Below are 60145 nucleotides of genomic sequence, written 5' to 3' on the forward strand. Positions count from 1 at the left end.
ATTAGGTTTTACACTGGCAAGTGACTACATTAAACCTGAACGCCTCACTGATTTACACATGTCTTTATGTGCGCTGTAAATTCCCATTTATGTGTGGGGGGCGGGCATTCAATTTGACAATGTTAATTTCTTTTGCGTGCCTCTTAATTGACACAAAACAATGAAACAAATTTAGATTCTGTGGGATCACGCAGGAAGAATGTAGCAGCGGAAGAATGAAGCTGTATGTCTCTGGTTTGCGGAATTATTTCATCCTGATTGTGCGCCAGCCAAATGATCCCCAGATTACGGGGATGCTCTACAAGTGTTGTGCGATGGAGTCCAATTAAATGCTACATGCGGTGACTTGGCAACACACGCACACGCACACACGCGCACACGCACACGCAAAGTGCCTGCTAAAATGGTGTTGATCATGATCCATGAGCAGCAGGTGAAGGCCAACCTGACAAATATGTTACAGCAGCCACAGTCTGTCCGAATGTAATTAATCCAAATTCATTGAATGCTGGGAGAACAGTTCAACGTATAAACGCACTCATGTCGGAGCTTATGCCGGCCAAACCAAAGAGTTCACTGTGCCCTTGATATCATTTTATGTGGCGGCAATTCCTATTTACATGGCATTTATTTTTAATTTCATATGTGTATGTCCAACCAGTGTTTAGAAAAGCTTAATCTAAGACAAAATTTTGAACCTGGATTTAAAAGCATTTAGATCTGGAGGTGAATTCACTTCTGTTGGCAGCTTATTCCATTTGTGTGCAGCAAAACAGCTAATTGCAGCTTCACTGTGTTTCTTTTGAACTCTGGGCTCCTCCTACTGATGCAAGTCTGCAGAGCTCAGATTCAATCCCTTTAGGTGTTAGCATCCTGGCTGTTTCCTCATGAACAGATGGCAGAGTGGGTGAGTCAAGATCTCTCGGGGGGAACCCGCTCTTCTCAAGAATTCGTCCCAAGTCCGCTATTGTTTGTCTTGATGATCGTTGACTGTCAGGTCGGATCCAGTTAGGATTAAATCGAAATCTACAAACAGGAACAACAAAAGGGAAGTCTATAGCGGAGGATCTTGATGATCTGTGATTGGTCTACTGGCCAAAAAGCCCTGGACTGCAAAGATCTCCTCCAGATAGTAGTGAGGACCGCAGAGAAAATAATTTTGACTTCTCTAACCACAAGCCCCTTCGCCCTCAGCCCCCTGCCTTTGAGGACAGGCCAGAACACAAATGATCATCAGGGATCCAACACACCCAGAGCATGGACTCAGTCTGCTGGCCTCAGGCAATATGTTTTGGAGTATCTGGTGCAGAACCACCAGATTCTACAATATATATATATATATATATATATATATATATATATATATATATATATATATATGTATATATAAAAAACAGCAGATAGGAAGAACTTTGCTAGTTATAGGTAACACCTAAAGAGAATCATGCTATGTATATTGGATAGACATACAGTACATTACATACACTAAAAACATGGGAAGAACTCGTCACCTGGTTCTTTAGTCTTTTAATGCTCGCAAAACATACACCACAGGTTTATTTAAGTGCAATTATTTTTTATTTTTTTTTACCTCCAGAGAAGGGACCCTTGTCATGAGGATGTACAGTATGTACAAATTAGCACATGAGCTTATGTTGTCAGTATTTTATCATAGACTTCAGCTTATTTGTGGTCATATTAATGCAGCCGAAGAAGCAGAACTAATTCCTTGATATGAGCAAGCGCCTGCCCACCTATCAACTGGGAAATTAAACAACCAAGTATTATGAGCTGCCTATTTCTGAAAATATGTCTGTGATCGTACCATTCTGAATTTTGCCTGATTATGAAGTTGCAGTGTATATATATATATATATATATATATATATATATATATATATATATTAATCGCGATTAATCACATTTTTCAGCTACTATTTTTTTCAAAGCTTGTAATAGATATTTACTTGAATAATATATTTGCAAAATCACCAAATATGAAGTACATTTAATTCAAAGACTGTTCTAATAGCTTTCTTTGATACTTGAATACGATCTAAATGGAGACATCTTTACAGGCATTTTTCTTTGAAACATTTTTCAAAACTGCCCACAAGCGCCACACTCCAGCACTGTTGGTTTGCAAGTCCCATGCAGAGGTAACTTGAACACTGTGTTTTGTTCTGAGATGTGCTAAAGATGTACAGCTAATATGGCACAATATTGGCGAAGTATGCAAATTATTTTTGAAGTAAATCAAACTGAGTTAAAATATTTAACTGAGTTAAAAAAAAATTGGGATTAATCACCTGAGTTAATGCTTTAATTGCATTTTGACACCTCTAATATATATATATATATATAAATATATATACATATATATGTGAGTGTGTGTGTGTGAAAAAGAGAGAATTTGCACATATTCAATACAGCAGTGTTGAGTTGAAAGACCGAGAAGAGCGCCGCGTTCCGTTAAAGGATCATGGCATGCATGCAAGTATTTATTACATCCCCAAGCCTACTGAGACGGCCTCTCAATGCAGACTAGAGGTGCCTGTATGCAGTCATGTCTCCCCCTGCTCATCTGCGGCCCGTGTTAATATGATTAGACTGGATTATGGTAATGTGCGGGGGGATCTGGTGGGTGCGGGTCCATGCTTTGCCGCTCTTGTTTCGGGGAATAGCTAATTGGTTGGGCTGCTTTGATGTTGTGGTGACGAGAGAAGGGGGTTGGTGGGAAAAAAGGCTGGCAGAGGCGCCTTACAAGTCAAGCCTGTTTTATTTTTGGATTAAACTAGATATGTTGGCGAGAGGTGGAAAGGAAGGAAACCTGATGAAATCATGTGAGAAACGTGCTCCAATGGTTTTATCTAGGTCTGATTGTTATGCTCTGCTTTGTGTTGCGTTGTTGTTGTCATTTCATATGAATATCTCGAGAGGCTGAACAATGTTGGTGAGTGCAACGTGAAATGCAACATTACAAGCACCATTGGGTCAGAGTGAAACCTCCATTAGTTGAGTGTTGAAGCGTCCTATTTTTCTGACTGCGGATAACTCTGTAAAAACGTCTCAAAGGTTCAAACCAAATCTTGTAAGACTACAGCATCTGCTAGATTAATTAATAAAGCATACAATAAAAAGGTCAGAATGCTGGCATTTAGCAAAACTCTTTTTTTAATGCCGTTTTTTTCCAAGTACACAATCCAATGTAAGTGACATTTACAAATGTATCTTCTTTGAGACTTTAATGACGCCAGCAACGCACGTCAAGAGGGGCATTTTAAAGAAAGGCTGAATCCCATTAAAAGTCGAGGCAGTTTCATAAGTAAAAATCTGCAATTTTATTTGCATATAAAGGCAGCTAAATATATCACAATGAACTGAAAAGAGAGGACTAACATTTCCATACAATCAGAGAGAGCCAAAGAGAGCGAGAGCGAGAGAGAGAGAGGGGAAGAGAGCACGAAAAGAGCATTTACAGCAGCAAAGTCGAAACTACTATTGGCAACATTTTTTTTTGTGCTAGCAAGATTGCATTTACACACAGTGCAAAATGAGAAAGAAAACAAAGCAATAAAACACACACAAAAAAAAAAAAAAAACTCTGATTGACACTTGAAAGGACAAAATAAGCATGTTTAGGCAGGCGCATTGCTGGGAATAAAAAGCACCTGATGGATTGTGATTTTGAAATTTGTACTTTTCCTTTCATCCAAAATGAAGAAAAAAAAAAACCCTGTCAAAGAAAGACCGACAAAAAATGTCCCCTCCCCATTAAACAACTTTTAGTACGGAAGTTTTACAACATGAATATATAGCATCTTTTTTTAAAAATTTTTTTTATACATAAACTTTCCAAATTAGAACAGGAGTCATTGAATGGGATGGATTATAAAGTAAACGTTTGGGCTGTAATTCAATAGCTTTCGGTCCCTGCGTGCGTTCGGTGTTATCGAGCGGGAAAATTGGACAATAAATAAGGACTTCTTTTTTTCTCACTGATCTCGCAGAGAGAAAGAGTGGAGCTCTAGCCGAGAACATTAAAGCTAGTTTAAGGCAGCGTCCCTGTCAGCCAATAAGAAAAGCGCAACTGACGAGAAAAACTAACAAAAATAAAAAACAGAAAATAGATGATAACAACAAAACATAGATGGCATCCATTGTCTGGTCGACGAAACCCAAACAAAGAAATTGTACAAATTCACAAAGCATCGTTTATCTTACAGATCTGACCAATATTTATCAAGAGCAAGATTGTTTAATCACAAAATCCCCCAGAAAAGGAGAATACCGGTGTCGCCCTAACAAAATGGATTTATTTTTCTCTCTGTGATAAAAAGCAACAAGCTGTAACTCTGAGATGGAACGTGAACGTGAAGTCTGTGGGATGATGTCACAAAAAAGTGGATTCTATTTGACAAAAAAGTAAAAAAAAGACTTGATGAGAAATCTGCCAAACATGTTGATTGCGTGTGGCAAATACAATTCGAGAAGATTGTTTAAAATAACAAAAGAACACCGATATTCTCCTTTAAGTCTATCCCAACACATCTCCAAACATTCTCAACATTTTGGAGCGGAACAACAGTTTGCAAAGACACATTCTTTCTTTCTTTTTTATTTATTTTTTTTATTTCTTTTTTAATAATCAACGTATTTGTAGAAAAAAAAATCTCATTTCCAAATACCCCCAAAATGCCTCCCTTTGCTGTGGTCTCAGGAGCTGGAAGGGTTGGGCAGGTCGAACACAATGGGAGGGTTGGTGGGCTGGAAGCTGACGGTGCAGGTGGACGCGTTGATGAACGTTGTGTAACCATCCGTCATGATGCCGTAGCCTGGAACACAAAACACGGCAAGGTCAAATATCTTCATCTTTATAAAATAGTGGGGTTGCTGCATGTTATATGAAAAGCAAAACGGCAGCCTACCTTCATGTATGCCTCCAAACGCATGGAGTTTGGGTCGCACCCTCTTCTGGACCGTGTTAAGCAGCTCCACGCAGCCAACCCTCTGCAGCTCTTTAGGAACCCAGTCTCGGAAACCTGCACACACACATGCACACGCACACTAATTTACACAACAAGTCTACCTGGGTTGCTATTGTATTTAGGTACAGATTTGGTTTGAATAAATATTTAGCCAAATTTGAAAATAGAATAAACAGAACAGGGGCATGGCTAAAACATTTTTTTAACGCTAACAGAAGAAAAGTCATAATTACAGAATAAAAAACACGTCCAGGTCATAAATATAAAACAATCAACAGAAAAAGAGCAAATATGGCGGTAAGGAAGGAAGTGTGATATTTTCTAACACTGGTATGCAAATTAGGTAATCGTGCCCCTTTCAGAATTTGGAAGCCTTGCATGTTCATATCATCGTCAAGTGAGGACCCCCCGTAGTTTCGATTGATGTCTTTCTGTCTGTCGCTGACTCAGGTTGTAAATTGTCATTTATCTTTTTCAGTGCTATGATACCTAAATTGATGAAAATAATATTTAGGACAATGAGGAAAAACAATCAATTAACCAATAAATTGACCATGAACTTAGCCCTATAATTGATCAAGAAATTTTGTAAAAAAAAAAAAAAAAAAAAAAAATCCACAAGTAAAGAACACCTTTCATTAAACACCAATTTAACACATTCTAGCAATCATTAAAACATTTTCTCTTTGACAACCAGCATACAGTATTGATGTTTCTATTTCCGTTTATCCAGCTTCCAACCAAAATCGTATCCTTGTGCTTGTTTGTGGCATGGCATCTAACACAGTGGTACAAAATGGAGTTTCCATGCAATCAAACCCAGAAGCGGCGGCAGCTCCGTAGGCGAGGGGGAAGGAAATCACTCAATAAAACCAGATGGAGAACACAAGAAAAAAGGAAGGCGGGTGAAAAAAAAACAACCAAGTGAGCCTAAACACCCAGAGAGAAAACACAATCAGTCTGGGGTGATAAAATCAACAATACATGTTTGTTCCGTCCATAAAGTCAAACACAAATATTGAATCATGAAGTGTGTTCAGGGTTCGTTGCTCTGCTGCTTGCTACTGTTTCGCCAGCTGCGGCACTTTTGGTTTACGCCCATGCAAATTTGGAACAATGAGGTACAAACCCATTTGATACGGTGTTTGGGGGGGGCTGTGATTGGTTAATTGGACTCACCCAGCGGCGGGCCGTGAGTCATCAAGATGTCGATGCCTTCTGGGACGAGGTTCCATTTATCCAGCAGAGACTGCCCCCGAGGCAGATTGAAACCCCAGCCGTTGAACCACGGAGACCTGCAAGAGGCGCATGGAGAGTGTTTGCGTCAACATCAGTACAGCAAACAGCGGACTCATTGTCACGTCATCTTTACGTGTCAGTAAATACGTAGAAATGAAGAAATAGGGCTGAATGATTTCAGGATAGTTCTTTCTCAAGTTTTTAAGTATAATTTTGGGGTTCACGTGTAATTGTGTATATAAAAATGCATTTTTCAAACCCCAAAATGTTTTACATTTCTTACTAATGTACATGTCCTGTAAATGTCAATAAAATGATTATCCTGAGCAAAGCTAAATTGATTACAATATTTCAAGACCCATGACAGTGTGGATCTCAAAACTACAACTTTACAGATCATACAAATGAAGTCAGTGCTGCTGCAGCGCAAGCTAGCTTAGCAGCTAGCATTCAAGTAGCCTCAAAAAAAATTATTTCCAGGACCATGGGCGACAGTGTGACGCTTAATAATAATTTATTTTTTTTTATAAATAAGTAGGCCGCTGATTAGTGTGACCTGCTTCAAGAGTGTGGGGCACAAGAGCCCTTTTAAAAAAAAAAGCAACTTTGACGATCTTGAAATTACATTGTCTCTGAACACGATTTCGGTCGCAAAACAATAAATCGTTCAGCCAAGAAGCAAACTAATGCTCTTTTAGCAGACTGAATACGACTGCGCTTCCATCCCAAAAGGCGCTTCCAATTCAAGGACACCCGGCCATATTCCAAAAATAAAGAGGGAATATCTAAACAGTGGGGAGCTCTTGACAAGCGTCAACATCACACCCTCACCAGCCCCTCAGCAACCCGCTCCCAGATTGATTGACAGCAGCAAGGCCACCTCCGGCGGCTTGGATCAGAGTGTGCAAGCTCCGGGGTGACAAGCTGTGTCTTCCTTGGCAGACACAAAGAAAGCCTCCATGTGGCTGAGTGGGAATGTGGGATGAATCTATGGGTGGAAAGTGATGAACTAATGCAAAGCGTGCAGCGGTTCTATGAACAGACAGAGAGAAATTGAGTAGATGGGCCTTGATAAATTGAGCCTTCATTTATCACAATAGTGGTACTGGCAATAGAGGGCTGACAAGAAGGCTAAGGAAGATAGATTATCATCATGCAATATAACAAGGGGGGGAAAAAAACTGCATCAAAGACACAAGCGAGAAGTTGATCTGGTGAGGACGTCATGATTTAGACTCTGCTATTCTTTGACTTGTCTGCCACAGCAAGTTAAAGATGCCGCTATGTTTAGTTAAAGCACGAGGGGGAAACGAGGGCTTCAATAAGTCCAGTTCCAATGAAGGATGGGTCACCTGCATGATCGATACTTACTGCAGCACAGGGTGGGTCCACAGCAGTATCTCTACGCAGCTTCGAAACTCAAAAGAATGTACTCAATTATTTAGACGTTTTCTAGGTGGTTCAGGAGGGAGCATGTCACAGCACCGGATTGGAAGAAGCGTGCGTGCGCCGCGAGACAAAGGCAGCTCCGAAGCTCGCGCTTCCATTGGCTCGCTCGGAGCTGAGAAATGAGGTTAAAAATTAAACGTGAGGAGCAAGGGGAGCGAAGGCCACTGACTCAACTGATTAATTAGAACTAATCACACAAATCAGAGCTAATGGAAGTCTAATGGATTACTGGGAGGACTAAGCGCTTCTGCGAGGGAAAGAGGGCGGCTGCTGCTGCAGCGGCGGCGGCGGCGGGAAGAATCTTAGAAAGCCGTGAATCAGAGCTGAGCTGGCATGCTCGCTTGGCTATACACACACACACACGCGCAAGACACTAACGGAACATTTGTCTGAGTAATAGCAACGAGGCCACACTTTAAAAAAAAAATGGTGAAACACATTTATTTGCCCTCTCCGTTCAGGAGAAAAAAAATGCTATCATCTAAGAAAAACACAAGGAGAGAGGGAAGAAGGATTTTTGCTGGGTCTTTCACATGCCCTGCGCTGTATAAACGCATTCATCTGGGAGATGAAACATAAACCCCTGACATGAGCCGCGGATCCGGCGCCGAGCCAAAGGTCCTGACTGAATGCAGAGCAGGGCGCTGCGGCCGTCGCCACAATGGCCTCATTGTCAGACGTCTGCATGTGAAATATACCTTCCATGCGAGTGCATTTGTTAACCCCCACCAAGATTAATGGCACCGCAGTCAAATGAAGGGGACATGGTTTCCTGCGCGGCATGGACACAGCCTTAATCATACACGCACTGCTGTGTGTGAGTGTGTGAGTGTGTGTGTGTGTGCGATTTTAGAATTGTTGTGTGTTCCGGTACTTTATATACGTATGAAGGAAAGTAGTACGGTAGAGTAATAGTAAATTATAGTATAGTGAAAATGTTGAAGAGAGAATATTTAGAGCACTGTCATGTCTTATTGACAGTTGCCATCTGGAGCTTGTTGCCATGGAAACGAAGCTGAAGCGTCTGAAGGCACAGTGTGATGTAAAATATATTACCCCCACTGCAAAAAAAAAAAAAAAAAACCCCAAAAAAACAATCCAAAGTAACAGATGAAGAAACGAGGATCTTCTATAACTCAAATAATAGTATTTGGCTCAGAGCACAAAGGCTGGTAACCGTGGTAACAGGCACATTTAATGATTCCCCAGGGAATCAAATGGTGGAAATGGGTTAAAAATCAGCCTGCAGCGGAGGTGATGCAGACAGAAGCAATTTAGCCCTCATGCGCAGAACGCCAATATTCAATTAAGCTGTTGGACATCATTAGGACGCCGTCGCTCTCTCAGGGCACGACTCTACTGTTAACCTCTTTCTGGTTCCCGAGGCAAGCAACAATACCTCCCAACGCTTGGCACCAGAGCACCTGATTGTTTGATCAAAATGAGGCTACAAGGCCACAATGAATTGTAATTGAAAACCATCATAACAACAACAATAAAAAAAATAAAAAATAAATAAATAAAAAACGGTGCTCCCAAGAGGACCTGCATTCTTTTTGTTCACGTTTTGCTGAAAGCAGCTGCATGGCCCTGAAAGACTCGCTGGTGTGTCCTCGTAACACTCGATGCATTTCGTACACAATCACCAACGTGATGCTAAGTTGACAAGGTTGATAAACAATTTAAAATTTACGGTCTGATACGACTATAAAATTTGGAGAACGTTTACAATCAGCGAATGCCGACAAAAATGCAGTTTACGCACAAGTGTCAAGCACAGGTTATAACAATTGATGCCTGCATTAACTGACTACTGACAGTCGCGGAAATCTGAGCATTAGTACCCCCCAACTCGTATCGGAAAACTTGTCTATTGGGTGTCAACACATACACAAAAATGAATCCACGCAAATGAGATCAAAACAAGTGTCAGACACACACTGCTACAACACCTTTAAAAGCCAGAGACCTGCTTCACCTTTAGGTATCACTGTGGTGCTGGACTCAGGATGGTACAAATAAGCTGCACTGTGACCAGATACCAAGGGAGAGGTGAGTGTGCGTGGACCAGTGATCCATCGCGTTGGTCCTCTTGAGTCAGTGAGCCCCCGAGGTCAGAGAAGGATGGGGACTAATTGATCAACCTGTCAGAACCAATAAGGAGGCCCATGTTAATGGGATTTTTATGAGCCTCATGGGGTGCACTACCTGACACTCACTTGTATGAGTATGTGCAAAGCGGTCTGATGTGTGTGCGTGCGTGTGCAATCCCAGAGTCCAGGTAGCCTTATTAAAAGGAGCCAAGTGGAGGCTTTTGACAAATGGCCTCTCAACACCAAGGCCACCTTTGCAAACTTTGGGGACAAGGTGGAAAGTGAAGTCACAGGGGTGAAGGGTTTGTGAATGTGTGCGGGTGCGCGGGTGTGTGTGTGCACTCTGTCCCAGCGCTAATAACCTGTGCCTAGTGACTGATGGAGTGTGGAATGAATTAATCTTGCTGCAGTCATGCTGCCAAAGCCAAGACACTAAGGGTTGGCCACCAGACTTAGCCCGCTTAGGAAAAGGCTACAACCAAGGGGACATGTTGGAGCGCGCACACACACATGCACATGTACACACAGATACACAAGCACCCTCCCCAGGGTTTGTCTTCATGCTGAGATGCAGCCAGCTGCAGTTTGACCTGCAGACCGGCAACGTAAAACAACCGCTGTCTGAGCCAGCAGATGCTTCGTGGCAAACACAGCTGCTCTCACTGACCTGGCAGCTTCCAGCTATTCGCAACACACAGGTCTGTCGTTCTGTGTGTGTGCCTCTAAGAGGAAGAGAAGAAGAGCGTTCGGTGTCCAATGATGCAGTCGTGAATTATAAGGTGCAATATTATGCACGATTTGCATTCACAGTACATCGCAGCCATTCATGACTTCAGAATGTGAAGCTGTTGATCGGGACGCAATGATATCAAATCTTCACAGTATTAGGAACACAGTATGGTATTATTGTGGTATTAAAAAATAACTAGAGGGGAAAAATGTCATTGTGACTAAAATTGAGTACTGGGAATGTTAACCTTTAAAAATAGGTCAGCACAACCATGAAAAATTCAAATAAACACACTGGTTAATATAGCGATTACCGTACTTACGGACAATAAGCCACGACTTTTTTCCCCACACTTTGAACCACGAGGCTTTAAATGTGTCGCGGTATATTCATGAATTTTTACTGGCGAGCTTCATGCCACCAAGAGATTTACAGATAGTCTTGTCACACCTGACCAATGAAATTAGCCAACACGTCACAGAGGACCAATGAAACGGGAGTCTGCCCTCATGCTGAATATTCACATCAGTGCAGTTCAGTGGGAGGCATGGATGATGAAAACTCTGCATCAACTCTGCATTTCCTCGCATCTGGGTCATTTCCGTGCACTGTGACAATTGGAGCTGGCCTCTCTGAGTGTGCCATCTCAAACTTTAAATGTATTGTTACACAGAATGGGGACATTAATCGTCAAGCAGGCAGGACGAGTTGAATCAAACAAGCGGTTACCGGCTCCCTCAAAATTATCGTAGCAATGGATTGATTTTATGTAACTCAGTATTTTGTTTGTTTGCATTTCCAAATTCATCACTTTAAAGTTCATTTTGTGCTTGCGGTTTGCGTCCAACATGAAAACCATCAGAGCTACCGAAAAGTCAAAAGAATCTTAAAAATGGCCAACTGTGCTTTTTGGGCTCTTGTTAAATCAGGCTCCAAACGTAGAACAAGGCATGCTATCGTCCATGTTTCAGTCCTCCATCCAAAATAACATGGAGCTTGGCAAACTTTGTGCGGACACAGTACCTTAATATCAGACAGTTCCTTTTTTTTTACAATTAATACAAGTTACTGATATAAATTCTTTACAAATTATTGCCCGCTCTTGTATATGTGACAACGACGCCATCTGGCTAATTAAACGCATTTTGCTTGCATCTAGCGATAGTTAAGATGACAGCCATAAATCTCTTATGAAGTCTGATTTGTGGTGCTTTTGTCAGGCAATAAAACAATGAACTGGTAAAGTTAATGGGATGCCATTAAAAGACAATTTCCTCCTCACCGTGTTGATTGACAACAACAACATAAAAATACGTGACTGAAAGCAAGTGAGACAGACTATAGAGAGAATTGTGCTGCAATCAAGCGACCCAGTCGAAGCGATAACAGAAAGAAGTGCAGCGATAAAATATAGATGGAACTAACAGTGTGTTCAGCAGAGGACTCACTGATGGTAGAAAACTATTTATGTGAAATATTTGTGTCTGGTGGCTTGTGAACCGAGTGTGATCTAATAAAATCTGTGCGTGTGGAGCACAAAGCTGCAATGTTCCTGCTGTGTGTCTGCTTGTGAATGTAGCAGGTGGAGCTCAGGAGGAGCAGTGAGGTGTTGTGGGAACACGGATATGAACATGGATGTCTAAAAGGCTGGGCAGGTCCACGGAAACTAGAAACCAGACTAATAAAAAGAGGAGGAATCTGGGTCCTATTCACGGAGCCCGTATGGGGGCTAGGGGGGCAGGGGCAGAGACCTATTCAACCTGCCCTGAGACACAGGGCCATGGGTCCCATTACCCTTCTCCAGCCCCGACCTCCGTGAACTTGATCTAGGAGAACAATGCGGGACGGGGGGGTGAGGGGGGTTGAGGGCAAGTGGAGTGAAGGGAGGCAGTGAGGATAATATATCTGGGAAATGAGGGAGCAGGGAAATTCGCTGACAAAAACTGACAGGCCACGTTTCATTCCCAGCGTGCCTCTATGGACCACGTTGAAGCTTTTTCTTAAAGCAATTTAGATAAAAAAAAAAATGATGGCATCCATGGGATTTAAAACTGTGCCCGCTTGCTTCATACATATAGTTATTTGAACGATTGTAATAATGTGAATTTAAATGACAGGGAAGCTTGGATACATGATGATTAGGGGTGGCCCGAGCCGATATTGATAACACTCCGATATCAGCCCATGTATCGGATTATATCGGTCCACATGCAAAATCTCCCGATATTAGACTTGGTGCATGGACAGTCCATTCGAGATGCGCTCCTGCTCTAACTTGCAGCAGTGTCTGGTTCTAGCATGAAGTGAGAGCCCGCGAGATCAAAACAAACACGCGTGTGAAGGAGCTAACCATAAAGACGGCCATGTGAGGGTCCTTTACAGGTGCGCCCAATTTTCATGAAGTGGCGACTTTAACTGCACTTTTCCCGTCTTGACCCACAGAATCTAATCGTGGTGCAAGATGCGTTGCTTTACTTACTCTGAATAAACGAAAGGTATCAGAGACGGGTACGATGGCCAGCAGGAGGGAGATGAGGAAGTTTTGAGGTAAAAATAAAGCATTTAAAAAAAAATAAAAATAAAAATAAAAAGGATGACCATTAATTATTGACGTGACAAAATCTGCTAATCTTGGGCAACATCACAACAGGAACAAAAACTACTTTTTATGACGTCCTTGTTTCTAAGAGCTTTTGCTTTTCTGTCAAGGACAAATGAAGATACTTTTTTTTTTTTTTTGCTCTATGCGCAACTTTCCTCCTGAGAAAGATATGGAACAGAAGCTGCAGTTTTTAAAAACAGACCTGTCAAAGCGCTGAGAGCACACCCTGCCTTGTAGCAGCATAACAGGCTGACAGTCTTTGCAGTGGAGGTCAAAGATCTAGGGTGTGGGGAGCGGAGAGGGGTGTTAAAAGCAACAGGAAGGGCCGCCGGGTCAAAGTAGTGCGGATACATGCCACTCTGTCTGCAGCTATTGTCTTGACCTCACAACGAGTGGATGTTAGCGAGGGCACTGAGACGCAGCAGCAACAATAGGCACAGGAAAGCACACAAACTGGTATTGTTGGTCTCCAGGGTTTGTATACAACAAGCTTGGACCGAAGATTACACACATCAACATGTAGTGTGGGTGCAAATACACGATAAAGACCGAAATATTGAGACGCATAACAACTTCAGTTAATTAATTACTCACAAGTTGGACGAGACATCTTAGTTCCCCATGAATATGACCATTGGTCTTCCCAAGAAATGGTACAAGTCTGCTCTCAACTGGAAATAGTTTGTAGAATGACCTTTACTGTCCCAGCTAGATTGGGCCTCAGTGTGTGGCAGAAACGGTGGTGGAGTTTAGTGTGGAAGAACCTCAGAGGTGCGACCTTACACAACACAATCGGAAAAATCTTTGCGAAAAACTACATGATGAGAGCAGACGGGAGTTTTTATAGATATAAAAAGGAGACTAGGGCAGGTAAACGTGGCCACGATTCCCAATACTTTAATTAATGGGGGCGTCATGGCTCAGTGGCAGAGTGGTGAACACCCAATTCTGACATTTTTGACCAACACAGGCTGCCTCAAAGAGGATCGCTGTCCAGTACCTCTTTGGGGCAGCCTGTGTTGGCATCATTAGCATAATTTTTTACTTGTACCGACCGGCACTGTACATGATATTGGCGCAAAAATGTTTACTGTATTCTATTTTTAAGGGTGCAACAATGATTGAAAATTGTGGTAAATATTTGAAATGTATAACTGGCCAACGCACACATGGATGTGACTGCCACCCATGCCGGGGGGGTCTAAACCTAAGCAAATTGAGATAAGCAATGTCCTGTTCTTGCCACAGAGAGCTGTGGAGGGGTTAGCAGGAAGGAAGGGAAGTGCAGCAGGATGATGTTAATGGTATCACAACGGAGCAGATAGCTTTAGTTAGACCGCCCCCTCTGTTTATCAAGCTGTTGTTACTGCTGTGATTGATAGCTCACTACGCACATCTACCTTTGTGGCCACACAACGTGAAGGGAAGTTAGTGGAGTGACTATACCATTTACAACATGCATTTAGTCAACAACAATTTTAGCATATTTGCATACGACATTAAAGAAGTAACATAGAAGAATATACCCATCTCCACAAATATATACTAGACATCCGGGTACTTTATGTCAGCAAATCTTTGCAATTCTAACTGAGCATAGGCCCATTTCCATCTTAAAAGTTAATGTTTTACACCTTTAATAGCATGATATGAAACACCCCTATCTGTTTTAAAAACCTTCCATCATTTACGCTATGTGGAACTCTATGGCTGTGTTCAGCCACGTTGTCACTGAATGCATTAATTATTTATCTGAGGCTGCAGAAAAACAATAGTACCAGCACTCGGTTGGTAACTTTTCACACCGGCATCAAAGAGAATTATGCCCTATAAGTGAGATGCCACTTAACATCAAACCTTTGATTTCAGTACGGAAAAAAAAGTATATGCAAGATCAACACCTTAGGCCACAACAGTCAAGGACACAAGGCTTCCTCTGCTGTTCAAATATTTATCCACTCAAAGCAGGAGACGCAGCGTGGGACATAAAACAAGATGGCGCCCCGTTGAGCCTGGGATTTGCCAGCGCACATCATGACCAAACTGATGGAGAGATTCAGACGTCACACACATACACACTGCCCCTCCTTCAACCACATATTGATAGTGGAGACGCCGGCTGCTGATTCAAAGACTTTTTTAGCATCTTCTCTCTGGAATGAATCGCTAGCCTGAGGTCGGGTTCTGGGTGAGAGCTGGGAGTCATTGCCACGTACTCCCTGGCTGGTTACTGAGCCGTCTTGGGCTCACTTCCAGTGGTTTGTGATTGCATTTTATCGCCTGGAGCAGCCCGCCCATGCCATGTATCCATCCTCATGTTGAAGACATCTGGCTAGCTCTGGGCTCCTGTAGTTTAGTTTACTCCCTGCTCCCCACAGTGCTCGATCTTTTGATTAAGCCTGCATTGCTCATAATCACAACCAGAGCTCTCCTTCCAAACCCAAATACCTGCATATCATGTCCAGAGCGGATCAGACTATAGCTAAAATGTACTGTAAATCATTTCAAAGGACAGGAGGGACAAATAGACTACGTTTACACGCAAAACCAAAATATTGGCAATATCCAGGTTTTGAATGGCCATGAAAACATGCACAAAACCTTGATTATGCTCAAATTCAGTTTTTTGAAAACCCGAATAAGACCCCTGGGGTTCACCTTTTCTAAATGAATACCTCTATTGAAAGGGACATTAGTTTGTGTTCTGTGCAAGCTCTATCCGTTAGAAATCTTGGTCATTTGAATACTGAAAGTACTTGCCGCTTATTGCAGTAGCAACAAGTACAGCCACCGGTGGGCATCTTACGTTGTCACCCGCTAATGCGTGTAAATGTAAGCGCGTGTTTTAGGGGCGCAACTCGCTGGAAGCACAAGCAGAGAAAAGCAAACATGGCTCTGAAACTCAGACGCAACACAGAACCACACTTTTGTTCCTGTGGTGAGTCACATGGTTATTTATTTTATTGACGGTAGAAAATAAGAGGTGGAAATGACGTCTATTTGCGTCACAACGTTATGTGTAAATTGACAGTTTGAATGGGGACATTCCAATTGATCACAAATATCAGTTATTTGGGAGTAACTGTCAGCTCATGCATGTAAAGAGGTTATCCCAAATGTTTCAGAAAGAGTGCGTGGAGTTAGACGCATACAGCAGTGCATTCTACTGAGAGGTCTTTGATTGTTTTCACAGTACTTTAATGAGCTAGTTGAGACGGGCAAAATGTAGCGACTCACAATTAAGTGGTATCGCTGTAAACATGAAAGTAAATAAATGAGTCTTCACGCCCCTTGCATAGCGTCAAAAATTCACATTTTTGAATTTATTCCACAAAAATCTCAAGTTCGCACATTACAAAACTATTCTTTATTAAGGTGAATAACCTCCATGCTCATTAGCAGTAAAACTATCCATATCACTTTTGACAGTACAGACATTCGGTTAATGGGCAGCAAACCATTAATTGTGCAGGTACACAAAGAGGTGTGACCTTTTACAAAGAGCTACAGAGGTGGTGCCTCATCATCGCCGTCATCATCATCAACATCACACCTACCATACGTTTTACAGGCTCACAGCCAAAAGAGACTTACAGTGTTTACACAGTGGCATCTCTGAACTAGTATTAATGACAGAGCCACTTAGCATTCACAGGCATTGGTCTCAGCCACGCTGTTTGTTTCACAGGTCATTAAATTTATGCCGCAGCCCTAATGTTCATTACAGCAGCAAGCTGGCCAGGAGACTGTAACACTCGCTCACTGTCTTTAATCCCCCCACTGTATTCCTCCTGCCGGCTTTCTTTTCGTCTCTCGCTCAGCCTCCCTCTCACATGCCTCAGTACATATGCTTGACAATAATTATTTCCCATTTTAATTAAAAGAATTGCTGCAGTGGTTCCAGGTCTGCGGCACGCTTTTAATTCACATGGCGCACAAGCACTCACGTTATTTTTCATACGATTCCTGGACAGATGGTAAAGTGTGGAAGATTGTTGAGACATTTAAGTAAAACTGCACATTTGAAGCGCATTGTTCTTCGGAATGCAGCTTATGCCAAACATATTTCTGTGGCGCAATTTGCAATGTTAATTGGACGTAGTTAATAGCTTTTCAGGCTTAATTCCACTTTTGCTTTGAACAAACAAAGTCACCAGTAGTAGAAAGCGCACAAATTTAACAGCAAAATAAATGAAAGATAAAAGAAATGCATTGAACACTCATTAAGGCATAGCAAAAACGAAAACAAAAAAATAAATAAATCATAGAACGTTTGCTGATGAAATGACCAGACAGACCGAAAATCCAAGTACGGTATTAAAACCCTTTAACGTCGATTGTCGCAAACATTATACGTTACTCTGTTTGCTGCTTCTTTCCATAAAGCCACTTTTCTTTGTCTCCTTTTCAATTTTGCCATCCATCAGACGCCACCTTGTTCCAGACTCAATCCCAATGGCTTTCAACAGCGCAAGTTCACTTATTGCACTTTAAAGCCAAGGTTCTATTTCTACAAAAAATGAAAAATAAAATAAGATAAAATACTGTCCTCCAAGAGAAAACAAACCGTTAAAGCAACAAGAATCAAATTAATCCTCTTGAAAATGCAGTGAACTTTGTGGGGAAAGTAAAAATGCTGAAGGAAACAACAATACAAGAGTTAAAAAAAAATACAAAAAACAGGAAGAAAAGAACAGAAATCTACTTGACACTATGGAAACTTTAGTGGGTCAGCGTTTGCTTAGCCGTAAATAAACATGAATGAATATAACATTTACTTAAGCCAAAAGTATCTACCAACTGTGAGTTCTAAAAATACAATCACATCTAAGTTCATCTTCCGACAAAGACTTTCGAAAACATTTTGGAATGTTTTTTTGGAAGAGAGGGAGTGAGGCCAGAGAGGGATATTGCGGATCAAAGAGGGGAAATGACAGACCATTTAATAAGCCAACTAAAATCTGCTAAAAATTTGAAAAAAAACCAAAACAATTTCTTTAATGTTCCAGAGATCTTCCACTCAAATCTTTGGACTGTCGTCGCTTCTGTTCACTCTGACCTCGTTTGCAAGAAACAACATTAAATAATGTCAACGCTCACAAGAACTGATAGCGTGTCGTCCGTTCATCACCTTCGATTGGAAGGAGACTTTTCAAGAATATAAATGCTTCATCCCGTTTACCCAGCAAACACCATGGGACACAAAGCTCGAAAGCTCACACTTGAGAGACTTTGTCGCAGTGCCACTGTGAAGGTTTGGGCCAGTCAAAGGTCAAACGTGACGCAGGAACAAATAAATACTGGAAAAGGAGAAGCGAACTTTCTTTTGCATCTGACAGATGAATGAGCTGCAGTTCACCAAGACAAAAGGCACATTGTTGACCTTTGTCTGTACTTTTAGAGCAAAGGGCAACTGAATTTTTTTTTTTTTTTCCCACAGTTGAAATAAAGGCCGTCAAAGGTGATGGTTGGTACTAAAGGAAGAATTGAATAAAGCCATTCATTACACTCGTGTCGGATTGGTGTGTTGAGGCCTTAAGGAACAATAAGGGTCAAACAACCAATCACAAAACCCAATCAGATTTTCTTTAGACTGGTCAACTCATTCATGGCAAGTACACATGAATCATGACATGAATTAAATTCAACAAATGATAGGAAACATGTCATCATCTAACTTTAGTCGCTCAGTGCATCACTGCCACAGATGGATGTTTGTGACAGTAGAAAATAAAAAACATACATGTATAAGGTAAAAACATTATTTAGTGCCGTTTCCAAGTTTTGCCACAGATGTATTTCCAATACAAAGTTCATCACTGTCTCTTGACGTAACCATTGAAGGGACAAGCCGCAGTTGACGTCATGAACAAGTTTGATTGCACGCTCTCTAGCCCACAAAACATGCACACACACACACGCGCACACGCACTCACACAAATGCACGTGAGATTTTTTGCTGCAGTCTGTCCACACCATCACAGACAAATACCGATCTCATCTGAGATCAGGGCAGGCAGTCAGCAACACAACCAGGGAGTAGAAAAACTGCTTTCTTTCTCAGTTGTTTCACATCGCGACTTGCGCATGACTGAATGCAATTTTCAGAGACCATCAAAAAACTCAAAAAAGCTGTCAAGTTGACTTTAGGTCATTAATATTGATACTGCTACCCAAATTACACTCAGAAAAATCAATGAATTGTATTTTCAATTGCATTGCTTACTCCTTCTATACAATCCATATTCAACCCTTTTTAGATCCTACAATTAGAAGAGTTTGGCCGTGTCGGCCCTTTTCCATGTTCAGATATGTGATGGAGCTGTCGTCCGTGTCGTGAGGCAGACCTCTGCCTCGCAGCTTGGTGACTGATGTGCACAAGGCCAGCGAGGAGAGCTTTATTAGGCGGTGCCGAGGACTCATCACTCTCCCTTTGACATATTTGGGGCTTACCTTGGTGTGAGGGTGGGGGCATTCAGTGAGCACGCGGGAGATGTGAAACAGGCCGTACAGGGCATAACAGTCAAGTGAGGAACAGGTCGGCTTGTGTATGTGCAGCTGAGGGTGCAGGGTGAGTCATTCAGCGGGGAATGCTCTAAGTCGTCATACTGCAAAAAGCCAGGGCGCCATCACAAATCCATCACTTAACCCTCTCATTCACTCAGCTGACACACAGGTGAAAAAGCTTACACCAACGCACACTCGCGCACACGCCCGCACACTTAAACAGCAGAACTGGCTTCCCCATTGTAAAAAGAACAAGCACACATGGGCGCATGCGGTAACAGAAAGAAAGAGAAACACCCTTCCATATTGGAGCAGCAGCAGCAGCAACAACTTCCAGCGCAATCCATCCTTGTCAGCAGTTGTTTCAAATCATTAAATCATTATCTCATTAATTCTGAAATACTACTGAAATTAACATGACACTGCTGTCAACGGAGAAGAAATTTCAGAAAAGTTCAGGAGACTGCAGCGACAGTACCTTGACTGCACATTTCTCTTGTCGTGAAACTCACTTAAACTAACTATTCACAATTAATGTCTCGTTGTGGGTCCCAGCTTTTTAGTTGTACACGGAAGCCTTCACAAAGTTGAAAAATATCTCTTAGAAGGCACAGCAAAACTGCTGAAGTTGACCATAAATATAGAAAAAATTTACATGAAATAATTTAAAATTTAAATAATCTGACAAGTAACATGTTTTGATTTAAGTTTAGTTGATTTCTTTCATGAAACAAACCTAGAAGTCGTCACTACCATCAGGGGCCACGTGTGCGTGCGTGTGGGTGTGTTGTTGTGTTGGGCAGGCAGCCAATACAAACCTTCAAGAACTAGCAACACTGAAGGGGTGATGAAGGGGTGACTAAGAGGTGATTATGCTCAAGACACAAATTCACTCTTTGACGACAAACAAATATAAATGAAGCTGTATCATGGACATTCTCAAAGAAAAAGTCCCTCATTTTATGCGCCATTGTTAATTTGCGGACCATCTAAGGATCAGTTGTGCTTTTGGTAACTTTTTTTTTTTTTTTTTTGCCGTAACGAGCCAATAGAATGGCTCAGTTAAAAAGGCAAACTGGAAGTGATGGTGGTATTAGAAAGTTAACTACATTAAAAAAAAAAAGAGAGAAGAAGAAGTAATTCAAGTTGAAACTGGACGATGGTGTTCTTTTGTGATCTCGCTTGGAGAGTTTGGCGGAATCCAACATCTGTACAATTATAATAATAACAAATCCAATTTGAATAGCACTTTTCTCACCGGGCCAGACAGATAAAAGAGACCAGTAAAGAAAAGAAAAACCTTGATCAGTGAATGCAGCTAAGGCCACGGCAAGTTCATGGCTGAAGAAAAAAAACAAATAAATCACAGATCAAGGCCACCGCCGCAAAAGGTGGAAGTCTGCTCTTAAACCGCTTTCCCTTTCTTTTATTATATCTCATCTTTCACTGTGTGACAAAGTTTACATTCACCAAAGATACTGGCGAAATAGTCGACCACAATTCAAAGTGAAAACTGTGTTGTATTCTGGGATGTGCAGGCCAATACTGTATGTGAACAGGCAAAGTCATTGCAAAAAGGTTTTGCTATCGAATGTGTTACGTCGCCAAAATATTTCCCCCTCTCACGTGTGAATTATATTCCACAGTATTTATTTTAACTACATACAAATAAAAACATCAGACATTTTTGCTTGGTGGTGTGGAATTTGATTTTTTTTCAATGTAAAACATGTTCCTCAGCTCAATAAAGGCGAAGAAACATTGCTTTGGACAATAAATATTAAAGTGGTCAAAACATGCTATGTGAACACCATAATGGCTAAACACTACACTCGGATTTACTGGCTTTTTCTTGCCAATTTATCCCTCTCTTTCTCTCATATGTACACCGACGCAGGCACTTATACGCATACACACACTTGCGCACATGCGCACACACACCCCCACACCCACACCCCCACATCTGACCTTTACAGCAAAAATGAATACATGAATAACACTAAAATCTGCAAATGACAAATCTGCATTTGGCCCTCCAGTATCCCCCCCGAGGTGAGTTTCAGAAAGCAAATGAGGGCAGTTGGATTTAATCTGCCACCTTTGGGATACACATACACACTCACCCCCACACGCACACACACACTCACCGTCCATTTTTACAATGCCGTCAGACAACTTCCAATCGCTCATGTTTTGGATGTAAAACAAGAGTACGTTTTTCATTTATTGGTACCTTTTAACATGTTTTTTTTTTTTTTTTTGTCGTGCTCTGATTGAATGTTGCGAGAGAAAGTGCCACGGATACCAGAAATATGACTTGACTGACACCGCTCATAGCAGTAACTTAGAAACGGGATGGCAGACCAAGAGAAAATACTCAAACACTTTTTTAACACCGTCAGCCAAAGTCCCCTTTTAGTGGCCTGTTTTTGTTTATATGGGGCAGTTATGAAGTGGAAAAAAAAACATGGCTACCAACTGAGTTAGAGCCAGTGCTGTGTAAGTGGCAGGAAAAGTGACATAATGCAAGTTATTTGAACTTAACCATTATTTGTGCTCCCAGTTAACGTAAAGTAAAAAAAGAGAGATAAAAAGCAAACATAACTTACTTACAAAAAAAGGTATCACTCAAGGAAAATTCCCAACCCCACTCCACCTGAGTGTTTTTTTTTCCATATTCGAAAGCCATATTTGTTGCAGATTAAGACTGCTTCTTTTAAAAGAATCAGTTAAGCAGCAAGAAAAAGGGAGGCTCCCTTGTGGACGAAGGATGATGCAAATGAGGAAAGACGAAGATGTGAGATCAGGCGGAGGCCGCCAGTTATAGTTTGATCTTGGATCTGAGAGTTAAATTGTGGTCAAGGCCAGAATCAGACAATAGATAATCTCTACAGAGAGAAAAGAAGCAGTTTCTTTCATACTTGTACGCCTGCATTATGAATTAGTCAGCAGAACAAGCAACATTCCTCACGTACCCGTGACCATCCTACGGTGCAAGGACAAAATCACAAAACAATTCAAGAAAAGAATCTGGAAGAGGCATGGAATTGGACATTTTCCACAATATCTGGTGAGTTGCTTGAAACTTGAAGATCACGACTTGAGATTTATGCCCATTCTTGACATTTTTTTAACTGTGAATTTAACCTGATCACAAATCATCAGATTTCAGTGGAAATGTGATAGAATGTAAAACTGGGAATAAATGAAGGTACACTTTTTTGTTTTTTTGTCCAAACGATTGTATTTGAATAAAACCACACACTGTCCAGCTGAAGCAGACCTGCAGATTTACTTCAAGAGGGTTGATTGACAAGGTCATCTACTTTGTGTGTGCGTGTGTGCATGTGCATGACGTGAACATGCCTCGAGAAAGGAGGTTGAGGTATTTGGTCTGTTAAGCATCTGTCATTAAACAGTGCGTGTTGTGTATCTTTCACGGCCGACCGCTTCAACATTAGCCCATCTATTTTCGGAAGGGAGGGGGAAAAAAAAAAAAAAAATCAAACCAAAACAACTTCAGTGTTTACAATAGCAAACTGTCTTGAGCTATACAATGTATTATTAATTGTTCTATGAACTTTTAAATCATCAATGTGTACTCATTAAACTAAAATAAACTAATGGGGTTAGTAAACATTATACTTTTGTGCAGTATTTTAATCTCTGCAATATAGTATTTTGTGTGATTGATTTGTTGATAAAATGAATATACTTCGCCTCTCACATTCAGAGTCGGCAGAGTCAGTTCTACAGGTTATTCCAAAAGACTCCAAAATCTGAACTTTGACCTTAACCCGAAGAGTGACTGCATGTAAACGTAGTCATTGAGGGTTGCTGTTGTAAAATGCACAATATAAATGAAGTTGCATTGTATTGTATTGTTTGATGCATGAGAGCATATATGAAATTTATTTTAGTTAGTGGACTCACAGATATGCTTGCTGTGTGTGTTGTTAATGTGAATGTAAACTCTACAACATCCCTGATACCTTGGTGCTCATCCCAGCTTCACACTTTGTACTTACTTCAAATGTTGTGTTAGGAAAAGAACTAACGATCAACACTGGCAGCACACAAACCACATTTATACAGTTGGAAAATGAAGTGAGTTTTGAATTGAGCATAAATGAAATTCACAAAAACTGAGCACCATCTCTGCCATCCATAATCTGTACATGTTTTATTTATCTAATTTTGATTCAATCCACGTTTCTTTATTGCTCCCTGTGATTCTTCCAAATACAAACAGCATTTATTAGGAGCCGGTTACATGTACCTCTTACAATGCCTTCAAAACGAGAGACGCCTTCCCACTGCCAACTTCTTAGACCTAAACGGGCCGTTGCACGCAGAATATGTACCATTGCACATGACCCAAGAACCGCCCCACCAAGCAATGCCCCTCATCAAGTCGCACGTACCGAGCCACTGCCTGGAAGCAAACAAGCTACATACAGTCAAAGAAAGCCATAGTTATTTTAATTTTAATAAAATAAAGGCTTAACTCCAGCACAGACAAACATATACGCTATTAAAAAAATATATCATCAGCAGCAGCTGAGTTGGCCACCATCAAGAAGGGCTGGAAACACTAGAGTTCCCGAGCGCTGCCGGCGTCAGAGGCCCTCCGAGGGCACGGTGGTGCTCGGCCACCCAGGCGGTGATATGGTGAGCCGCTGATGAAGTGAAGGGTCACTACGTGGCTAAGTGAGACCTCACACCGGACAAGAAGGCCAGACCTCGGGCCACGGTGGCATATGGGTGTGAAGGAGGTGCAGGGGCCGAGGAGGGGGAGGCCAAGCTGTCTACTACGTCTCTCACGAGACCCCCAGCTGTCACAACAGACACTTACCAGCCCTCACACTAAACACCCACCAGGGAGGAAAGGCAACATCCTTCCTTTCAAACGCAAGGAAAGAAAGGTGGACGGAAGGACAGAACAGGAGGAGTAGAAGTCTCCCCTTCCTGTTACTGTGATGTTGGTGAAACACTAGGATATGACCCACTCCTCAACTAAATCCTCCATTATTTCTCAGGCGAGGCTCCAACCTTGCTAATTATAACTGCAAAAGGATGACCTACATGATTATTTTAAGCCTGGACCAGACTGGTGAGAACCACAGAGCAGACAGTGCCAAAGCCTTGAATACAGCACATAGCAGCACTACAGGTGCAGATTGATTTTTCTTTCATCTTGACAATAACCAATCAGTAAATCACATGTAAATATATGTGGGGGGAAAAAAAAGCAAATACATACCACACATACACAGGCATATCAGCGAATTATACACATCGGACACCAACATTTAGCCAGAAATCATAATTACGGCGGAGATTAAAATCGATTTGAATCGATTTTCCTTTTCTCAACCTGATATAAATCAATAAAACCATAAATTGATACTTTTAGTAATTTTAAATTTACATGACTTCATATGACGCGAAATCCTGTCACTATGCGAAAGTAGCGTATCAAAACAAATTGGCGGCGGGAGTGAAGTCAGCAGCAAAAAAGCATGAAGGCTGATGTATTTATTGTTTTGATCAGGTCATGTTAAATGAAACAGACATGATTAATGGAACTGCATAAGTGTCAATTCCTAATGTAAATATGAATATTTTTACCAATGCACCTAATTACAGCAAGAGGTTTGCGCTAATTGCAGCATTGCTTCTTCTGAGAATGCCTTCCATACGCAAGTAAAATTGGTAATGCGCAAAATCTTTGAATCAAATGAAAATAAATCGTGAATCAAAAATCAAATCAAATTGAATAGATTTTGGAAATTAAAATCGATACCCATGCATAATAATAATGTATGGACATAAAATAACACGATTATTTGATTCAACTTGATTGACCGTCCTTTGCAGACCTACCAACTTGCAAAATGTGACTCCTGATATTTGTTTGGAAGCTCCACCTCTTCTGTTTTATTGAACCGCAATGGCAAAAAACGAATTGCCCTGGCAGTGTGATTGGCCATAATGTCGAGAAGGATGATTTTTACCTGACTTTGTTAGCGTTGCATGTTTTATAAAGTTGACATTTAAGCCATCTGCAGCAATGAGATATAATTGGAAGGAATAAGAATTATTTCTCACATTTTGAAATTAGCTGATTACCTTAAGCACATCGGCATTTTGTTTGTGCTGCGTGACGTCTCTGCTTGTATTTTAGTTATATTGTCATAACTCCGTCAATGTGGCAGTGATCTCATTCATGTGGTGAGTAAACATTTTCCCTTCACAAACACTTCTTATTTTAACACACTCCCCAATAGCTTCTGTCTTCTGAATGCAGCCTCCAACATTCCTCAAACAACCACACTGCCCGCCACAAGTTCTTTCCACATGAGAGCCGATTGACTGTGTGTCCCAGTACCATGCGTATCACTTAACCCCATGTCAAAACACAGGTGTAATGTAAGCCCCGAGTGCGAGCGAAGGTCCTGTGCTCATAAAGGAATGCACAAGCTGGGAATAGCATCTTGCATGTATGCGAGGCCCCTGACAGAGCGTACAGAAGTGAGCTGCAGGGAGGGGAGCTGGAACACGGCCAAACACTGACAGACGGGAGGGCACCCCTCCACTTTAGGGATTTAGAACACTACGGGAAGTAAATGTGACTCAGCGAAGATGAAAGGAAGAAGCGGCGAGGTGGGCTCGGGGCCACAAATAAAAGGTTTAGTGTCTTTGGTCTTACCATGGTGTGCCGTATATCCGGAATCCCTTTATGGTGACGTCTGAGTCCTGCAGGTACACACAGTTTGTAAGGAGCGACTGGACATTGTCAAAGTCCTCTGGTTTGAGTTTGGAGACTGAGGGGAAACGGTAGTAATCCTGCTTGACCAGCTCAGCCATAAAGTCCTTATCAAAGGTCAACTCGTGGTTCCCGGCGATTACCACCTTAAACTCATAAGGGAGGCCACCTGGGACAAGAACAAACAGAAAGATTGGTGAGCTACAGCCGCAAAGCTTGAACATAGTTCAAAATTTAACATCACATACATACTTAAATGTACGTGTATGAAAAATGTGCTACGGAGGATCATTTTAAATTTTGGAATTAAAACAAAGGTTTATGTGTATGGCTTCCCCGTGAATAGTCTGTCTGTCCCTGTTAACGCTACGCAGAGTCATTGGGGTTACAAGCACATCTGATGGTTCTGCTTGACCACAGCAGACCACTATCCATCTCAGCAGACGTCGGGCGGCTGGAAACACGTGAACCTGAACTTCATAGCGATGAACATCTATTACTATTCTCATCCCCTCATCATTCAATGTCTCCAGTGACCTTTTTGTGCTTCTCTGTCTGGGTGATTTGTCCCCGCTCCCTCTCGGCAGCACAAAACTAACTTACTACTTTATTCTAGCCGATTGAGCACTCAACCAAAGGGTCTGGCCTTTATCACCCTTTTTTTCCTCCCTCTCTACATTTCTTTTTTCACCACACTCTCTTTTTTTCTTTTTGTACGCCCTTCTTCGTGTTATTTTTTTAGCTTACTCTGCAAGTATGTACAAATGGTACTCATGCGATTTATGTGCAACAAAAAGGTTTTGCTAATCACGGACTTCATTTGTGGAGTAATTTAGTCATTTTGGGGAGCCTTTTTTTGCAGGTTAATCCCTGGGACCTGAAGCAAAGGTTTTATTAAACAATAAAACTAGGAAAATATAACGGCGAAGTTGTAGGGCTGCAACAATCCAAGATTTTAGTATTCGAGTATTCTACTTAAAATAATACATTTCAATAAAATATATTTTTGCGTGGGAGGTGGGGTTGCAGGAACGCTGGGGAGAAAAAAACCAAAACAATAAATTATTCAGCCCTAATTCATACCGCTGTGCATAGAGTTGGGCCACGGAATAAAACAACAAGTGCCTTGATGCTAATTGATGTTTCCATCACGTGACATTCTGAAAAAGGCGAAAGACTGCAGCCGAAACAGGTAAACAGATATAATAAATAATAAGACAAAATGATTTTCAAAAGGATTCATAAATTATCAACAACCTTCTATCACGCTACTAAAATCCAAATATTAAGTACATGTTGCATATGTAGCGAAACAAGAACCACCTAACTCGGCTTTGAAATTGTCTTGACATTGACCGGAGACGATGAGTTCCTAATCTGAAAATTTGAAGAGTCCTGGTTTCCCATTCCGAATGTTTATTACTAGCTGCTCCTAATAAGACCTTCTCATATCTCAGCATTAAAAAAAACAAATGCTGTCTAAACTTATAGCCGAGCTCCATCTTCCACACACCTAGATTTATATTTTTATTCTTCCCTAATAAAGTGTAAGATTTGTTAAAAAAATCAAAACAAAACAAACAAAAAAACTGTTGTACAATACATAATACGGGAAGACGTGTGGCTCGACTTAAAATAATAATTAAAAAAATGTTAAATACATTGTTTATTTCGGGGTCAAAACTGCAGTTTGTGATTCACATTGCTTTTATATTTGTATATTGCTGCGACGACGTTATAGAATTATTCATACAGTAGTTCCACAAAAGATTTGCTTGAGCGAAGTGCATTAGCATTGTAAATACTGTATTGTCTTTTTGCATACATTTATTTGATTTAGCAAAAGTCTTTCAAACCTATAAATGACCATTATTGCATTTCAGTATACAATATTTGTGTAAAGCACTTAAAAATGCTGAAGAAGCAAAGTTAGTCAAACTACAAAATTCAATTCCATCGCTTTGTTGGGATAGAGGTGTTTTTTTTTTTGTTGTTTTGTTTAATTCTGAACATGCATTCGCGTGCATGATCTAACATGGGGGGCGTTCGAACACACGCACTCCCGTTGACAGCATGTGGTCTGAGAGAAAGGTCAAATGTTAACTGATCCAGGGTGTTAGGTCGCAAAGGTTAAACTAGACACTTAAGCACAGCAGTTGTGAGGTCACGCAAGAGGGCTAGATGTTCATTGTGTGGTCCAAGCTTGTTATGTGTGTGCACCGTGTCTCGTGCCTGTGCCACTACGCCTTTTCTGTATCTAGAAAACATCAGGGGGGGAAAAAAAACAAAAAAAAAAAACAAACCTGTGCATGCCAGCAGGCAATCAGGCCTAAAACAATGCATATATGCTAATAATTAAGCGTGTTTAAGCATCTTAATACCTAGCCAGTCGTTGAACTTCTTGACCTCAGAGGGCAGGCCCAGTTCTGTGAAGTCTCCCGTGTGAAGCAGCACATCGCCATAGGGCATCTGGATGCCGTCTGTACGTGAGTGTGTGTCTGACACGCACACAAATCTGGTGTGGCCGGCTGGCTTTGGAGTGTCATAGGGAATTGGATCCACCCTGAAAGCACAGAGAGTAGTGAATGTCCAAGAATGTCACTTGAAAAGCTCCTGTAACAAACCAGCGAAGCAATCTTCGGGAAGAACATTTAATGCAACCCAGTTGTGGTGGTTGTGTGATGTTTAGATACCGTATACCACCTAAATAAAGAAACGATACCCTTAATTGTATTTCGTACATAATGTAGTTGGGTAAAGGGTCTTTCGAGTCCCATTATGGATTTTTGCAAGATGTCGTTTGAAACATCTGAAATATCTTACAAGGTAGACCTTTTTTATGGGAAAAACACAGACATTTGAAAAGAGAAGAATAGGTATGAATAAATACCAATAATTTGGTGAACAAACCACAAAACAAACTATCTACATGGACGATAGAATAATACATGTGGCCAAGCAAAAGGCATCTGAAAGAATGGTGACATTACAACTGTGAAAAATGTGTCACTTGCCCTGGAAGACAACCAACCGTTGCGTTGATTGGTGCACAAAAGGACAGCAGCGGCTGCTTTGTGGTAGGACGGCTAAAGTGCTGGTGCATTAAAGTCCTTTCTATCCATTTTCTAAGAAAAAAAACCCCACTTAGCCTGAAGTGTGCCTTAGAAAAAAATGCTTTTATTCAGATTTTTTTTTTTTTTGTTCACTGTGGGCACATCTTTTTTTTAAAATAAAGAAATGGGATTTTTTTTTCTTATTTAATGGAAAGAAAATCACAGTGAGTGTAGTTGACGCCTCCAATGTGCAATGCTCCAGCACTCTGCCACAAGACCATTATTTCATTAGAAGGGATGTCACTTTGTTGACAACATCAGACACATAATCAACGCAGCAATCTTCAAGCTGACAAGCGCATGTGTGTGCATACAGGCAGTTAACATGCATTTGAGCACAAACATGGCATGGAAATCAGCAACAGAGGCTGATGGAATCAAAAGGCTGGAGCAGACGTGATTAGCGGAGATGGAAAGCAAACACCGCCACACAAAAGATTTTTTTTTTCGCAGGAAAGTGGCTACAGCATTTGTAAGGGTCTAATCAGAGATCCTGTTTTGTGTGGAGCAGAATACGCCACGTTGAAGGGCATCACAAATTGCCTGGAATCTGTTGTTGTTCTGTTTTTCATCTGAGCAGTCATCTGCTAGGTCATGTTAATAGTAGTACAACAGAGGACAAACTGGCCACCGTCTGTAGTGTGAGGCAAACGTGCAGTCTGTAGCCACCATCTGTGGCCATAGTGTGTATTTGTATGCATACACCACATTGTTAGCGCTAGATCGTTTGCTGAGAAAGAATATAAAAAAAATAAAAATACAAACACGATTGAAGTTTCGGTGCTTTAGAACATGTGCACCAAACAGGGGTTTGCAAGTCAGGGAAGCAGTGACTTAACTAACACACACACCCGCACACACACACGCCCAAACTACAGTTTCTCTACGACCTGGCCATTGAAACATAGAAACACTATCAGGTTAAGTCAACAACTGTGCTCGATATTGAATGTATAGGACAAGGACATGAAAAGCATGACAAAGGGGATTGAAGGGTAATAATATTTCCACTTGACTTTGCACACTAAATTAGCGGGTGTACTCGAAAAAAAACACTCGCCAAGCCAGCAAAGCAGCAAATCGTATTGGAGTGATTAGATTCAGTACTCTGCTGTGTTCGAACGACATGCAGTTTCACAGTATTCAACCATGCTCGTCATGGAAGAAACAATGATAAATGCAGAAAAAGCATGGGATGACGAAAGCCACTCACATACCGTATGCATCCATTACAGGAAAAACAACCTGCGAGAAAAATAGCCATGCTCTATTTCCCCCATTCCTTTGATAAACAACCTATCCTGAGATGTAAGTAAATACCAAGCAGCCCCTATCAATTAAAGCAGGTCTGAGCCAAGAAAGCTCCATAATGGTGCTGCGGTTGCCTCACAGTAACACAAAGGAAGGCATCGAATACATTGCAGTATAACAAACCGCAGGTTCATTATCAATGTTTCGTTCAGAACAGTGCACCACATACGTGTGATCTACTATTTCAAATGTATCAAAACGAAGAGAACTGCAAACGACAAAAATCGTGTCCAAAGCCAAAAATAGTTTGCGACCCAGAAATATTCAGAAATTATTCATTGTATGGAAAGAGGGTTATAAATTGAGAGGTAGATTTTATTACAAAACTCGGAGAGAACGCACACATCCGAGGTTTGGTTTAACTGTGTGTAGCGTCAAATTGTGAAATAGGTTGAAGGAGGAGCAAAAAGACTTATAGCAAATGATTTTTCACAAGATAAAGGAATGAGGGTTATTCATTGCCTCCATCTATTTTTCTAAAGGTCTATCCTTTAGTGTATTAATATTTATATGGATAATTATGAATTATGGAAAAGAGTATGTGTGCATATGTATGCTATATGTGTGTACAGATACAGTTTGTGTATACAATATGCATGTAAATATATATACGTATATGTTATATGCTGACATAAATAATAAAATATTAATATTAAATGTGAGGGAGATAAATAGCTGATTAATATTGATGAAGAAGGGGTTGGATTAAATTGCACTTCCTCCACTCCTTTTTTGACACAATTGTGAAATTGTTGTTTTGTTTTTCTCTCGTGTTTTTTTTTGCATCTTCATGTATGTGGTGTTCATCATTTGCATGTTCGGAATAAACAGAACATAACGTAATTTAATGAAATGTTGCTGCTCTCAAACAGAGCATATTCCCCTGCGCCAGACGGAAGTATGTTAGCATGAAGGTTTGTGTGAACGTGTGTGTACCTCAGCATGACACCAGAGAAAAGCCTGCAGAGGGGAAAGAGCAAGAAAGCGGAGAAATGCAAATGCATTCGAGGAGGGAAGTAGCACACTTTCAAATTCAGCATGACATTGGAGCTGACAAAAACCCCAAACGGTCTGCGGCACCCCAAATGCCTACACAATAAAGAAACGGCTGTGAGGCTTCAGCAATGAAACTTTCAAGGGTCCACATATCCTCACAAGGAGTAAACACATTGCAAAAAAAAAATGGCAGATTGATAATCAATACTACATTTGTCTCAATTACATAAAAAGTCAAATATGTCCCTTTTTTTTTCTTCCCACAAAATTCTCTTACATTTACATGCATTCATCCATCCATCTATATATCTATTTGCCGCTTATCCAGGGTCGGGTTGAGGAGGCAGCAGCTTCAGCAGGCATGCAAACAATTTAAAATGAAAAAAATGCCTGAATATGTGCAGGAAATATTTTACAATGACAACTTTCAAGTCGTACGTGAATTCAAAAAATGTTACCGTGTTTACTCTGTCAGGTTTTAAAGGTACATGAGCATTTCAATGAAAAAATGTTTAAAGCCTGACGTTTAAATTTCACTTTCAACATTAAGTAGGAACCATTCATTTTGTGACGTGTAAAGTAAAACTGGCAAGCCAACAGGTGCACAATTCAAAATTGTACCAAAAAAATTCCAACAACATTATACAATAGATAATTGAAAAGAAAAGTCCATTGTTTTGGTTCCATATATCAGCCAGTAGTACAGGCGGAAACCCAAGGAAAGGGAGGTTGGGAGTACAGCGCTCTGCTGTCTGTAGGAGGATATTTAATTTGACTGAGCACACTTGGCTCCCTGGCCTTTCGAAAAAAATACACAAGCAAACAAGGTCAGAGTTCAGCATGAGCTCGTTCCTTAAAATGTGACATTAAACCGGCAGCAGATAAGGAGGTCACCATCTCTGTCACTCTCGGAGTCGCTGAGCTCAATAGAGAAGCCACATAAGCACTATGATTGATTGCACTGCTTTGCCATGCGCAAGTTTTGCTGATAAGTCTCCGGAGATTTCATGCAGCTCTGACTAGACAGTGGCCGCTTCCTCGCTGACTGCGTATTGTGCATTTATGTGGGCTCGAGAACTTCCAGGTGAAAAAAAGGGTTTAGAATTTACCCCTTAATCCCATCGGATTTATGTTTAAAGACATTTGTTTTAAAGATAATTACTTTAGTATATTAGAATCCTATTTGTAGGATCTAGTCAAGATCGCATTTTTAGACATTTTTTGCTCTCAATTCTAATGCTGCACATTTACGTGCAGTTTCTCATCGTTCAAATTGGCGCCTGGTTATGGTTGTCATAATTATTGAAACCTTCGATTGGTCGAGTCTGGGTTCATGGGGTTAATTACAGCCCACTTACTGCTCAAGACGGTCATCTTGCTTCATAAAGACGCACCTGCCGATCTTTTCATCTCTACAGCTGCCACCCACTGCTATGAGATTTGCCTCGCGCACCTCGGATCTTCACATGCTCAGTCCGCTCATGCTGATGGTGTCATCCAGCTAACAATTTCTCATCAATAAGACAATCAGACCCATAAAACCTCTGGGTGAAAAGGGGGGGTGTGTGAAAATAGACTGCTAATCAACCAAAGCTGACCCTTTCGTACTTGCACATTGACTGGTTGACAGGCCATCACAAATACAACGCGTGGATCAAAACGACTGTAGTTTGTCATCTTTTAACAAGTAATCTTGCAACCCCAGAGTCGTTGCTACTTAAGTAAGTGCAAAAACGAATTTCATATACACAAGAGATTTCTAGTAACCCAGTGACTCAACGTGACATGCAGGTTATGTGAATGAAAATGCTGAAAGTGTTGTATGGCTTGAAATAAGAATGTATTCACAGTTGTGTTAAATAATAAGACCAGTTGAGTTTAAAAAATGTGAGTCGAGCGTAAAATCCTAATAATAGATTTTATTTCCACGTCTCGTCTCGGGTATTCTTAATCAAAACATGAAGAAAAATGTGCTACATTTTTAATTAAGGTACAGAAAAAATACAGATCGAGCTATTAAAATAATTGCGTTAACTAAAACAAATCTGTACGATTTCGCTTTGCTGTGAATCACAAAATTAAAATACAATTGTATCCACTATACATTAGACTTCAGACTTTCTTTATCACCTGTTCGGTGGAAACATAAATCACAATATTGCCCATTTCCAGCAAGTAGAACCTCTGCATCAGTTCCCCTCCCCCTCCAATAGACTCAGCCCCAAACATGCCGCTCACTCATCCACGGTGCAATAGCATTTCTCAGAGAGAAGCACAGAGCGCGCCTCTCTTATCTTCTGCGTTTCAGCTGTCTGAGCTAATTCAATAAACTTCAGAGGAACAAAATGAACACAGAAATATGGGGGATGGCAACTGGGGATGGGTGTGCACCAGGGAACAGAACGTGGCAAAGGTGGGAGACAAGAACATGCAAAACAAGAAAACCCGGAAGGACAGGAGCAGGAAAAAGTAGATGCGGGGGGGGGGGGGATTACAAAAATGGGGCGATACACACTCAAGCAATTTTCAGACATATACTGATGATTCAAGTAGAATATGATGTCACTCTGCCTTGAGGCCCCCCCTCCTATTCTTCATTTGTTCAGCCGGCATGAGTTGTCCTCATGCCTCCCGTTACTCCGGCTATGATGGGCAAGTGTAGTACACAAAGCACCCCACGTTGGAAAATCGGCACTGCGAAAACCTTCCGGCACTGCGTTGGGAAATAAATTGCTTCTGCTAATGCTCCTTTCATTACGGCACAGGCCTTAATTGTGCTGCTGACAGTCTGTGTGGCTGCGGGGCTGATGGGAGGAATGTTGTGAAGACAAGCATGACGTGAATGCCGCAGCTGAGCACCAAGATGAGGACTAGAACGAAGAAACTAGTGACCGCTAGAATAGCAAAGCTATACAATACTATCCGAGACAAATATTAATTACAAATTTGTAAAAAAAAAAGAAAAATAAACTAAACTAAATAAAGATAGTTTCACATTTTAACTAAGTGAAACGCTGACATACAAAATATAAAAAGTGCGTGGCACAATAGTGACTTTATGACAAAGTAGGACCTCCCTTCACAGTTAATTAAATAAAAACGAAAATTGGTCAGGCTCCACATATGCCAACATGTGAGTACAAAGTTTTGCATTCTTTGTTATGTTATAGGCGTGCTATCAATATAGACAAGTTATTTTCTTTAGGGAAAAAAAAATATCCAAACCTAGTTAATGTTACGTTATTAAAAAAAAATAGTCCGAAATTGATTTCATGAGACTAAGTGAGACTGAGTATCGTTAAGATTTTGAAGAAACTATTACTCTTAACATTATTGCTTAGCAAAGCATTTTTGTTTCGAAAAATACCCGAACATATTCTAGAATTAACACTGCTTTCTTTTTTGTTTTAATAAATGAACTCATCTTGCAACTGTAACAACATTGTCATTTATGTAAAATAAATAAATAAAAATGATAAACCAAAAAAAGGACTGTTTTCAACAAATCACTTTTATTATGTTAATATAACCATGCTTTTGACCATTTCATTCTCTCCGCCATGATTGTCACTCACTTACGTGACGCTGCGATCAGCCGTGGTGTACAAAATGTGAAAGATTTGTGTTTTGTTTCTGTTATCCATTGACAAATCTTGTGGCACTTTTGGCTCGTAATGGCTAAAAGTAGTTGGAAAAAGCAAACGCACAACATCTCATCATCCCTCGGTCCCTCTCCAGGCATAACCAATCAAACTAACGACTGGATTGAGTCTAAATTGATTAGTTATGCCTGGAGAGTGAGACGATGCTGGGCCGAGTTTAAAAGCTCGGATGCAACGTTGATGTAGCAACGGAGCCAATAAATCTCACAGGTCGAAGCAACAATATAAACATTATAATTTTATACGGCATAGTGGACATTTTTTTATTTATCCGTATCATATACAAAATCATATCGTAGTGTGATTGCACAGCACTACACAGGGAGGAAGAAGCCAGTCATGAGAGATATCTCGATCGTCTCAGATAGTAAAAATGCTTCTTAGATGATTATCTTAATTTTATTGCAAGTTAGAAATAAGATCGGAGCGGTAAAAAGGGGTAAAATAACATTTATGTAGCTGAAATAAATAAAAAAAATAAATTAACGGTTCAGGGTGGATCTTATTGTTATGCCAGTCTTCAATAATTTAACCCCAGGGTCAGTTTAGTACCTACTACCAGGGCGGAGTACCCATCCCTAACTAACCAATATTTGTTTTATCTTATTTTACACGGGGGTGTTTTGCTGCAATTTTTACTCCTCTATGTCAGCATACTATGAGGATGAGTCATAGACTTGGAATCCATGTTGTCCAAGGATATAAGGATTAAACAAAAGCGTGAAAAATAATTTTAAAAAAGTATAATAAAACATGAACAATAACAAAAAAAATAATAAAAAAGTCATAATTATCATCTCACATCTTACTCGCGAATTATCCTGCACATGAAAATTAGGCTTCTCCAGTAACAAAAGACCCTCACACACTCGAAGCAACGTCATGCTATTGCTTAAAACAAAGGGTCATAAAGCAGCAAAGTCTGACTCTACCTCCCCAATGTTTTACACGATGTTAATTGATATAGTTTAAGAGGCATCAAAATGATCAGTCTCATATCATGACACTTTCTCGCATCGCAAGACGACTCATGCGCAGAGCAAAACAGCAACTCCAGACATGCAGTTCCAAGGCTGACTGTTTCATTGGAGATAGAGAGGAGCACTTAACCGATCACCCCATTAGAAAAGCGCAAAATTACAACAAGGCTTGCTCAATGCAAAGTTAATAGCGAGACGACAGAACCATCCACAGCAGACCTCTAAGACCTTCTTCTTCCTACACATCCCAGTTAAAATTAGATTTAAAAAAATGCCCGCACGGTGGAAAGTTTCAAATGAATTCATTTGAGTTTTATTATATGAGAAAAAGAGATCCTAAATTTGACTTTAACTCGATCAAATGTATCCATGCAGCGACCTCTCAAGTCCACACTTCCGAGCTCATGCAATGTAAAGAGAGCCCAGATAACCACTAATGAAGTGAAGAATATCCAACACGGTGACCCAACACTTTTATTGTTGCTGGCAGTGTTAGTACATAAGAACTGGCTCTACCATGTCATCATCTCGAGAAAAGATGTGTTGCAAAGATGAAAATATAAGCGTCACGTTTTTAAATCTATTTACTCTGAACAGTGGCTCGGCAAAAATTTACCAGTCTTCAGCAATTTCATTCTCATTTTTCTGTAGAGCACAAGTTTTTTATTCAGCTATTTTGAGTTAAGTGATAATTCCTCAGACTGCCAAGATGATATATGCATGGAAATATCAAGATGATACGGCACTTTTTTATTTATTTTATTTTTTATTTTTTTGCTGAAATAATTGATGTAAGGTGCACTCTTTTTCTCCATGACGCAACCATTTGGTGTTGGATCTCACTGGGGAGGCGGCGGGGAAGCATCAAAAGCGTGGTACGAAATATATGATGACATTATTTCCATTTCTCTTTGCCAGAGGGCACAAGAAAGATGAGATGTAAAGATAACCGAATAGTGAAAATAACTTTTCCACAAGCACAGTTCTGTTTCAAGAGTTCTCGTTTCAACATATTACTGCAATCGCCTTACGGTAGGATGGAAAATACAAAATTAAATTGGTTCAAACCTATTTACAGGAAGGGTTGCGCCAGAATGCTGTGGTATTAACAATGACACTTTTAATAAAGTGTACATTTCTTATCAGAGGCAGCCATGCAGAGTAGGAGAATATTTCCATTAGAAAAATGATTCGGGCGACTGTTCAACCGAAAACTCATCTCTTTTCAGCCCTTTTAGGTTCATTGTAAATGTGCATGGAATCAAGTTAACATAATCCATTCATTGTAAATGTGTGGAACGTGAATACAGTCGTGCACGTAGACCGGTAGGTGCAGCGTTATACTTTTATACATTGGGGAAAACTGACAAAGTATGTCCCATGGTTAAAAAAAAAAAAAAAAAAAAAGAAAAAAAGAAACGTTAGCTGCAGTGGATTAAACATTTCCTACCAATGCATTGCTAATGCATGACACAAGAGTTAGGAAGGAATCCGACCATGCATCATGGTATATAATGTGTGCTAGGATGTTGGTTGACGTGCAAATATTTTAACAAGCTGACCAATGCAGATAAGCTTTGTGTTGGTATTGTTCTAATACGAGTGAGGCTCAGATAAGCTGATTGAATCAATCAATGGGATGCATCACTGCCTGTAAGATTTCTGCTGTCTGTTACTTTGTCAAAAAGTGCATAAATAATTGTCTTCTTAATCACTTACACGGAGACCGACCACTTTGCCATTTTTGCCTTTTCATTGTCTTTTTCTCCCCCATTGTCAGGAGCGAGTGAGGAGAGATTGGCCATTAGTTAAACAATCACAGAGCACGTCATACTTGCAGGCAAATAAAAAAAAAAATGAACTATCTAACTGGGTCAAGAACACAGTGGACGGCTATTGTTGTACCTGGGAGACCTTCATGTAAAGTCGACACTCAGTGGTCACAAAATTAGATACAGCTGGCCCATGTTGTAACTGGGCGACCTTCATGTAAAGTCGACACTCAGTGGTCACAAAATCAGATACAGCTGCACAATCGAACATAAAAGCTGTGCGAGAAATTCTCTTTTTACAAGGACAGTTTTGCCACTGCGACAGAACCATTAAAGTAGACATTATGGAAATGTGACAGTTTAATTGCTTGTAAATAAATAGTTGGATTTCTGGAGAGCCGAGCCAACCATCTCGTGGGAAATTGAAGAGGGAAGTAAATCTTGTGTTATTTGCCCTTTAATGACTCATGCAAATATTCACCTTGTTTAGATGTTTACCAGTACAATACCTGGGCACCGCAGTAAAAATAATGCATGCTGCCAATGCGGTAAGAAGTCGAACTTCAAGATAAACTCAACCCAACCAAACAATGCAGTATATTTACAATGCCTTGTTTAGCCTTTATTTTGAAATTGTTCCTGGCAACGTGTAACGGCGGAACGGCTGAACTTGGCGACTTCCTCGCCATATTTAGCAAATTTTCAGATCCCTCTCGTGACTCTTTTTGCATAAAAGCAACTAGTGACAAATCTTGGGGCTTTTTCTGGTGTTATTGGAGACTCCGATATAAAAGAATGCATCATTCTTATTGTTCTCGGCATGCAGCCGATGCTCCCGTCGGCCTCTCGGCCATCCCAGCGAACTCACAGGCAGCCCAGTCTTCTCGTGGCGGCCCCTCATGGCTGCAGTCACAGCAGGAAATGTACACCCCTCCGTGTCCAGACTGCAAATGAATCGCGCATGCGAATCCGTCGCTTTTTCTCAGTCATAGCGGGATAAATGTGATTTTTTTTTGTCCAAATAAATTTAAGTTTAAAGTTACAATTAAAATAAAAAAATAGGGTTAAATGTTGAAATGTTTCACTGTGACTAAAGCAAACTAAAGAAGACTAAACAAAAAAAATACAATTAAAATAAAAAAAAAATAAAAAAAAAAATAAATAAATAATAGTAATGATAAAATTTAAATAAATAAAAAGTAACTCCACCTGGCTTTCTCTATTGGGTCACTTTTGCCGGTTCTAAGCCTTGTTAAATAACACTGTACACCCTCTTGGCGTCAAAACAGGAGAGGTGCACGAGGAGGCTCTTGACCAAAACAGTGAAAAAGAGGGCAACTTTAAAACGCCAAGATTGGCAAAAACAGTTAAAAAATTTTAAATAAAAAAAAAAGGCAACTTTCAACCATCATCTAATGTACAGTGACACTGTGTTATTGGAACATTAAAAAAATGCGACCAAATGATAATAATGGAGGCCAGCAAATCAAGGTACTGTATATACATGGATGCAGAGAAATAAAATGATTTTTAAGGTTGACTCGGGGGGGGGGTTATATTACACATGGGTGCGTATTATGCACAGGATTTTACAGAACATTATAACACCTAGTTTCACTGCCCATGTGGCAGCTGGACTGAGCAACCATCCGCCAAATTCAAACCACAAGTGGAATACATGTTCGAAAATAATATGCCAAAATCAAAATGTAAGCAGAGATTGTCATACGCACAGATATGGACTAGCATTAGCTATCAAGTGTGTCTTCACGAGTCACTGCTTTTAATATCTTTAGTTACAGACATTTATTCTTTTCACCGAACTCGGGGCTTCGCTTCCCAAGTAGAAGCCGCTTGCCTTATTCAAACTCCCAGCTCTGCCCTCGGTATCCATGGTAACAAAAGCCGTACTCAACAGTGAAGGAGGAGCCGTGACTCATTTTCACGAGACAAGACGGCCCCCTTAAAACAGCAACATTTCGAAAGGCTTAAATTGTGGCGAGGGATATTTCGGCGAAAACATGTTACAATGTTTAAAATGCAAAAATAATTTTGAATAAACTGTATCTTCCAAAATGAAACAATGTTAAATATTGTAATTAGAGTATAGCGTGAGGTCAACAGGTAACTTCTTGAACAATTTAAAATAGTTAACATTTATTAAACCTTAAATGTAAGGATCTAAAAAAAAACATTTAAAAAGATTTTCTTTCAATTTTTTTGTATCACATCCTTTGTTTTTTTTTGTTGTTTTTTTAATGTCTGTTTGTATTTTGGGCTTGTAGTCTGGCCCACATTCTACTCCAATTGGATTGGAAGCCATTAGTGTCCCAACTCGAAGCATATGTTCCAAGTTGTTGAGCATTTCATTTCACGAGACGATGGCGAGGGGGCTGAAGCAAGACGAAAACACACACATACACACACACACAGCCACACTCACACATCCAGTCTGAAAAGAAAAATAAACCAGACCTGGACTCAGTCTGTCGCTCACTTCCAGACACAGGCAGACGTCCCACGATGCCAGGCATGACCGTGGACTTGAGGGTCACATTACAAAGCATTACTGCCACTCCTACTGTGACATACATGTTTTTCAGATGTAGTTCATAGAGTGATACCTTCTGCATTGAACAAAAGGCACTGCTGTACTCTATCACACAATCTAAATACTCCCTCTAGGAAAGGGAGCGGGGGGGCAAAGAAGAGATTGTATTTCAAAAGAGAAGCAACCGTCTCGCCTGAGTTTTTGTTCTCCTTTCTTTTTACTTTAAGCCACAACCTTATCCAAAAAACACATTGACTGCATCGAGAGGGGAACCTCGTGCAAGTGGGGTCATTATCTCTCAAATATAAACAAGTCTTTACTTTTCCAAGAGAGTGTGTGTTCTATAAGCATTTAAACATGGCGAGGGGATGGGCTGCGTGTGTGTGCGTGCGCGATCCTGGGGTTTCCAGTCTGAATTTAAGAATGACAGCGTAAAACACTGCTGGCTCTGTGGAAGCCAGGAAACCGCCTAATGCATTTATCCAAACACATATCTAGAGAGAGGCCCCCTTGCCTCATCACATCCCTTTCTAACGGGTAGATTCACCTTTGCAAAATAAAGCAGAGAAACAGCAATAAACGTAAAGTAATCTAAATGGCATTTGTGTTTGATTTCAAAAACATTGAAGTTCATCAAAGTAACTAAAGCCGGACGCTGGGCACAACAAATAAATTTCCTTTCCCTCCATCCACAAAGCAAACATTATCCACACTTTTGCTTTCATTCAGGTCTTTACAATCCATACCAGCTCTCTATCCGTCTAGTCAATTGGTGCAACGCTGCCATTAAAAGGCTGAGATGAAACACACCATGACACCATAAAGAAACTGCGACAAAACCTGTCAGTTTTAATCACAAAGGTATGAAACTAAATTCTCCAGGGAGATAAATTGTGTGAGCCAGCTCAGACATCCCACCAGAATGTGTCGTGTGCTGTCCGGCATGGTTACCCTTAATTCAAATTGAGGTATTTGGCCTGATTTATTGCCGCCTGTGCCAACTATTAAAATGGACTGACATAACATAAACTGCGAGGTGACCTTGTCTCCTTTTCCACGTTTGAGGGACCGACACTTGCTGTGCCGCCAGCCTTTCTCACAGCTCACAGGAATTCCAAAACAATACGGTCGGGGCAGTTTGCGAACACTGCCAACACCAAGCAGATGGTATCGATAACTGTCCACTTTTTATCCGGAAAATCTGACCGCCTCGATCCTGCTAGTATACCAACTTGAATGCTTTACATGCTTTTAGTTGTACTGTATTCATTTTAATTTGAGCCCGATATAAGGCATCTTTATGAATAAATAAATAAATAAATAAATGCAGATAATCTGCAAACAATATACTGGTGCTATTGAACACCAAATGTATCTAGAGTGTCTCGAAAAATAATGCTGTTCAAATCCATTTTGGGGTAAAACAGCAAAATGTTAAAGACAAAATTGAACTTACAATTTGCTCAGTCGTGACTGGGTGAAAATTCTCAATGCGTCCTAATCTCGAAAAACTTTATAGTCACTAATATGATTGCATTACTTGTTTTCCAAACATAAGGTAACATAAATATGACACAATTGGAGCAAGATTTGTTTTAAAGCTGCTGACAAGTGTTTCACAATCCATGTATTGTATGTGTGTGCGCGCGTGTGTGTACGTGTGTGTGTCATGCTTGCACTTACATGTGGACGTGTGGCGGTTGGAAGCGGCTCTGGTTGATGTTGTAGTGCGTGAAGGCCTGTGTCGGGTTGGAGCTGTACTCATCCACCGTGATGGTCACTTTGCCATGAGCCATCCTTCCGACGTGTGGACATGAGACGCCGTTTGTTCACCGGGATTCAGCAGCGATGCGTGCAGCGGTCATCCTTTGGAGCGGCTCAGAAAAAAGCCCAGGAAGTCACCCACAGCAGCAGCCACAGCAAACACCCGGCTTACCCACCCAGCACTCGGCCGGCTGCATGAAGAAGAGAAGACTTTAGCGGCACGTCACAGGTAAAGAAAGGAAAATGCAAACAATTATTTTCAGTTTTATATTTTCTACTATTTTGACTTAGTGTTAATGTACATGTGTTACTTTTCTTGTGCTTTAGAAAAAAAAAAAATCAAAAGTTCCATTTTGGAAGTATGCATCAAACTATTGAACCAATCCAAATGCATGTGTAACAAACACTTATACAAACACAAAATAAAACAAAGTGAAAACAAAAACACTTAAAAAAAATAATCTGGCAAGAACACATCATTGCTTCACAGTAAGCCAATAATTGGACTGATTTTCAAGTAAAGGATGGACACATAAGGACGTGTCATATTCAGGAATAAACCTGTTGACACTTAATAAAACAAAGCAATTGTGCCTGGTAGAGCGGTTGCAAAAACTGCTCATGAAAAAAAAATGAAATCACGACAACATCCACACGGACCATCCAAATTTGCACGAGATACACAAAAATAAAACTTTTGTTTTACCTTCCTTCTAAAATTATCCCGTTGCATTGAATCCCATTTGGGAACCTCTCAAATCTTCTTGCATAACTGTAACTGTTTTGAAAGAAGCCAAAATCAATTATTAACGCGTATGAAAAAAAAGCATCTAAAATAAGCACGTCTGTGCATCTTCAGCACTCACTCACCGCGACAGTTGTGTCTGCTTGGACCCTGAGCCTCCCTCCTGTCTGACCTCCCTGACTGGTTGTAAAGTGCCTGCTTCAGGCTTTGACACGTGTTTTATACCACAGCGCCTGGTGCATACGCATCAGTATTAAAGGGGTTGGGAAAATATAAAAAGAGAATTGCCCTCGATTTACGTTCTGTCATCTTTTTGGAGGGAAATCAACAGCACCAGAGTTGATTTAATGGTTGCATGCAGTTAGTGAATATGTTAAAGCAAACTGCATGCCAATTTCAACTACAAAAAACGGGTCCCAAGTCCACTATAAACATTAATGTACGGCATTAATTCAGGGTCAGCCGAGTATGTGTTTTAGGAATTTAAGTTACTATGAGTTACGCAAGGTCGACGAAGTCAGCTCTGGAAAATACAGCAAGACACACTTTTTTTTCCCGGAACACAAAAAAATGTAGAAATTATATGTATCAAAAAATGGTATCTTATTGTAATAAAAACATTAGGGATATTGCCGCATGACTATTTAAAATCTCCGAGGCACCTTTGCTATTTTAAAATCAGACATTTTAAATAACATTGGCAAGTACAACAATATTGCAATCCTTCCTGGACTTTGAAACCTCTCAATTAATTACAATACAAAAAATGCACACATCTTATTTTTAATTATTTATAATATAAAAATAAATATTGCACTTATTAATTATTATTATTTTTGCAAAGCAAAGCCAAGCAAACGTGCTTGAACGTGTGCATCTATGCACGCATATGCATGCATGCATGCATGCATACATGTGCATGCGTGTCTAGCTGCTCAAACTCTCTCCACATTCATTCTATGGCTACTGTAGCAGCGACTAGCCCTCTAGCCTAGCGTGCTAAACCACCTCCGACAGTCCCCTTTTTTAAAATCGGAATTCTGTTGCCTCGCAGCGCCTCACTCAAACCGCTTGGCTGTTACGCTGGTACGCACACATTTAGTGTCCGTGTAAGTGTGCATCGCAAATCGCATGGGTTTCAACTTTCCGGTTGAAAAGCACCCTGGTAAAGCAAAACAGATATATTTTTTTAAATTTAATAATTTTTTAGAAAAAATAGAAAATGGGTTACGGCGCTGGATAAATTTACTCTTTAAATCAGGCACCGCGCATTACACACTGGAGAAGTGAAGGCTACACACTACCGCCTGCTACACGCATAGAAAGGTCCGTGTAGTCTTGAACTCGGGTCCTGGTCTCCTAAAAATGCCCCAAAGGTGGTCAGTGTCAAGGCAGCCTCGCTAACCTCTTGTTCCTCCGCGGAAATGACAAGCCACCTCAAAACGACAGCTTTGCAACGCTAACTGCAAATAGTGACGTTCCTCTCCCCTTTTTTATACCCTTCCTCCCTCTTTCGTTGCTTTCAAAGACGAGCGGAAGGGATCCTCTACCTTCGTCGTGCGGGGGTTTTGTGCCAAGCCGGAGGAAGAGCGTCGGGTCGGGGTCGCCCTCTACGCGGCGTAGAGACAAGGGTCCATGCGGCAGCAGAAGAGAGCAGGCGGGGGAGAGCACGGCGGCGGTCCGGGCTGGCAGAGGTATGGTGCAGGTAGGGCAGAACCTTCGACCCGGTGGGACCTCGGCTGGCTTCTGTGCAAAGAAACCAGACAAGAGAGCGAGGGGGAGGCGGACGAGAGACGCTGACAGACAAGCGGGAGGGGAGAGGGAGTCGGGGAGAGAGCAGCCTCCCACCGACGGTGCAGAGTGTAGTGAATCCGAGTTGCCACTGGGGTCAGAGAGCAGAAGCGAGCACAACCCCCAGCCACCTCCCGTGCGCGCGCCCTTACCGGCGGGCACACGCGCGCAGTTGCGCGGGCGGGAGGCAGAGCGCGGAGGAGGGCGAGCGAGCGAGCCCCGCGCTCCCAACATGCTGCCTTTACTTGCAGTCGGAAATGATAAAAACCGGGTGGAAAGAATGATAGATAGATAGATAGATAGATACTATAAATAACGTTGTATTGTCTAATATACAATGCAGATATATAGATAGATACTATACAATGCCAATACGCAACATTAGCACTGAGCTCTGCCATGCCCATCATTTGGAGCAATTCAGAATGGGCAACTTACAATGCTGGATGTGGGCACAATTTTTCATCAGTGCGTTTTCCTAACCAGATGTATGCCAAAAAATGTCATTTTAATAATAGACAAAAAGTGCATGTGCTCTCAATATATTTCATATTTCATAATACATGCACCCAGTGCATGAAGCAGAAGCCTACACCAACAACAAAGGGTTTGATGCAAACAAAAAAATAACCATTTTTTTCCAGGCCTCTCTTGAATTTAAATTCCATTCATTTACGGATGCCACAAAACTGCTGAACAGCACACCAACTAACTTTTTTGCATTTTTTCACAAAATCTCAATATTTTAATATTATCGAGGAAGTATGGTTGACAAAACAATATGCGAGCGCTTGTTTACACAGCACACATCGAAACGGTATTTAATTTTTTGCAAAATACTTTCAATTTTCTATCCGAAATCTCTGATTAAAAACATGTCCATGACTCATTCTTATCAAACTCTAAGACACAAAATGACTTCTACTTTTCAGTGGAAGTCATTATCAGTAAATAGCAATCAAATCAGCGCAAACCATGTTTTAGTCAAAATGTAAAAACATTGACTGTGATATATATTGGTCTGACAAGACCACTGCAGCAGAAAACTTGAAGATTACACCCTTCAAGTGTACCGTAATTGGTTTTATCTTGCTACCGTTGCCAGTTCCCAAGATGGGAGCTTTTATAAAGTGACGTACACTTATTAAACACCCTGTACAACAGAGATGCTGAGTATTTACTGTTTGTTTGTGCAAATCTCTGCTGTTGCATTGTGCAAGTCAAACTTGGCTAGCTCTGACCAATCAGACACCGGAAAAATGCTGATATCATCGAGTGCGAGCCCTGGATGCATTAGAAATCTGATTAGTTGAAGAAACAGTCCCATCACAAATATTGTTCATTTTAAATTAGGCAGACACGATAGCACAAACAGGCTGAAATTTGATTGGGAAAAAAAATAAATCAATCGAACAACCACACACACTTAATGGAATCAGGGCAGTCATGAGAAAGGTGATGAAATCAAGAGACTAATATTATATTAAAACAATTACAGGGCACAGCTATTAAAACTTTGTTTGTGAATGTGGGTCAAGATTTCGGATAGTGTTAGTTTTGTTTAGGCCTGCACAGAATGTCTTGTTGGCCCACTCCCTGGCAGAGGTTGACTTGCCTTGACCTGAATAGCAAAAACATTGCAAGTAACAGATCAATCAGAGCCTAGACGACCAATCACTACATTCATCGCACCAAAATCCAGGCTCTCATAAACGTCACAATGCCTTCACCTTCACATTTAACCCTTCTCAGTAGTGAACAGAGCAAGCCCACATTATTGGTAACACACTGAGGCTGTGAGCAGCTTTTCAATGCCCCAGAAAAAGTTAAGCCATGCTCAAGGGCACCTCAGCCGTGACATTGTGGATATCCAGGAGGAGAAGGGACATTCCCTCCCCCAGCCCATATCACTATGCCAGTCAGGGAAATCAAACCTGGGGCACTTTGGTCTCAGACCACATTATCACTCCACGTAGCTGCCAATAGCGATATATATCATGCAAATCAACCGTGAAAGAGAGCATTGGCTTAGGGACAAAAACAACTTGACTATCTGCTGTTTTGGGTGTGCGTGTTCTGGAGGTCTTGCAGTGGGGCCCCGCAAGTTAAGTTTCTCAAAAATGTATTGAATTATTTTAATGCAGCCCATTGATTTTTTTTTCAATGAAGAAATAGTCAATACTCTCGCCCCTGGATGGTTCTGTTTGAGTCTTGACAAGGGGTGTTTAAATGTGATAGGCCTCCTCAAGGTTGTAAAACTTTATGACATGGCTTATTAAGCAGGCTATTGATTTTTATCGCATCTAATCTTGTGCAGTATTCAATTATTTTAGTTGCTTAAACACATTTGTGCTTAGCAGCAACGGCGATTTCTTTTGGCTTAATGGTCAATGAAGACAGCAAGAGTTCAATTAAGTTTTAGTCACGTTTTGCCATACGACTTTATACATTTAGAACCAAAATGCTAAAATGTGAGCAAACACACTGTCGGAGAAAGTTTGATGTATGTTGAGACGATGCGTAACAATAGAATATCTTTTACTGTTTGTGGTGGAATTATTTGCCGACATATAAGTATGATACGGCGATTGTGAGATAATCAATGTAGAAAGCATTTCAGAGCCTAGTACGAGAGAGACGGGGGACAAGTTAGTCTGATTTTGTACTTAAAAACACTCCTATGAATATTAAAATATAAAGGTGGAGTAGTGGAGAGATTATTTTGACGCATTGTGTGATGACAGCATAATTTATGGATGATTCACGACCAGTCTGAGCCCACCTTATTGCGGCATTGTTTTTTTTTTTTTGTTTTGTTTTTTTTAAATCAAAGATGAACTTTTTACATCTTCTCTTGGATGTACAGAGGGTGTCTGCCCTCAGACTCGATCTGGAAGATGGTTCTGCAGAAGAGGACCCTGATAGCTTAAGGCTTTGTTTTACATTTTTCTTTTGGGAGAATCTTCGAACAACGAGTCGTGAGCTGGTTCTATGAGCTCATTACGATATAACAGCACTTCATCAGAGCTTTGATTTTTTTTTTTTAATTATATTCATTTCTATTTTTCAAGCACCCATTACATTGACACACAATTTAAAAACATGTTCCAATATTTTATTAGGGTTAAATCAGTAGGGCAGCAAACTGCTACCTAACAATGTTTATTTGTCAACCACAACTGTGCACCAAGAGACTCCACATTCCTCTCAGTGCAAATGTGGCTGTGGAAGATTTCTTCATGAGATCACATAAACGTGCTGTATGCGGGAAACTTCTGCCAAAGCATAGAAGGTGTTATCAAATCTATGATTAGAAGAGAACATGACTCCATTGGGTTCACAAGTAAACAATACTAATGAGCACCTGTGGGAGTCCTTCTCAACAACATAATATGGGCCAACTCTGTCTCTAGACTGGGGTAAGTAACACTGCCACTACGATTGAGGTAGAAACTGCAAGGCTGCTCAAGGGGGGTCTAAATGGTTAATTATCAATTCATTCAATTATACATAATTTCTTTGAGATTTGCCCTCATTTTGTTTGGTGGATTGACGAATCTCTTTTAAATGAAGCTTGGGCAGTTTTTAGTTTGTCCGTAGCTGTTTTTGTGTGATAAAAATGATGTTTCAAATGCTGCATATTTGAAGGTTGTAACTTTGTCAGATGTATTATTGAATTGACCCTGAAGACCACTTAGCCAAAATAATGACTTATGTTTGATACAGAAATCACAATTAAGTGTCAAAATGAACGATGTTCTCGCCTTTTGTATGTTTTCATCTGGGGGACAGTTTAATTGAATTGCTAGCCACCGCTGAGTTCAACAGAGATTCACATCTGCAAGAAAAAAAAACAAAGAATTAATTTGTTAGTGTCGAGGCTATACTATTTTTTGTAATACACTGATGGGATTTTTTGATGAAAAGAGGCTGCCCAGGACAATCCATAATGGACTCATCTCAGGGGTCTGCCACATTTACATGCCTGCCAGTTCAATCAGAGCTGCGTTTTTGTAATTTTACTGACAAGCTTCAATTTCCCAGGCCTGTCTGCACACTCGACACCGCCACAACGGACCCGCCAGTCATTTCCATTTGACTTTTCTCTTATCTGCACACGAACAAAAAAAAAAAAAAAAAGCATTTCCATCAACTAGCCAGCGGGTGTTAATGTGAAAACGGGTTTTAAATTTTACGAAGCAAGGCTACATTTAAACATTTGACCGGCTCCCCGCACCCCACTGCATATAGAAAACTGATGATAGATAGGGTGACCAAATGTCACGTAAGAAATGGCTTTTGCCATGAATGTTTTATTCAGTCCCGTGTCGCTTTGATCACATTAATACAATACAAAATGTAAATGTTATGGCGAGTGTTTAAAAAAAAAAAATCCGCTATATATTTTGTGACCTTCTTATGAAAGAATGTAAAATGACTTTCCATCCAAATAAGGTAAAATGAAACACATATATAATGGGAGCGGGAAATAGAGGGGTGAGCATTTTCAGCGGGCCGAGGGTGATATTCACTTAACCCACCGGCGATGTCATTTAACAGCACCGACCCTCACAGATTTATGCCTGTCTGTGTAGCTGACGTCTTCCCCCCGTCTGCCATGTCGACAAATAGAATGAAGGCCTGTCTGTCTCAGAGCCTCGTTCACAGACGGGCAGCAGTTTGGGTTTTTAAATGTTAATGCCATTCAGATTTATGGGAGCCGGCTAGATTGCGACTGAGTTAGATACTGTTTATTTCATTGCAAAATACACAGGCACAAATGTTTGCCCCTGAGCCTTTGTGGCACTCGAAAGCACCGAACTGCTGCTGGCACCAGGCGTGGGTTAAGAAATGAGCTGAAAATTCAATAGTCAATACTCGGCGTAATGGGCAAGGTGGAAAAAAAAATAGCTATGCTTTGAAGTTAATTTTATTAGCACACAAAGTGCTTTTGTCTAGTGGAGCCAAACGGAGAAAAAAAAGAGAGCATTTTGAGAGAAGAAAAGCGAAGAGTGAGAGAGCCCACTGATAGCCAAGAGTATTACTTCTCCCATTCTCCTGCTGTGTTGTGATAGACAGACTAATATGCGGGCTCACTTTCTATGCCAAAGGCTAGATCAAGGCTCACAAGAGACAAGTCCCTCTCCGATACGCTTCCCCCCCCCCCGCATGCTTTCTAGCCCTCTTAACTGGAGCAGTGTATAAAGACAACAGTTGTATCCACCTTATTACCCCAGAGATGGAGATTGTGCCTCAAACATTACAAACAATCTGGCTGGCCTTGCTCCTTTTCTCTTTGTGCATCTGTGCGAAACGATCAATAGCGTATAAATTAGAAGAACACCGAGCCTCGCTGGTTTCCATGCGGAGTGACTGTGTATTAAATCACACCAATTGATTCGCTTGAAGTTCACTGGAGGACAACACTGGAATTGCAGCGAGTCCTCAGTATCTCTGTCGCCACTAAAGACACTAATGCTGAGTTATTCTCCTAAGCCATTCACCAGTAGTTGTTGATTTTGCGCAGATTGGGTTACTTTTATACCCAAGGTTGGGTTATTTATTTTGACACACACATCAGATTGGGTTGACGACTAGATTTGAGAAGGCTGAAAAGCAGTTTTTGTCAGGGAAGGCATCTGGTGTAAAAAAAAAAAAACTGTGACTTGGTGTGAAGACCGCTGAGAGGGCAAAAGTTGTGTTTTCTTCTTCGAAAATGTTGCAAATAAAATTCATATTTTTAAACACAGCTACACTGCTAAACCGTTTCTGGTAGCTGTAACTCATCAAGATGGGTAGTTTTTACCCCATTTTTTTCATCAAAATCATGACCCGACGTGCTTGTTCAAATCCTCAACCCAATGCGCTGGGTATGAACAAACCAGCATTGCTCCGTCTTTTTTGGGCCCAGCGCTGGGTTAGCACTTGTGTTACTTTTGAACCAGCAGTTTTCAGAGTGTACCATGTGGACTGCCGCATCTCATTTAACAATTCAGGTACACACTAACTGTTACCTTTGAAATAAATAAATCTAGAAATGATTCATTGAACTGTGCTTATAACACAAAAGAAGATAAATGGGTTTCACTTTTTTTCCCCCCAAAAAATTCAGAATGTAATTTACAAAAACAAAAAATACATGGAAAGCATGATTCTTAATAATTTGCGATTTGTTATTCATACTGTTCTATATGCTATACTTGCATTATAATTCAATGTAAAATTTCTTTGACGCGCATGCATACTTCATAACGAGATAACATCAGCAGGCATCGCAGCAAGTCTGGAACATAAACTGAAAATTTCCACAAAAACTTGGTCGGAGCATTTAAGCTCAGTGTTTATTCAGTTGTAGTGACTCAGTTTGTGCGTTGGTGCTCGTGTTGGTCGGACAACGGCTTGAGAGCAATAGACAAGTTAAGACAATGACTCAAAAGCATGTCAGCAGGTCAGTTTGTAGGGCGGCAAGGAGTGAATTTCCAATCACTGAAACACACTCAAGAAAGAGAGTGACAGAAAGAGGGCACAGACACGGGATCAAAACAAATGAACTCGACAAGAGCTGTGAGAGGAGGGAGACAGCAGAGTGAGACACTCAGTGGAAAGCAAACGTACAAGTCTCAGGCTTTAGTGGTCGGATTGAACAGAAAAATACCACTGTTTGACTTCACCAGGAAAAGAAAAGTGAAAAGAATGCAGTCATTTTACTGCATTTTCTTGGATGCATATGGTTGTTCAAAAGTATAAATCAACCTCGTGGCAGAACAGTGTCCTGAATGACTCAAAAGATCTCTTTGTGGATGTTTGCATGTTCCCTTGTTCATCTTTGAGTTTTCTCTTGGTCCTACCAGTTCTGTGTCACTGGTAGTATTGTGATCGGCAGCGTCGGAGCATTTTTGCTCAGTGAAGGTTGGTGTGCATGTGAGTATCAGTGTTTTGTCTCGATGTGCCCTACGATTAATAGGCGACGCATCCAAGCTGTCGTCTGCTCCAGTTTCCTCCAAAGCTATAACCAGCATTAAAAAAAGAACAGGTGGATGGATACTACCGTTTCATTAAGATCACACACTTTACCAAGGTGTTGACCCAAGATTTGGATCTGGCCCCCCTATGGAGAAGCGATTTGATTGTACACTCTCTCTTCGTCTGCCTTTGTAAGTTTAGTTTGCAGATGGCTGAAAGAAATAATTGTAGCCCACATACAGATACATTTTGGAGTGTTAAAATTTCAGGGTTACATTTTTGGGAGTTGATTTTAAATCCCCCCGAAAATGCTCACATCCCTTATGCACAATTTCTGTTTTTGCACCTGCACTTTTCCAGTATGAAAGAATGTGAATGGTAGTTTGTCTGCCCTGCGATTGGTTGGCAGCCATACTGCCCGAAGACAGCTGGGATAGGATCCAGCGCACCTGCAACCCTCATGAAAAGAATGAAAAATTTCTCATAAATTAACTAAAAATTAGAGATCAATTTCCTAGAATTGTGATTACCTGTTTAATTCACAGGTGAATTCACTTTTAACTCCTGGGAAGTGTTAAAAGGTCAACTCTAAGAAAAGAATTATAAAACTTATATTTCCACTCAAAGTGAGTTATTTTGTGCGACTCCAATTTTCCTCTTAACTACATCCATGGATTTTAAGGAGAACAATAAACGTCTCCTTCTTTGGGAAGCGATTACAACCACTTTATGACATTGGCATTTTCTCCATTCTCACGATAATTTGCATTACAAATGATTTCTGATCAAACACAGATTCAAATTGCTTGCTGTCTATTTCTGTACTATGATTTACTACGTCAGAAAGACTGCTGTGGAAAAGGTCATGAAAACTGCAGTCGCCTACATGGCCTGTATAATACTGATCAGAATGTGAGACGACAATGTTACAATATACTAGTGTAAAATGCTTTGCCCCATGTACCTCACATCTCTATGTCGCGCGTAAGTGTGTTGTCACTATGTAGGCTGATGATCGCCCACTACCTCTCAAAGTAAATAATGTGCGTGTGTGCGTGTGTGTGCGCATGTGTGATTGCCAGGGTAGAACTACAATCTGGGATGTGTTTCGTTATTCTGTTCCCTGCTGTGAAAGTTGATGGGTTTTCCCACCGAGGACGTGCAAAATGATCCTGGCAAGTGATTTGCAAGTGTGTGTGTGTGTGTGTGAAATAGGAGCAGAATCGGCTGTGTGATCTGACATTGCGTGTCTGTTGGGTGTGTGTTACAGGAGTGCATGAACAGGTGAGGGAGGAAGTGATTCTGATTGAAAACCCAGGCGACACGATCTCACGCTGCGGCGGTTGTTTTGGCTCCAAACTTCCTTCAAACCCATTTCACCGTGGCAGTGTGAGTCATTTTAATATCTTCCAATTTCCCCAACACAATTTTCTCTCATGTGTAAGAGAGCTGCACTGTTTTTTTTTCTCCATGAAGAAATGAAGCACTCATTTTTATTTTACAATTACCAGTATTTTGTTTCAGACGAAATCATGAGGTTTTTCGTTTCATTCTAATCAACTTGATTGTTAGTAGAGGCGGAACAGAGATAATAGATGCAGAGCGGAATGGTCTGAAAACCCGTTTCGGAATGTTAAGTCTTTCTCCACCATTAAATATTCATGGTCATCCTGTATACGCAGTAATCAAAGTTAAAGTTTGGCGAGGAAAACATTCCTATTAAAAATTCAGCGGTCACAACTTCAATTCCTTTGCTTCACTGGGACTTTTATCAGGGTGAAGCTTGTTGAAACGAGCCAGTGGTGTCAACACAAGCAAGAAACTAACACATTTCAGAATATTCAGATTATTCAAACAGTCTGATTACATTATCGTTTCTTCAAACCACAGACGACACCTCGGGAAGATTTGCATGCCAACGGACAAGTTGGCCTCTGAGCATAAAACAAACGTGTGTTCATGTAGGACTCTCATTAAGAAAACATCCTTCCATGGCTTTTTTTTTGGTGTTGTTATAAAAAAAATAAATAAAAAAAAGTTTGTGTATTTATCAATTCCTGACCATCATGGAGAAGTCCCCAAATTATTCAATTCTGAAATTTCTTGGTACAAGCAGGAAACTGCAAAGCCAAACATTAGAACAGAATTCACAAAATTCAATATACCCCATTTCTGTTCACTCACTCTTATAGCAGTGAAATAAATGACAGTTTCTGTGCTTTATTGTCACTTTAAAGCAACATTCCTTGAGCAAGAAAAAGAGTGATATCAGCACCATTGGTCTAAATGAGAACATTTTGCTTCCTGCAAATTCACGAGAAAGGCTCTCAGTGGAGCACAGACCTTTGCCAATGTGGAAAGTTGGTGGTCTGCATAACAACACAAAGGAGTCCCAACAAAAACAGTTTAAAGGAGACATACCACACCACAACTGAAAATGGCAAACTTGTCTCACGTGTCTGTATCCCATTTAACTTCAACTTTTTAACATGTAAATTGTTCTGTTTCGTGGAAAAGAGCCACGGCTCACCCCATCCCCTCTACTGCTGGACAAATGCCCCCGAGTAGAGGGGAAGCTCATGCCGAGCGCCAACTGCCAAACGGCAGCATTGGTTGCACTTCCACTCACAGAATCAGCACATCTGTACATGTGGCACATACCGAATAAGAGCATTATTAACTGCATATAAATGTAGTCAGTGCTTATTTGACACAGCAGCAAATTACGTAATTATTTACTGGGTCTTTGGTGTGTAGTTAGCTAGTTATCTATGACTGCACCTTAAAAATGCATCTTCCCTGTCTGCCAAAATTTATGGTGCAGTGTTATTATTAAAATTAGCTATAGAAGATGTGATGCCCCCGCCGAGCCCACACCTCATGCGCCACAAGAGAGAATCTACAAAGCCTGTTAGCCCCCAAACTAGCTAGGTGCTAGCAGCTCCTGTTGCAGTGCATTTCCCCGGTGGGAAATATTGCAGATATAGCGGATATACTTTTACGGCTCAAACTTCTTAAGATGTACATTAAGATAATACACAGCTTTATTTATATTGCTCATTTCACAACAGCTGTGGCTGTAACAAAGCACTTTAATACAGTTTAACATAAAATTGCAGTCATACAATAAAGACAAGAAAGCAGTAAATTAAAACACAAATGAATGATGTGATTGATGATATGAATGTTATTTACAAGTTCCGCTTATCCACCAAGGATCATGAAATTTACCGTATTCATGTTTTTTTGCCTCATCCTGCTAATTTACACACAAAAGCGACCATCGGGTGCAAACAATGCAGCTCACCTTCCTGTCTTTCAACTCGTTGAAGGTAAAAACAAGTTTTAAGTGATCATGATCAGTTCTCTGTCCAGCATAAGACTGGACAGAGTGAAAAATCCATTTTACTTAAAGTACTACACATACTGCTCTATTTGCATGTGTCCTTGTATTCTGCTCCGCAAATCTTATGAACAGAGATGATTCGCGTGCGGATGAAATTGTCAGCACCATGGGGAGGGTGAGCTTTTCATAAGAATAATCACTGTCAGGATATTTTCAGAGTAAGCAGGAGAGCCGGTGGAAGTACTGAGAGAGGAGAGTCCGCCTTCTTCTGCATGTTTCATCATCCGTCACACGAGCATGGCACTCCGCCTACCAATGATTTACTGTCTAATGGAGGCATCGTCGCAGCACTCTGGAAGTGTGTGTCTGTGTGTGCATCACAGAGAATCACGGATGCACCAAAAATTGCTTGTCCTCATGGGCACACAGGCGAGAAGGAGCCTATGCCAGCTGACTTTTTGGGCCAGAGGAGGGATACACACTGGAGTGCGTGCATTTTGTCACTTCTGTCGGCAGAAAATAACATCACATTTGCTCAGGGCTCAGGTAACGACCAATCGCGGCTCAATTGTTTTCTGAAGCTGAGCCATGATTGGTCGTTATCTGAGCCCTGAGCAACGGGTGGATTTTACTTCTTAACTCATATTCCGCGCATGTAATATTATTCAGAATGCCATGTTTTGACTAGTGGGCCTGCAAAGAACATATTATTGTAAAGAAAATTTGGGGGTGACTTACCCTTTAAAAAAAACAAAAAAACTGCCGATTGAATTTTTTACATCATCGAATGCTTGTAAATCGATTCTTGCACCCTGAATTGTTTTATGAAATGGTAGATCAAACATTATGAATCTTCTTACAGTGCAAGCGCAGTATTTCATATATGGACTGTGAGTGCAAATTTCTCACGTGATACAGTAATTGCGTCCAGGTTTCCTCTCACCCACACACAACATCAACGAATGTTTGGCATACAAAGGCAACTCTTCCTCCCTGGTGTCCACTGAATCAGATAGGCAGCCCAGCCCCCAAGAAGGAGATTACACAAATTTATGCAAAGCCTGTAAATGATTTATACTGCAGTGCACAACAAAGGGCCTTTTTTTTTTTTCCTTTTTTTTTTTCTTTACAAGACCGCTGACAAGACGAAGGGAGACAGAGAAGAGAGAAAGTGAGGAAGAGATCCTGACATCTATAGTAATCCTCACATTCACATACCTTCTTACCTTGCCACGCCCAACAGAAAAAGTAATGCAAAATTCTGGAATGCAAGGATTTTTTTCTGATAACAAAACCGATAACAGTAACTCCAGTGAGGAAAGCAGCACTGGTTGTTTGGCCTTGGGTTGATGTTCAGACCGAGCTTTTAAGCACTCAGGCTTGTGTTCACGTGGAAAAAAAGGCATTGTGTTCATTTGTGTGTGAATGGTGAGATACTGTATGTGTATACAAGTGCAAGTTCTTTATCTAGTGATAAAAGCTGCAACATATTTGAGCTCATTCTACCTCCTATACACCCTTCACTGCACCCCTTATACCAAGGATACACAGTGCTCCCTCACAATGCATATGGAGGTGAAAAATCAATCCATGACTTAAAAACAGTGATTCAATACCTTTGTTATGTGGCTTTAAGTTCAATGTCAGAGTTTTTGCATTTGTTACAAATAACTAATAACTGTAGTTGGATGTATATCAGTGGACAATTATAAAGGTAATGATGTAAACCGGAGGTCCCCAACCAGAGGTCCGCAGGCCACTTTGACCCAGGTCGTGACAGGCTGCACAGATGAAAGAAAAAAAAAAAAACTTGTCGTACTTCTGGTTTATTTCCACAAAAGTTATGGACTTGTATTAACTGGTTCGCAGCGGAAAAAAGCATTGCAAATCCGGTGACAGTAGTCAAAGGTGCTACCAAGGCGTTGGCTAAGTAAAAAAATGAAATAAAAAAATACCAAAAAACTTTGGACACCACTGCACAATGCTGAAAAGTGAAAATACGATTTTAAATGGCTCGCTATCCAGCCTTTCGAGTCGTCATCTTTTTCTCCTACATACAGGGTAACCCTGAGTGACATCACAACCAACGTTAATTGCAGGGGTGATCTGTCAACCGATCAGAGGCACTAGATTAAAACCTAGATTCTAATATTTGTTCCAAGAAATCATGTATTCCCAACGGTGTATTCTTTTCATTTTGTTGCATTTCTTTTGTCTGTGTCCAACTAGTCAATGAAAATCCGACTGTCCCACTTCATTCCATATCAAGGACTCTAGAGAGTTAAAAAAACGACTCAGCAGTTATTTTGGACTGAGCGCACCCCCAAGGACACCCGCTGATTCTTGGCCTGTGTGAGAAATGCTTCCTCACGTCAGTGGTTCTGACTATGTTTCTCTTCTGTTGTTCGATGCCATTGATAACTGATGGACTGTGACCACGCCATCCCCCCACATCCACATCACATCCCTACAGTGTTACTAGGTGCTGAAGCCATGCTGCCCCCTCCACACCCCCAATTCCTTCAACCCTAACCCCTTCACCCTGCCCTTCAGACAGCATTGTCTGGATCAACAATAGAGTCATTGTTACCTCAAGGTGGCGAATTGTGTGTGGTGTTCACCAGACACTGCAGAGGTGACCCTGAAAGTGTAGCACAGCAAACCCCCTGCTCCTGCACACACACGCACACTCATGCACACACACGTGCGCACACTTGCTCTGTGATTCCCAAACGTGGACACTATATTAAAGTTTTAGTTCACATGGGCCCACATGGCTCGGGAGCAGCAGTCATCGCAGTGCTGGGCGGTGAAGAGTGATTTTCACAAAAAGCAGTGCAAGACAGTGCAACCCTCCATTGTAATTTTATGGAAATTCAGTTCATTTTCTACTTCATCCATCCATATATTTTCTGTAGTGCTTGTCCTCATTAAGGTTGCAGGTAAGATGGAGCCTGGCCAAGCTGAATTTGGGATCGAGGCAAGATACACTCTGGTCTGGTCGCAAGCCAGTCGCTGTGTTCTTTTTGCATAGTCATTCAGTATTCACACTTGTACACTGCATTATAATATTTGGGTTTTTCAGCACCAAAATTGAAAACAGGAGCAGCATTATTCTGATTTATGAATAGGTATTTGAATAAGTATCCTTGAATGTTAAAGTTTAATGGACACGGAAATGTTTTTACCTAAAAACCTTGTTAGGAAGAAGTACAATTACAAATATGTTTCCAATGATTACTTTGGTAAAAAAACACAATAAAAGTATTTTCACTTTACATACCTACACACCATACACTTTAAGCAATGCAAGCTTTTTTTTCTTAATGGGAAGGGAAGATTACTGAAAAGTTTGTTGCTGCATGCATGTTCTGAATTCCTGTTTTGATACTTTGTGCACAACTTCCCATCGCTGATAATGTAGTGCTTATTTTGACAGCGAACGAGTTAAAAATGAAAGAACTGTGCCTCTTCTTCGTTGCTACTAAATACGGCCAATTATTTTACCTCAATTGGTTTAAGATGCAATGTAAGCAGCATTCTATCCCACACAATAAAAAAACTTTATTTAAAAATGGGTGCTTCTGAAGAATTGTAAATGTTGCGACAGTCCGTGATTATGAACAGTTTGGATAACACAATAACCAAAATATTAAAACTTCACTCTTCATGAGAGACTTCTGTTAGGAAAAATATTTTTGTCACCATGTGTCATCACTTTCCTTCAAACATTTTCCACTTGGCCCTGTATTAAATCTTGGATAATGGTCCTTTTATCAGAAAAAGGTCAATTTATTTCTCTGATCCATGTTATAATCACATCACTGTGGCCACTAGTTTAATCAAATGAGACTCAATACAACAGCTATTTAAAAAAAAGAAACAAAGACAATATTGGGCAGTTTTGATTTATTATTGCTTTAGTACTGGCAGAGTTTACCAAATGTTGGTCCCCTTTTATTTGGACCAATCTGTGCACATACTGTTAGATGATAAACCTCAAGCTGGCGCTACTGCTGTTTGTATGGGCTGATATTTGTGCCACTAGAAACTGAATATTTGAATTGAAGACTGGATATTTGAATTGAAGACTGAATATTTAAATTGAAGACTGGATATTTGAATTAAAAACTGAATTATTGAATTGAAAACTGAATTATTTAATTATTAATTATTCAAATATTCAGTCTTCAATTCAAATATTCAGTTTCTAGTGGCACAAATATCAGCCCATATATTTGAACCAGTCATACAAAGATGTATTTGCAGAGCTGGGCACTTGACCCTTTTTTTTGGCCAGTCAGTCCCCCGCTTTCTGGCCGCGATCTGGGTAGGCTTCTGGCCTTGACCCTGCAACCCTATTAATAAAAATTGTCAGCTACCTGAGACTAATAGAGTGACAGATGGAAAGGTAGTGAATGTGCAGTGAACAGCTGTCTGTGGTTCTGTTGAGTAAACAGTGATACCTTATGACCCAACGCTTTGCGACAAAGACCTGCAAGATGTCTAAATTTCCTTTTAGAAACCAAACACACACATACACGCTCACACACATGCACACACACACACACACATATATATATATATATATATATATATATATATGCACAATTAACACCACAAATATATACTAAGTGCATAGTACGAACTGTAAGAGAACCCCTGAGCTATAGCTATTCTCAAAAAGTGCATCCTTGACTTTGCAATTAGCCTAATTTTAGTGGCACTAATAAACTGGAACAATCTTCAAAGAAAATCCAATGATTTGTTTTTT

General features: G+C 40.7%; 1 protein-coding gene across 3 annotated transcripts; it reads right to left on the reverse strand.

Annotated features, from left to right (window-relative positions):
• Nucleotides 1-3317: 3317 nt before the first annotated feature.
• On the reverse strand, nucleotides 3318-45237 carry mpped2a (metallophosphoesterase domain containing 2a). 3 transcript variants are annotated; one of them, XM_088297006.1, is made up of 8 exons: nucleotides 43397-43910; nucleotides 43233-43304; nucleotides 42446-42717; nucleotides 28759-28940; nucleotides 26321-26546; nucleotides 6168-6283; nucleotides 4929-5042; nucleotides 3318-4835 (listed from the first exon to the last, which is right to left on the reverse strand). In XM_088297006.1, exons 3-8 carry the CDS (start codon nucleotides 42556-42558, stop codon nucleotides 4717-4719), a joined length of 870 nt encoding a protein of 289 aa, XP_088153132.1. In that variant the 5' UTR covers nucleotides 42559-42717; nucleotides 43233-43304; nucleotides 43397-43910; the 3' UTR covers nucleotides 3318-4716. The 3 variants fall into 3 exon arrangements, with proteins under 3 accessions (XP_088153132.1, XP_088153131.1, XP_088153133.1); XM_088297005.1 differs by lacking the exons at nucleotides 43233-43304; nucleotides 43397-43910 and adding an exon at nucleotides 44822-45237; XM_088297007.1 differs by having other exon boundaries at nucleotides 43233-43910.
• Between the last annotated feature and the right edge of the window lie 14908 nt (nucleotides 45238-60145).

This window comes from Idiotropiscis lumnitzeri, chromosome 5, assembly GCF_059441095.1.
Source record: "Idiotropiscis lumnitzeri isolate Australia: NSW breed Sydney's pygmy pipehorse chromosome 5, RoL_Ilum_1.0, whole genome shotgun sequence".
In the NCBI taxonomy this organism is placed as follows: Eukaryota; Metazoa; Chordata; class Actinopteri; order Syngnathiformes; family Syngnathidae; genus Idiotropiscis; species Idiotropiscis lumnitzeri.

Coding starts and splice junctions, on each gene's coding strand:
- mpped2a (XM_088297005.1), bottom strand. CDS start 42,558: ATGGCTCATGGCAAAGTGACCATCACGGTGGATGAGTACAGCTCCAAC. Junction 26,547..28,758: donor GAAGTTCAACGACTGGCTAG/GTATTAAGATGC, acceptor TTCTTGTCCCAG/GTGGCCTCCCTTATGAGTTT. Junction 6,284..26,320: donor CGGATATACGGCACACCATG/GTAAGACCAAAG, acceptor CGCCTCTTGCAG/GTCTCCGTGGTTCAACGGCT.